At 34.3% G+C, this 72,089-nt stretch overlaps 4 protein-coding genes and 1 long non-coding RNA gene across 11 annotated transcripts in view; 3 read left to right on the top strand and 2 right to left on the bottom strand.

The window, feature by feature from the left end:
• The window catches only part of LOC114300001 (uncharacterized), a 1,766-nt gene extending 1,079 nt beyond the window's left edge, over positions 1 to 687 (bottom strand). Inside the window, exon 1 of the long non-coding RNA XR_014365051.1 lies at positions 569 to 687. This is a non-coding gene — a long non-coding RNA (uncharacterized LOC114300001). The remainder of the gene's footprint in view (positions 1 to 568) is intronic.
• LOC114300000 (putative beta-D-xylosidase 6) overlaps positions 1 to 4,585 on the top strand; it is an 8,388-nt gene extending 3,803 nt beyond the window's left edge. Inside the window, exons 4-6 of the mRNA XM_028244837.2 lie at positions 2,673 to 3,023; positions 3,254 to 3,670; positions 3,764 to 4,585. Of these exons, the coding sequence (XP_028100638.2) occupies positions 2,673 to 3,023; positions 3,254 to 3,670; positions 3,764 to 4,338 (1,343 nt within the window). The 3' untranslated portion in view covers positions 4,339 to 4,585. The remainder of the gene's footprint in view (positions 1 to 2,672; positions 3,024 to 3,253; positions 3,671 to 3,763) is intronic.
• A 23,587-nt stretch (positions 4,586 to 28,172) lies between these two features.
• Positions 28,173 to 38,346, top strand: LOC114299995 (oxidoreductase, zinc-binding dehydrogenase family protein). The gene is made up of 11 exons (XM_028244832.2): positions 28,173 to 28,479; positions 28,562 to 28,774; positions 29,999 to 30,094; positions 30,401 to 30,489; positions 30,591 to 30,719; positions 33,450 to 33,570; positions 34,696 to 34,783; positions 34,889 to 34,998; positions 35,412 to 35,563; positions 37,090 to 37,186; positions 37,817 to 38,346. Exons 1-11 carry the CDS (start codon positions 28,399 to 28,401, stop codon positions 38,123 to 38,125), a joined length of 1,485 nt encoding a protein of 494 aa, XP_028100633.2. The 5' UTR covers positions 28,173 to 28,398; the 3' UTR covers positions 38,126 to 38,346.
• A 497-nt stretch (positions 38,347 to 38,843) lies between these two features.
• On the bottom strand, positions 38,844 to 56,518 carry LOC114300004 (phosphoglycerate mutase-like protein 1). Of its 4 annotated transcripts, none has more exons than XM_082921791.1 (11): positions 56,213 to 56,435; positions 54,258 to 54,505; positions 53,982 to 54,043; positions 53,717 to 53,824; positions 53,332 to 53,411; positions 43,216 to 43,378; positions 41,705 to 41,779; positions 41,420 to 41,508; positions 40,677 to 40,796; positions 39,356 to 39,400; positions 38,844 to 39,256 (listed from the first exon to the last, which is right to left on the bottom strand). In XM_082921791.1, exons 3-11 carry the CDS (start codon positions 54,039 to 54,041, stop codon positions 39,172 to 39,174), a joined length of 825 nt encoding a protein of 274 aa, XP_082777917.1. In that variant the 5' UTR covers positions 54,042 to 54,043; positions 54,258 to 54,505; positions 56,213 to 56,435; the 3' UTR covers positions 38,844 to 39,171. The 4 variants fall into 4 exon arrangements, with proteins under 4 accessions (XP_082777917.1, XP_082777918.1, XP_082777916.1 ...); XM_082921792.1 differs by having other exon boundaries at positions 56,209 to 56,340; XM_082921790.1 differs by lacking the exon at positions 54,258 to 54,505 and having other exon boundaries at positions 56,209 to 56,518.
• Positions 48,637 to 52,701, top strand: LOC114280151 (putative AC transposase). Of its 4 annotated transcripts, XR_014365053.1 has the most exons (4): positions 48,637 to 48,767; positions 49,972 to 52,052; positions 52,143 to 52,223; positions 52,326 to 52,571. XR_014365053.1 is itself a non-coding variant. In XM_082921788.1 (3 exons), exons 1-2 carry the CDS (start codon positions 51,437 to 51,439, stop codon positions 52,205 to 52,207), a joined length of 681 nt encoding a protein of 226 aa, XP_082777914.1. In that variant the 5' UTR covers positions 51,302 to 51,436; the 3' UTR covers positions 52,208 to 52,223; positions 52,326 to 52,571. The 4 variants fall into 4 exon arrangements, 2 of the variants coding, with proteins under 2 accessions (XP_082777914.1, XP_082777915.1); XR_014365052.1 differs by lacking the exon at positions 52,143 to 52,223 and having other exon boundaries at positions 52,326 to 52,701; XM_082921788.1 differs by lacking the exon at positions 48,637 to 48,767 and having other exon boundaries at positions 51,302 to 52,052.
• Positions 56,519 to 72,089: the final 15,571 nt, after the last annotated feature.

Genomic DNA, 72,089 nt, shown 5'->3' on the forward strand with positions numbered 1-72,089 from the left:
CAATTTTCAAAAGTTGCACAGCCCCTCCACAAATTCATCTACAAACTATGTTCGAAAATCTGTCCAGATTTGTCACCCTTTGGGAAAACTAACTTTTCTCTCAATCTACCCGATGGTTTTCACTCAAATAAAATCTGTTGGAAAGAGGACTCAGAGTTCTAAATTTTGACAGAAGAACCAACACAAGATGATTTTTCTAGAATTTTATAAAATTGCTAAAAGTGGACTGTTTCAGAGATTCAGGACCAGATTTTTCAACAAATTATCCAAGCCCTAAAAACACACAATTAGGAGCTAATAAAATTTTCACAAGCTCTAAACACATAAAATATCCGACAATAAATTCAGATTTGAGAATTAGATAGATTTGATATTTCTTTTAAATTAGAGAAGTTGAAGCAGTGCCTAATTTCACAAGTTTGCAAGACTATGATACTATTTCATACCTACACCTTCACACACACCAAAAAACACCCTATTTACCATCAATTTGTAACATGAGGCATACTAGACCATAGAATGAGATGATGAAAGGATTGGAGAAAATAAGGAAGAGGTATGTTCTTACCTTCAAGAATTCCTTCTCTTTCCCCTTTTTTTTTCTTCTTCTTCTTACTTCTCTACCTCCCTTCCCTTGAGCCAACTCTCCCTCTCTCACCCTCTCCTTGGGCTTTAGAAAAACGTGGGAGTGGATTTGGACAAGCCCTCAATTTATATAATATAAGGTAGCTTAATGGCTAAGATAACTAAATATCTAGATAGTTTTTATTTTATTTTATTTTATTTTATTTTTGTTTGTTGTTATCCAATCACTTTTCCACCAACATATTATATATATATATATATATATATATGTATATATTTAAACTATGTATATATCCAAATAAACAATAGTATTCCATTCAAATAAATAATAAATGAAAGAACAACAAAAACAAAAAAAAAATAGAAATAAAATAAAATGTGTGAATTAATTTAGAAATTATGAGGCAAAATAAATAAAACCAAGTTTTAGGATAGTTCCAATCATAAAGTGGCGTTCTATGATTTAATTATGGTAACACACTGAGAAGTTATTATTTACTTGAGACCTTGCGTAGACTTTTACGAAACTAGGGCTAAAATGCTATTAGCCTAAGGCTCAGGGTTTCAAGTGTAATGACAAAAAAAAATTAGGGTCTCTACAATATGGGTGTATTTTTATTTTTTTTGTACTTTCTCCTCTCTTTATTTTTTTTTATTTTCCTTTGATTCGAAATAAGCTTTTTAAAATATTAAAAAAACCACGCACAAACAAAGGTGTTTGAGGCATGTCCAAACACAGGACAACATGTTCGCGAAGTGTCCCAATGTATCCTACAAAAAATAATAGTTGAAGAAACTAACACTCCAACACATGGACTCCCATGTCTGTTGTGTGTCAGTATCTGCTACATTCACTCATTTTGACATGTCAATGCTTCCTAGTTGAGGGGATTTGCGATCTTATAACTCTCCCACCTCTCTACTCCTACTTCCCAATCAAAGGAGAAAGCCTATTAGTCTTCCCATTCTCAAGACCTATGAAGCACGGATACTTCAAAAAGGGTGACGTATCCGTATCGGATACTTATCGGATACCGATACTCTTCGGATACTCGCGGATACGTATCGGATACTTCTTAAAAGTATCGGATACTTCTTAATTAATTTTTTATTAATTTTGAAGTATCGGATACTTAATTTTGAAGTATCGAATACTCGAAGTTACATATTACTTATAATATTTTGTTTAGTTCTTTGATAAGAGGAATATAGTGAGAGTTAAAGTAATAGAATTTGTCAAATTGATATATCCTTGTTGTCTCTCTCACTTCTCTCTCGCTTTCTCACTCTCTCACGTTTCTTCTCTCTGCTCTCATTCTTTTTTTGATGTTGGCATGTAAGGATGATGTTTAACTTGCATTTACATTTGCATTTGCTTTTGCTTTTAGTTTTGGATGTTTTATGAATGTTTGAGCACTTTTAGGTTAAATAGGAATCCCTCTCTTTATTTATTAATTTACTTTAAGTTTTATTTTCACGCATATTACATTATTAAAATTATAAAAAAAAAAATTTTTTACGAATGTATCCCCGCTGTACCCGTATCATACTTTTTCAAGTTTTGACATATCGCCATATCCACATCCCCATATCACCATATCCGTATCCGTGCTTCCTAGGCTATCATTGATGACTTAAAAAAGTATATTTGCTGAAATTTTTATTTAAGAATGGTTTTTTGGCTTTAGCTAAGGTCTTGTGATATTCACTGATGAAGGGGAACAAGTTGAAACTATTGACCTTGAAGACTCTTAGTTTTATAGGAATCTTTCTTCTTTATCAAGTTGTCTTTTGCTTTAGGTTTTATTTTTATGCATACTGCATTATTAAAAATTGTTAAAATAATATTTTTTACGAACGTATCCCCGCCGTACCCGTATCCTAGTTTTTCAAATTTTGTCGTATCGCCATATCCGTATCATGTTGTATCCGTATCTCGTATCTGTATCCGTGCTTCCTAGCTCAAGACCTTCTGCGATTGTTCATATTATGTCCTTAGACCACTCATGTACAGCCTTAGGGACCCCTTAAAGCTAAGTCGTGCCCTAAATTTTCTGATAAATGTTTTACTCAATCTTGATGGCCAGGAGTTGATATGAACTGTGGTACATATTTTCTTCAGTATACTCAATTAGCAATTAAGCAATCAAAAATTCAAGAGGATGACATCGACAGAGCTCTTTTGAACTTGCTCTCAGTTCAATTTCGCCTGGGGTTTTTCAACGGAGAGCCTGGAAAGGGGTCATTTGCAAATCTGGGTCCTCCGGACGTTTGTTCTGCAGAACACAGGAAATTGGCATTGGAAGCAGCAAGGCAAGGAATTGTACTTTTGAAAAATGACAATAAGTTCTTACCATTAAATCAGAAGCTTATAGCCTCATTAGCCATCATTGGACCCTTAGCAAATGATTCCAGCCAACTTGGTGGAGACTACACAGGTATGCTTCATATGAATAAGTCTGCTTCATATGCCTCATTAGCCATCATATATGGACAGCGATTTTTTGAAGTGAACACCGCCAACAAATCCTATAAAATCTTGTCCATTCACATTGCATTCTCTGTTTATTTTTGTGTTCGTAGCATAATTGACTTCATATTAAGTTGAATGCTTTGAAAATTGCATATTTGTGGACTTCTTTTATTTTTTCTTTTCAATGCTATGTAGGTGTGCCTTGTAATTCAAGGAGCCTCTTTGAGGGATTCTGGCCTTATGTATCAAAAACTTTATATGCTAGTGGTTGTAGTAACATACAATGCAATTCGAGTGACGGCTTTGCGGAAGCTGTTCATGTTAGCAGAGAATCTGATGTGGTCATTGTGATTGCGGGCCTTGATTTGTCTCAAGAAAACGAAGGGCGTGACAGGGTGAGCCTCCTATTGCCCGGTCGACAAATGGATCTAATCTCTGCTGTTTCCTCTGCAAATAAAGCGGCTATTATTCTTATCTTAATGGGAGGTGGACCTATTGATGTATCTTTTGCAAAAGAGAACCCAGAAATTGCAAGCATTCTTTGGATAGGATACCCGGGCGAGGCTGGCGGACAAGCGATTGCAGAAGTCATCTTTGGAAAGTTCAATCCAGGTTAGTAGTGAGCGACTATAATTTTATTGTGAAGCCTAGGATTCAATTATTTGTATCAAATGGAGAATGATGTTCACCTTCTAAGAAAAACAGGTGGGCGGCTCCCAATGACATGGTATCCAGAATCTTTTACCAATGTGCCTATGAATGATATGAGTTTACGATCCAACCCTTCGCGAGGCTACCCAGGACGAACTTACCGGTTCTACACGGGGGATGTGGTGTATGAATTTGGACATGGTTTGAGTTATTCCAATTACACTTGCAAATTTGCATCCTTACCAGACAAAGTGAGTTTGCCAACTATGACCACGGTCAACAAGACAGCGGATGGGATTGATTATGTAGATGTTGATAAGATTACGTCGTGTAATTTGTTGAGATTTCAAGCAGTCATCACTGTGTTTAACAATGAAGGTATGGATGGGAATCATGTTGTAATGCTGTTCACTCGATTGGCAAGAAGGATTAGAGGAGCCCCTCGAAAAACTCTAATTGGATTTACTGGGGTTCTTTCAAAATTACTGACAACTGCTGAAACAAGCATACAGGTAGACCCATGCAAGCATTTTAGCATCGTGGATGATAACGGAACAAGGATATTGCCCTTGGGGAAGCATATTGTAATGTTGGAAGGTTTGGAGCATTTTGTATCTGTTGAAATGTGATTAACGAGAGAACATCTGGCCAGACTGGAAATTCACACGACAATTCAAGACATGGATTGGATTGTTTGTTTGTTTGCAGTTGAAATTAAAGCAGATGAATCAAAAGTAGTATTGGGTGGTTATATTTTTTTTGGAATAGCATGCGAGTTAATAGAATGGCACTAATAAGTGGTTGTAAAGACCATTGTAATCTTTACTTTGAAGTTGGTTAAATACATAAGCTATGAAATTTAGAATTTTCAACTTATATATACTTAGGCCTCGTTTGGGAACAGGTTTTTTTAGTAACTTTTTGACTAAAATGTAATGTAAAAAAAATTAGTATATTTGAAATGACGTTTTGACTTTTTACGAAAAGATGTGCAAAAAATAGAGAAAATGAAATCTTTGACTTTTTAGTATGTGTTGTTGGCTTTTTGGTTTTTTTAGTAATTTTTTTACCTTTTTGGTTAAAAAAGTTACTTGCCAAACGAGGCCTATAATAAAAAAAATAAAAATTATATATAGTTTTTCACTTGGCATATGTGAGGACATTTTTCAAGGGTGGGATTAGGAATCGAGCTGATCAAAACTTAATCCCACATTTTTTAAATCAATAATTCTAGTTAAAATATAACTATATTAATGTTTTGTGTAACATGCATGTGCTTTAGTTTTTTGTTATTCAAAATATATATTTTAAGATTCAATCATAAGAACTTTTATCAAAACTCAACTCTTAACAAAATGGATCTCCTTGTACCAAGAAAAAAACCTAGCTAAGAAACAATGATAAATGGTTAATCAAGTTAAGTAACAAAAAATATAGATGAAAATCCATGGTGCATTACTTTCTAAAATAAAAAAATCAAGGGCCATTTACATACAAGTCCCATTTTGTGAATTTATAATCCATTAAGTTTTAGATAAAATTATTTGTTCCTTTTAAGTCCCACTAATTTTTAATAGACCAATTTACCATTTCAACAAGCTCCAGGCGTGCTGTAGTAGCTTGGTGGGTGCTCTAATGGGGGAGAGGCAGGGCCTCACCTTTGCTCTGAGAATAGAGTGAGTTCCAGTGGTTCTTGATCGCGTTGTCGGTACGACTCGAGAGGAGTTGAGCGATTGTAGCCCATTTGTTGCCGAAATTTTAGGTTTTTTGAGGGGTTGAATCTGTGGCGTCATTGTGTAGGAAGGATGTGGTTCGGATCAAGGGTCCGTGGAGTCCGGAAGAGGATGAATTGTTGCAAACCCTGGTGCAGAGGCACGGGCCAAGGAACTAGTTGCTGATCAGCAAATAGATTCCGGGTTGATCCGGCAAATCGTGCCGGTTACGGTAGTGCAACCAGTTGTCACCTCAGGTGGAGCACCGTGTGTTCACGGCGGAGGAGGACGAGACGACCATGAAAGCCCACGCAAAGTTCGCAAGATGGGTATGAAGAGGCTTCAGTGACTGTGTTTCTTAGGCCTCGTTTGAAAACAGACTAATTTAGTAACTTTTTGGCTATTTGGCTAAAATATGAGCTAAAAAAAATTAGTATGTTTAGCATGACTTTTTGACTTTTTACGAAAAGATATGCAAAAAGTAAAGAGAAAAGAGAATCTTTGACTTTTTGGTATGAGTTGTTGGCTTTTTGGCTAATTTAGTAACTTTTTGACTTTTTGGCTAAAAGGGAAGGTTCCCAAACGAGGCCTTAATATAGAGTGAGAGAGAGTCACAAAATAGCTAAGAGAGAGAGAAAGAGAGAGATCTAGGATTTTTTGAAATTGAGAACTTTATCAGTTTATAATATTCTCAATTTTAATTATGAAAAAATTGAAAAATTTGTCAAAATTGATAATTATAAATTTCTTAGTTTCGATAGTTTTGATAATATTCTCAGCTCATATTAGGGGGAAAAAAATTAAGAAATTTCTTAGTTTTGATAATTATAAATTGAGAACATTTTCAGTTTTGAAATTGAGAACATTCTCAATTTGGGGATTAAAGGGCAAACGTCTTTTTACCTATAAATGGGACTTATTAGTTCAAAAACTTTTTGATAGGACCTAAACTACCACCAAATATGTAAGTAGGACTTTTAAGTAATTAATCCAAAAATCAATGGTGCATTGCAAAACGGCAAAGCAAACACAGGTGACTATTCTCCAACTAACTAACGGGTGCCTATTTACACACCAGTAATTTACTCATCCCACTCCATTTTTTTAATTATTATTCTGTCCATAAAGAGAATTACCAAAATATCCTCTTCTTCTCTATCTCTCTTTTCTCTCTCCTCTGAAGCCCTAACCAGCAGCTTCTTCTTTCGCTGCCGCCAGTGACTTCCCCATCTCCTGCCGCTGTCAACCTCTCTCCCGCATCCTCCCGCAGCCACCAACGTCTCTCTCGCCTTCTCCATTCGTCGCAAGCACTCCCCCACAACTTAGATTTCGCGATCTTATCTTCTGATAAATCGCACATCTCTCGCTCACTCTCTCTCTCTCTCATGCTTTTGTGGAAGGGGGTTTTGGTGGCGATGGGGAGGGGATGGAAGATCTATGATGCCACTGCAAACCCTAGCCGATGCCAGTGATGACGCCGCCACTCCACTAGCTTCGTGCCATCCTCTCCACCCCTCTGCGCCACCCTTGCAGCACCTCTCCCGTCAGCTTCCCTCTCCAATCCCCTCCCTCCGATACCCTTCTCCCACCATTCTTTCCCTTCTTCTTCTTCATTTTCCCTTCGCCTCTGAAACCTTAGATCCGAAGTGGGGGAGGTTGAAGGGCAGATTGCAATGGTGGCTTGAAGAAGAGAGGGCAAGGGGAGGGGCTAACATCGGCACCGGCGACAGAGCTAGGTTGCAAGTGGTGGCGGTGGCGGTGGCGGTGGCGGTGGCGGTGGCGGGGTGTGTAATTAAGGGTAAAAATGGAACATTGTGTGTGTACTGAACAAATTTATTATTTATTAAATTATTAAAGGTGTGAATTAAGTATTAGTGTGTCTTGAGATGATACGTGGTATGTAAACAGAGGCACCCCTAACTGACAATACATATGTTATTATATATATGAGAGCACGGCATGCGAATAACCTCTTCTTCTACCCCTTCCCCTACTGAAAGCAATTCCAAGCAAATCACACACTGTTTAACCAAATAATTGTCAAGGGGGGGATGCAATTTCTCTAATGCTTCAATGGATAATTTAGTGGCAGCCACAAAACTGACAACTTCCATGGATTCCCTAATAGCCCCAGTAATCGCCTCGTCCTCACTCATCCGGACTTTGCAATATTCGAACGACAACATCAACAACAATCCCATATGCCTTCGTCTTCGACCCCGACCCTGACCCACATGATTAAGTCCTCGACGTTGACTGGTAAATGCGCACAGTATAGAAAGCAAGACAACCAATGTTCCAATTCTATTTCCTCGACTTGTAGTAAATCAATGCGTCTCAGCCAACGAACATTCTGATGTGCCTCCACCACTACAACATCATCCCCGTTGCCAGGTACGTTGCTGTCTCTAGGTTTCTCGAGTTTCTTACAAATATGTATATTGAAAATGAAATCATCATATCATTCGGTATAATACCATCATGCCGCCAACAACTATAACCATATGTACCATTATCCATGGTTAGTGTATGATCGATCTAATATGATTTAATTGATTACCAAAATACAATGGGAAAATTGAAATTTGCTAAAATTCGATCAATGCTAGTAACAATTAATTATTATATTAATGAATTTTCAAACATTCATCAAACCACTTTGATTTGGAAGATTGCACTAACCTTAAACAAGGAGAACAGAATCGGACAATTGCTCCCACCCAGGCTATGATCGCATGAATGGCCTTACGTCCAAAGAAACTTTCATATTTATTGGCAAATAAATGGGTATGATTAATGGTCTCCTTTTAGGACAAAGGTTTTTCTTCAATTAATTATGTAAGAATTCTTATGTGTCAAGAATTCTATGATTGACCACTTATTATACAAATCCAAATTTATTCAATTTTTTAACAATTTTTTTGTGATCAACGTTAATAGCAAAATTAAGAAACATGTATTAAGGAATCATAAATATTTAAGTAACTTAATTTTTATTTTTTAAATTTTAAATCTTTGTCTAAAAGTATATTCTTATAAGTAAATAAATAAATTATATCTGAAAAAATAAATAAACAAACAAACAAAAAGAATAATTTACTACTATTATAAAAGTGTGAAGAGCCTGAAATGTTTTTTGTTTTTTTTTAAATCTCAAATTTACTATATTTTCTAAAAGTCATAAAGAGTCCTATATAAATCAACTATCTCTTTATTTTTAGAGTTGAACACTAAAAAATGATATATCTGTTTTCAAGAGTCCTATATAAATATAAACAAATTGTCTCCCTTCTTATAAAATAAAATTTAAAAAAAAAAAATTGCCTCTCTATTTTTTACATTGATGATGATTGAAGAACAAAAAATAACTATTTTTTTTAATTTTCTGTGTCTGCTTCTATTTTGATATACATAATATTTACAATTGTCCATCATGGACCATATCATTGTAAATAATTGTGGTTGAATCTTAAAATTAAATGCATTCGTTCGAATTTAGATAGAGGAAAGTGCATGCGTTTCTAAAACAGATATTTGTACTACATCTCAAAAATTCATAACTTATCTTCATACACCTTCTTTTTGTTTAAAATATATTTTATGAAGTGTAATTTTTACATGATACTTTAATAACCAAGGTATGATGTCAAAAATTCTAAACATTAACCACTTTCGTTAATTTTATTTTTAAATCTATTTTTCAAATTTTTATTTTTTTTTTCTCAATTTTGATGATTAAAGACACTGGAGTTTTTTCATATTTTATATTTAAATTATACTTTTATATGAAAATCTAATATCTAGTCTAAATAGAATTAAAAAGGAAAATATTGGTAAAAAAAATTATAAATTCAAACATACACTAATTTATTATTATTATTATTATTGTTATGTATGGTGGCGGAGCTAAGAAATTGAGTGAGAGGGGGCACTATTAATTATAATTTTTTATTTAAATCATGATGAACATTAAGATAATAATAATTTTATGAGCTAAATTTAAGCATAAAAAATTACATATTCATTATTAATAGGAACAAATTAAAATTCTATAATAGTGTAGAATAGCTCGGTGCAGAATGGTGATGTAAGTTTGTAATTTTAGCACAAAAAATTATGGATCAAAATTCCTAATTTTAGAAAATAAAAACATATCGTTTATAGCACAAATTATTATAAAATCTATTTAATTTTTATTTGATAGAAAAATATTAAAGAGATGACATTACTTATAAATGATGTGTTTTGAATGAAAATTATTAAACAGTCTTAGAATACCATATAGTATTGCCTATGTGATGCTCAAAGCATGAGAAATCATAAATCACACTTAGCACTCTGTCAACTGCTTGAAAATAATGAGTTCATTATATACAATCTATAAGATTTTTTGCTATACTATTGGTTTAAACTATTATATAAATAATACCACAGTGCTCTTAAAGTATCAAATAATTACTTGTTATGAACAATACAAAAAATCGTTAACCAAAAAACATGTTGAGAAAAAAAAAACATTTATATATGACAAAAAATATATATATATATATATATATTCTCAAAACTAAGGAAGGGGCACGTGACCCCCTCATCCTTCTTGGCATCCGCCAATGGTTATGTAATGTTAAATAATTTTTGTTCGAAAAACAACACATAACAAATTATCTTCCGAGTGTATTTAGATAAAGTGAACCTAAATCTAAAATAAAATTAAAAAAGTATTAAATTAAGTAAATCTAAAAATAAAATAAAAGAGTTATTAAAAAAATATCAAAGACAAAAAATATGAAAACCATAAAATTCAAAACAAAAGTTTGAAAAAATAAACCAAACCAAACACTAAATTTCTTTTTGCTTTTTTTTTATTTATTTTTAAATCTTTCTTCACTAATCTCTAATTTTACACAAATTATTCACAAATTCATTTCAATTTTTATGTGAATGTAATAATCTAATTAAAAAATGATACATAAACCCAAAATGTAATACTAAACATCTACATTATGACAAACTATTTAATTATGAATAATTAATTTCTCATTATTACCTGTATTATATTGTTATAAAAGATTTCATATATTTTTGTGATATCTCATATACGTCAATGTTTATAAATATAAATATATAAAAATATATATAGATGCAAAGTTATATATTACTGTATTCATACATTGTCAATCTATAATGCTATGTTACCATTAAATAATTTAATTTTATAACATGTATCGTTTTAATAATATAGTTATATTTGTTAGGAAAAAAATTTGTGAAATTGTATATTGTTCTCTTATCAACTTATGTTCAATACATATGTACATACATGTCATACAAAAAAGTGTCCACAACAAACACTTTCAATAATAAAATAAGACTTTGCAAAACACCTCCATCACGACAATAATTGTATTTTTTTTCCCTCCCAGAAAGAAAAAATCACATTATTAAGGGAAAATAATTTTGAAATTCATAATAATTTGATATCGCTTCAAACTCTTATCATCAAAATATTTTTATTACAATGAGTTATAATGGTGAGTAAAAAGAAAAACAAGAAAATGGTGAAACAAAAACTACAAGAGATTTATTGCAATATATTCTCCAAGCAAAATTAAACAAGCTGAAACAAGAATTGTCCTATCTGTTGTGAAGTTCAAGAAAAACAGCATACCTCATGTACACATTTTAGTCAAATTACAAGAAAAAAAATCAAATGATGCTCAAATATTATCGCAGCAATTCAATAATGCAGAAAGTAGGTACATCAAAGAAAAAGTTTCAATCAATTTTTGTTATATATTGATTACTTACGGATGTCGTAATAAATTATGTAACTCGACAATTTTATGAAAGTGACCTTACAAACACTTACAAGTATGGATATATAAATATCTTGAAACAAACATGAAATTCTTATATCGATCAAAATATTAAGTTACAATATCATTTAATTTTCTTGGAAAAACTATTCCATATTTTCTACATAAATGAAAATATACTAATGACTAATATTATATTTTTCATCATGCAAGATATTCGTGGCATAGGAAACGAGATTCAACAATTCTTGATGTATAGAAATATATTGCATATTGATATTACTACATTCTTACACTAATAGTATGCAGATAAGGCAATAGTGGGTTTAATGAATTTGTATTATGAGATGAACTATTAAACAAAATTGTGTCATTGTGCAATTAATTTCATACCTTCAATTGTATTACAGGTACGAATTATGAAAAATTGAAAGAAGTTAATAGAAAAATATTTTTATAATACTATATATTTAAAAGGACATGCTTATTATTTATTATTTAAGATAAGATTATAATCTCAATAATCTAACTATAAATTAATGTTTATATTTATAAAATTTGTTATTTATTATTTAAATTCTTTATCCGAGTATGTATTCATTTCTTACTTAGTTATTTTGGATATAAATCAATTTATTCATACAAGTCTTCATACTTTGTATACATATCACATACCAATTTGAGAGACCCATAATTACAATACTAACAATTGATAAAAAAAAATCACGTGACACGTGCAACGCACGTGCCCAACTACTAGTGTATTAAAAAAGAAGAAGATATGATTTCATTTAAAAATACCTGGCTTAACTTTTTGGCCTTGTTTGGTTTGTGTTTTGAAATATTATTTCAAAAATAATTTTTTGAAAAGAGTTTAGAATATTAGAAAATTTGTTACTTGTATGTTTTAAAACAAAAATGTTTTGGAGCTCAAATTTGTGAGCTCCAATAGCTCTAATGTGTATGTGGAGCCCATCTCATACTGTTAGTAATGGTCGCCCATGTGGCATGACCATTTGAATTTGAACATTATCTAAATAGGTTTTGAAATTGAATTCAAACCTATTTAGGATAACCACTCAGGATATAGATATTATCAGTTTTAATTGATATGGATAGATTATAATAATATATTATATATCTGATATATAGTTATGGGTGATTAAATCAGAAACAACGTATGATCTGTTTCTACCAATATGCTGTCTCTCTCCCAAAAACAATAATCAAGTCCTTTGCACTGTGAGTTGTATGGGTGATATTCAATCTGTGATATCACTCCACTGCTGGGTTGTTTTATCAGTTTCTGAAGCACGTGATTTATCCACGAGGTTCTATCATCAAGAAGGTATGATCCAATTATTTTTATCCGCTGCATGTTTTGTGTTTTGATTTACATTGGTATCAGAGCCATTGATGGATATTTTCGTGTTTCCTTTAATCATGTGTATATTTTTACATGTGTATGTTTATATTATATATATGAATGTTTGTAAAGGAGAAAAAAAATCTACTTTGATTAGATTAAGAGCATAAATATTTTTTTTATGTTCATTAATGTCTTCTTTCATACCATAAACGATTTTATTTTGAAAAAAAGGAGTCCGGCAGTACAAAAATCGGACCAGAAAACACCCTGAAAAGGCGGCGCGTGGTCTGCACGCGCCACCTGACGCCGTGCGCCGTTTCCACGCGCTCCCACGCGCAGCCACGCGCTCCCAATCGCGCGTCAGCTGCGCTGGCCACGCACGCGCGCCGCGCTCTGAGCCGCACGCCGAGCCGCGCGCCGAGACATGATCTGGGCTGCTCGCCGAGCCGCGTGCTGAGCCGCGCCGTTTTCCTCCGCCGGCTCGGCTGGCTTGGCTGCTGGCGTGTTAGGCACTGTTTGTTTTGTTTTTAATTCTGTATTGCGTTAAATGGTCATAATTAATTCATTACATATTTGTTTTATGCGTGGCTTGTACTGTTAAACTCAGAATTAATTTTTCTACATTCTGTAAAATTTTGAAAATTTTCAGAAAATATAAAATATTTTTTCTGTGTTAATAATTCATTTTTTATGCTTTAAAATGATTCTGGTATTGCATAAATAATTTTCTGGGGTTGAAATATTTATTGTAGACTTCTGAAAGGTTTTATTATTTACTGGTAATACTGTCTCATTTTATCAGTTTCTGGATTTTTTTATTTCTAATTTTATGTGTATTTATTAGTCATTTAAAATTTCAGAATATTTCAGAAAAATTTCAGAATATTTCAGAATGATGTACATTTTAATTATGGCATAATCTGAATATTGTTTCTGTTTATCAGTTTCTGGATTTTTTATTTCTAATTTTATGTGTGTTTATTAGTTATTTAAAATTCCAGAAAAATTTCAGAAAAATTCCAGAAAATTTCAAAAATGATGTACACTTTAATTATGGCATAATTTGAATATTGAAGAAAACATATTTTTTGGGTTTTTAATATGTTGCAATTAAAGAAGCATGATTATTTATTTATTTATTTATTTGAATTCCATCATTAAATAAATATAGCATGAATTGTTTATAAATTTATATTGAGACGTTATTGTATGGAATTTATCATGCTTTGTATATGCCATAAGTAGTGGGAGATTGTTTGATTGTTTTTTGCGCATGGAATGAAATTAAATTTTGATAATTATCACTAGAGGCGCAAGAGATGATTACGAGCATAGCAAATTTTCGATCTTGAGACATGTGTAAAATTATCATTATTTAATTTAGATTCCTTTTGCTGCAAAATATTTTGTTTTGTTTTGTGTTGCTATCATTAATATCCCCTGCGCATTTATTTACTCTGTATGTAGAAATGGCTGCTAAGACAGTGGTGACAGACTTAACTAAGGGAGAGAAATTGGATGGCGACAATTATGATATATGGCGCCGTAAGATCCAATACCTCCTCAATGAGCAAGAAGTGTTGACCACACTTGAACAAGTGATGGTTGAGCCAGAGCAGGGCAATACAGCTCAACATCGTCGTGATCTTGAAGCCTTTCAAACTTGGCGTAACAAAGATCGGTGTGCGCGCTTTACTATGTTGAGCAGCATGCACAACGACTTGATTAGTGAGTTTGAGCATTGCCCGACTGCATTTGAGATGTGGGAAGCTCTCAAGCAAAAGTTTGGTATTACCTCTTTGGCAAAGCTACGTGGGCTGACTATGAAGTTTGACTCATATCAGAAAAGGGCGCATCACTTGATGAAGCAGCATTTGAGAGTCATGTCAGCCATGATACGTGAGCTTGCGGCTGCTGGGCATAATTTGACTCAAGAGCAGCAAGTACAGGCTATGATACGCTCTCTGCCAAATTCTTGGGAGTAGATGAAGCAGAACATGATGCATAATGAGAGTGTGAAAACATTCGAAGACATATCGCGTCATTTGGAGCTAGAGGCTGAGCGCCTTGAGGCGGCTAAGTCTGATGGTTCTGCTATGGTGGTTGAGTCAAGCTCACGTAGGACTTCTCAGTTCAAACGTGGAAAAGCAAAAGGTGCCCCTAAGAAGCAAGCAGCAGTTGCGTTTAAGCCCAATGGCGCTAGAAATTTCAAGCGTAGGGGCAAGAGAGGTGGTAAGAAAGCAAAGGCTAAATTGACATGCTTTAACTGTAACAAAGAAGGACACTTCGCTCGGGATTGCCCTGAGCAGAAGAAGGTACTCCCTTACTTAATTTCTCGCATTCAATGCTTTGTGTCTAGTCAAGCATTAATTGCTCATTCTCCTCATTTTCGGGTTGTAGACTCCGGAGCAACAGACCACATCGCGAGGGACAGAGTAGGGTTCGTTGAGTATCGCCGAGTACCTGCTGGAAGCAGAAAAGTTTACATGGGGAACGAGTCCAGTGTGGAGGTGTTTGGCATTGGCACATTCAAGCTGGAAATGCGACAAGGGCGCACCTTGTATCTTCATGATGTTCTTTATGCTCCGAATATTCGGCGAAACTTAGTTTCAGTTATTAGTATGATGAGTCTTGGTTTTAGTTTTTGTTTTGAGAATAATGGTGTTAGCATTTATTTGGGAACAATTTTTTATGGTTTTGGTTATCTTTCAAATGGTTTTTTAGTTTTGGATGTGGATGATTCTAGTATTAATAAAAATGCCAATGGCTCTATTTCTAATATTGCATCTTTTTGTGATAATGATTCTATGAGATGGCATGCTAGATTAGGCCACATAGGGCAAGACAAGATGACTAGATTGGCTAGAGAAGGTCTTTTAGGCCCACTCGCTAGAGTCACTTTGCCTACTTGTGAGCACTGTCTTGCTGGAAAGGCAACAAGGAAACCATTTGGGAAAGCCATAAGGGCATCTATCCCATTGCAACTTATTCATTCTGATATATGTGGACCAATGAATGTGAGGGCAAGGCATGGAGCCCCTTATTTCATCACATTTATAGATGATTGCACGCGTTTTGGTCATGTCTATCTAATTTCTCACAAGTCAGAAGCATTGGATTGCTTTAGACGGTATGTTAATGAGGTTGAGAATCAATTAGACAAGAGCATTAAAGCTCTAAGGACTGACCGAGGACGTGAGTATCTATCTGAGCAATTTAAAGTGCTCTGTGAGGAAAAAGGAGTTATCAGGCAATTGACAATTCCTAGGACTCCGTAACAAAACGATGTAGCGGAGAAAAGGAATCGCACATTGCTTGACATGGTTAGATCAATGATGGTGCAAGCTAATCTTCTAATTTCTTATTGGGGAGATGCTTTGTTGACTGCTGCCTACGTCCTTAACCGTGTGCCCTCCAAATCAGTTCCTTCCACCCCATATGAGATATAGACTGGCAAAAAGCCTGATTTGGGCAATTTGCGGCCTTGGGGTTCGGCAGCTTACATACACAACGCTTCTCATAAGTTTGGGAAGTTGGGCCCTACAGGAAAGAAGTGTATCTTCATTCGCTATAGTGAGCATTCTAAGGGCTATGTGTTTATTGGGGAGCATCCGGATGGAAGTGTGACTGAAATTGAGTCGCGAGATGTGGATTTCCTAGAGGAGGATTTCCCTAGCAGAGGTGAGGTAACTAAAGAAGTAGAATTCTACGAGATGGAGGATCCACTTGAAGGCGCACCTAGTAGCTTAGTAGAGAATGAGGAAATAATTCCTCAAGCTCCTAGGGACAGTGGGAGCGATCTACCTACCCATGGATTAGATCCAATGGATGAGGATTCTCAGGATTCTCAACTACGTAGAAGCAAACGTGGAGCTATACCCCGTCGTCGTTTTGAGATTGAAGGGGAAGCATTCATGATTTCTCCGAGTGATGAGATGGAGCCTAAGAATCTCAAAGAGGCTCTCTCATCCCCTGCTAGTAAAGAATGGAGTACTGCAATGGATGAAGAAATAGAGTCTATGAAGAAAAATCATGTCTGGGACTTGGTTGATTTGCCGCTAGGGCGCAAGACTATTGGGAACAAATGGGTTCTCAAAATCAAGTGCAAGGCGGATGGTTCCATAGAAAGGTATAAGGCTCGCCTAGTGGCGAAAGGTTACACCCAACGAGAGGGTGTGGACTATGAGAAAACTTTTTCACCAGTTGTAAGGTTTGCCTCTATTCGCCTAATCCTGGCCATAGTAGCTCAGTTGGACTTAGAGCTATATCAGATGGACGTTAAAACTGCATTTCTCAATGGAGAATTGGATGAAGAGATCTATATGGATCAACCAGAAGGCTTTGTGGCAGTAGGTCAGGAGCGCAAAGTTTGCAAGCTTCAACGATCTATTTATGGCTTAAAGCAATCATCCAGACAGTGGAATCTGAGATTTCATCGAGCCGTTGTTTCGAATGGGTTTACGATGATTGATGAAGATCACTGTGTGTACGTTAAGCGGTCCAAGGACATTTTTCTGATATTGTCATTATATGTAGATAACATATTATTGGCTGGAAATGACAAGGAGATGATTGTCGCCACTAAAATGTGGTTGTTCTCTACATTTGAAATGAAGGACATGGGTGAGGCGAGCTATGTGCTCGGTGTTAAGATCCTTAGGGATCGCTCTAGAAGACTTCTTGGTTTGTCTCAAGAGACTTACATTAAGACTATTCTAGAGCGGTTCCAGATACAGAGCTGCAAACCCATTGACACTCCTGTTGCAAAAGGCGAGAGCCTAAGCCTTGATATGGGTCCTAAGACTCAAGAAGAAAATGAAAAGATGGCCCGTGTTCCCTATGCAAATGCTGTTGGAAGCTTGATGTATGCTATGATGTGTACACGTCCTGACATTTGTTATGCAGTCGGATTGGTGAGTCGTTACCAATCCAACCCAGGACCAGCTCATTGGAAAGCAGTTAAGAGGATATTACGATATCTTAAAGGAACTGCAGATTACACACTTTGCTACCAGAGTTCAGATCTACATCTAGTTGGCTATTGTGATGCTGACTGGGGAGGAGACCTAGATGAGCGTAAGTCTACTTCAGGATATGCTTTCATGCTTAGCGATGGTGCTATTTCTTGGAGCAGTAAGAAGCAATCCTATATCACCTTATCGACTATGGAGGCTGAGTTTGTGGCTTGTTCATCTGCCGTTCAGGAAGCCATATGGTTGAGGAGGTTCCTTCAGCATTTGGATGTTGTCACACACACTTCAGACCTCGTAACTATCCATTGTGACAGCATGGCTGCACTCACTTATGCTAAGGATCCTAAATACCATGGCAGAACCAAACACATTGATGTGAGGTTCAACTTTATCAGAGACATTTTGGCGCAGAAAGAAGTGATCCTGGAGCACATCCCTACGAGTCGCATGGTTGTGGACCCTTTGACTAAGCCCATTGCTAGAGATGTTTATCTTACTCATGTTAGGGCTTTAGGACTACGTAGGTGGTGATATTTTTTTATGTGTATTCAGTTGAACTCTTTTTTTTTGGGGATATTTATGCCATTAGTATTCATACTTGTTTCTATTACACATTTATGTTTACTACTTTTAGTAATGGTCTGTGAATTAGCATACACAAAATAATTAAATTGATGTTAGCAGGAAAGATTGGCTCACTCACACGAGCAATCGCCCTTAGCGCTAGGTAGCGAGTAAGGATGAGACTAGAAGCTAAAATTATCCACTAGCTATGTCGCCTTGGTTGGAGCCAAGATGAGGTCTTGTTAGAGACCGACCATGGATATGAGAGTACCCACTTTTCCATGATATGTCTGTTATGGATAGCCAGATGCGAGATCTCATTTGATGCCTGAGAGGCGAGCAAATATAGAATTCGAGTTAGACGCTAGGAAGCGACTCGTGCACTTAAGAGCGACTAGACTAAGATCTATATGGTGTGTGAGTTTAATATCACTCTTTGAAAGAGTAACTCCACTATAACATGCATTCATACTGCATGTGCTTATCGACCCGTTAGCGAGGTGAAAGAATGGATCCCTGCTTCTTCACCATGTGAGTCCTAAAAGTCATTTTTTTTCCTAAATGACTTCACTTTGTGCCTTTTGTGACCTTTGACTATGTCATAAGATGAGGAGTTGATGTTCAGCTACTTTGGTATGTTGCCTGCGGTCATGTATGATTCGGCTTTAAGGGACATTACTGGGAAAGCGGTCAATTTAAAATTGAATGATATGAGGGTGAAGGGAAGATCATCTAGTTCTACATCTCTACTCTATATTCACTGTCGACAACTCACATCACTCTTTATAAGATGCAGATTGGGTGTGAATATAATGTGGGACCTAGGAGAGTCAAACATGCTCTTTGAGGGATTAGAGATGTTTTTGGACTGATGTAGCTAGATGGGTCTGGGTACATGAGACACTATTTCTGTTCTTTTTGGGTTGATGTCTCTATGCTGACTCATATTGAGTTTCTAGTATAGAGCTCCCACATGCAGGTGTTCTCAGCGGTTGCACGGTGCATTGGCTAGTATGAGATTGTTCATTTTTGGGGAGATTGAGATAGAGATGTGGCAGTGTCATGCCAACTCATGTGCGAGTGGGAGATGTTAGTAATGGTCGCCCATGTGGCATGACCATTTGAATTTGAACCTTATCCAAATAGGTTTTGAAATTGAATTCAAACCTATTTAGGATAACCACTCAGGATATAGATATTATCAGTTTTAACTGATATGGATAGATTATAATAATATATTATATATCTGATATATAGTTATGGGTGATTAAATCAGAAACAACGTATGATCTGTTTCTACCAATATACTGTCTCTCTCCCAAAAACAATAATCAAGTCCTTTGCACTGTGAGTTGTGTGGGTGATATTCAATCTGTGATATCACTCCACTGCTGGGTTGTTTTATCAGTTTCTGAAGCACGTGATTTATCCACGAGGTTCTATCATCAAGAAGGTATGATCCAATTATTTTATCCGCTGCATGTTTTGTGTTTTGATTTACACATACGATGTTTTGGCCTTTTTTTTTTTTTTTATTTAACTTTCCGTCTCACTAGAGCTCAATTAGAGCTCTAGTTTTAAACGGATGAATCATTGTTGATTTTGAAAATAATTTCAGAATTTGGGATAATTTGATATTTTTTTTGTAGTTGAATAGATTAGTGTGAGAAAAAAAGTTATTGAGAATGAAAGATAAAAGAAGAGAGATGAGAGAGAAAAAAGTAATTGATTAATATGTAGTAATGAGAAAAGTGATTTTGAAATTCTTTATTCACATGTAGTGATTAGAGATTTTAATCAAGTTCTTAGAAGGTAACACATTTGCGTATGATAATGATTGGAGTTTTCAACCAAGTTCTACAAATTAGTAAAAGAGTAACTTGAGAGGGAAATTCTAAAGAGTTGCCAGTGAACTTTCTGGGAAAGTATAATCTTGTCGATATTCTATACTTAAGGGTAGTGTTTACATGGACAAACTATAAGATAGATAACTCTGTGGCATATGAAAGATTAGATAAGGCTATATATGGTGTTGTGTTGCATCAAAGAAAAAGGAATATACAATAAAGCTCAAGACACATGTCCAAAGGATACACAAGGAAACGACCCAAGAGGCTTACTACCTCTCAAAAATAAGACAACTTAAAACTGAGATTAAGTTTCATCTTATTTAGTTTCTTCCTTAAGTCAAGAGTAACTTAATAAAAGTTTCCATTTGTGATTCTTTTTGTGCATGGTTATAAGTGCACCAGCTTATGAACTTGTCAATTTCGTGTAGATGTGTGTTTATTTATACAGATATTAATAATATGAGCTCTCTTGTCTAGTTTTGTTGTATATTATTTGTGGGTTTAATTTTTTGTCGTAAGTGTTAAAATTTGTTGTTCTTTGATTTTGGTCAACAAAAATGAATTGAGCTAGTTGATTTAACTAGAGTTATTCAAAGTTTTAATTTTGCCTTTTTAATTATTTTAATCTTTCTCACTATCCTACTTTTGTTCCTACTATTTTGTCCTTATTATTTGCATAGAATTTCACTATGATTAAAGACATCAATTTAGATAAATTACATGTGCGTGAAACTTATCCTCAAGATCATAATATAAAATTAAAAAAAAAAAATTCCCAATAATCTGTTACACTTTCAACACAAAACCACATAAGTACAGGTGGTGATGGTGGTTCTATATGTCTTTCATTTGAGCATATAGTCTAGCACATGGTGGTCAAAAGAAGTTAGAAATTAATAGCGTGCTTAAGTACATAACTTTAAATTCAAGTAAGAAAAAACTCATCAGCCATATTCCATAACCTCTTTGCAATTTAACAGTTAAATCCCATCCATGAATCAATTGCCACATGAAACCCCAAAAATCAATTAGCAATAGTCATAATTTAAAATCAATCTTGTTTATAAAAAAAATGATTTAAATTAAATCAAGGGTGTGTGTGTGTGTGTGTGTGAGAGAGAGAGAGAGGGGGGGGAAACAAGGTACGCCTATAATTGTAAATCAAATACTGTGAATCCGTGATGGTGATGGTGATGGCAATGGCTGTGGACGAGCAGGTCTCTATATTTGTTCTTTGACTGATGAGGATGAGTCATTTATGTGTTGGAAAAAAATGATTTTATGGTGACTTTAATGTGAAATTAAAGTAGGAATTGAATAAGAAATTGTCTCATAAAGTTGATATCATGAATGAGGTATTGAGAATTATGTATAACTACTAATCCCATATTGATTGTAGATAAAAACTTTGATGGGTATTTAAACCTCAAAATTTTGATAAGGGCATGAGCCTTTTGAGACATCCAAATTTTTCGAAGGAAGGAAGTTATGGATGCTTCAAGGATAGGCTTGGGTTAAGACTATGGTCCAAGTTGGTTATGCCAAAATTGCCACGTACGTGCACCACTCGGGTAAGGTTGTGCATCTTGGGCTTGAGGCTTGAGGTTAGGTTTGGGTTGGGTCGGATTGGTGGTCCACCAACTTAATTTTTTTGGACCAAGTCCACTGCAGATATACATACATGTTGTTACCTAAAAGACAACCTAAGAGGGGAGGTGAATTAGGTTTTTACAAATAAAAATAATAATACCCTAATAAAAATTATGACTAGCACAATAGATAAATATAGTTAATGACATAAAAAAAATTAAAACAAATGTTCTAGCAACTATGTCAGTTAATGATTTTAGCACAGTGAAAATGTGAAATATAGCTATGGCAATTTAAATAAAATAAAGAGATAAGGGAGAGAGAAGCAAACAAATTTATAGTGGTTCGGCTTTAACTCGACCTACGTCCACTCCTCAAGCTTCGCTTAAGATTTTCCACTATACTCTAGCTTTACAGGGTGCTAGCAACCTTTTCACAGATGGAGCAATCCTCCACAGATTTTACACATACTTTCTAAGTCAAGAACATTGAGTGTACTACACTCTTACAAGGTTGAAAAGAAGGTATTTTTGCTTTCAAAGAAAGCTACAAGAATTATCTCTTAAAGATAGATATAAAAATGAAGTTTTGATTTTTCTGTAAACCTCACACAGGAAAGATAGGCTTAAAGCTATACGCCTCAGTGTATAATTTCTGAAAGATGATGTAAACAAAAATTGAATAACACTTCTCAGAGAATTTTTAGAGAATAAATGTGAGTAATTATAGATCAAAGAATATTTTCTAGTTTTTTTTGTAACTTGTTTATATTAGAGACTTTGGTATATATAATGAAACTTATAGCCGTTGTATTCATTTGAATTTATAGTCGTTTACAGCCATTGTATTCATTTGAATATCTTCCACTTGAACCTTTTGGCCTACTGTTGTGCTGAACTGTTTGAACTTTTGTTTTAGGTTGTTTGAACCTCTGGTTTGGGCATTATTTTTGGGTTGAAATGAACTCTTGATTTAAACAAATATTAAATACATTCAAACAATATTTAGGATAAAAGCTTAGGTGAGAAATAATGGGACAAAATAAATTTTGATTTTATTTTTCTCTTTCAAATAAATTAAAACATAATTAAATAAATCATCAAAATAAATTTTGGATTCTATTAAAGCACAATTAAATAAATCATTAAAATAAATTTTGAATTTCATTTTTCTCTTTCAAATAAATTAAAATATAATTAAATAAATCATCAAAATAAATTAGTCTAACACATGTATACAGAGTATATTACTCATATACTAATTAGCCTATAAGTTTTTGGTGCATTATTTAAGTAGTTTTGTCAGAGTAATGCCTGCATTTGGTGCCAGCCTTGATGATTGGAGGCTCCTCCTCTCTTCCCCATTGTGTATAAAAGAAGGCTCATCTCCCTTGGTTTGTTACAGAAAATTTTGCTCTCATATTATAATCAAGTCAGTCTCCTATAATATATTCTTCCTGTATGAGAGAGTATTGCCATTGTCGATTTGCCAAAACTATTAGAAGGTGCTTCTACTTTAGCCGGTCTAAACTGCCATATCTTGGGAGACAGAAGCTGACATATCTTCAGCACTTACAATGAGATGGTTAATCTGTTTTAAGGAGATTGTAGTATCACACAGGCTTCGACTTGTGCTTTCTTTACCATTTTATTGTATTGTGTATGTCTGTGCAATATCATTATAAATTCTAGCATATTTTCTTATTTTGTAATTTAATTTGATCCATTATGAATTTATTTATTTTAGTTAATTACACAAATTATACAAGAATCTTAAAACATATTAGCACACCATTGACACTGTCAGTTGTCTTTCGTGAGACCACGTGGCCGATAGATTGCAAGCCCATATGGGTTTAGATTTGCATAAATAGCGGTGGGTGAACCAAGTAATTTGAAAAAGTTTTGAGGATACTGAAATCATATGAAACATTAGATTTACCATATGATTTTCACGCTCTAGGAAGTGAGTGCCTTATAACATAGTTGTAGGCTTTTATATATGGCTATAAATATATTCAAATGAAAGAAGAGAGGAAAATGTAATAATAAGATTTGATTTGTCATCCTTGGTTTTTAAAAAAACATTGAAATTTGAATTTGTGGACAAATATCAAACCTCTATAATAATCTAACTTACTAATACTTTTTTCGAATATATATATTAAAAATTTTATTGATAGATGAAGAATAGGGAAAGGGGATAACTGTCAAGTAACAGCGCGAGACTTGGAACTCGAAAATCTCCAGTCCCATTTGGTTTGATTTCTAAAACTATTTAGTGTGTTTGGTTTTAATTTTTTAAATTTAATTTTTTTAAAAATTAAGTTTTTTATTTTTGGTAAATATTTTAAAAATTTTAATCATTTTTTTTACTGTTTTGGATGCACCTTAGATGTATCTAAAAAGTAAAATATTTGTGAAAAAATATTTCAAAAAATTAATAAATACACAAAAAAATGAAAAATATACTAAATTTTCTTTTCTTTTGTTTGTAATTTTGGTATTTAGTGAATTTTTTTTTAAAAAAAAATTCATATAAATTATACTTTTTAAATGTATTTCTGTTAGGTGTGTATAAAAATTAAAAAAAATTACTTAAAATATTAAAAAAAAATTAGTAAAAACAAAAAAATAAATAAAAATAGGAAAAACAAAAAAGTAGAATTTTTTGAAAAGTGTTTTTAGAAAATCCAAATCAAGCAAATTATTTTTTTTTTGAAAAAATTAAAATTAGTTTGACAAAAATAAATATTAAAAATATATTTTTAAATTTAAAAAAATTATTTACACCCTCTAAAAAAATAAAATTATATAAAAATGATGAGAATTTTTTACTTATTTATCAAATTAATTTTTAACTTAAAAAAAAATTTCTCAAAAAAAATTATGAAAACTAAACAAAACAAAATCCTTATCTCGCAGAATTTATCTTGGGCTTAGTTTTCTAAATTTTTTTTTCAAAGTTAAAATAATTATTTTGTGGGCCTTTTTATTTGAATCTAAAAATTATTTCAGCCCAACTCAAATTTTAAAATTTTAATTCTTATTATACTTGAATATGAATTTATTATAAGGACAACACATATTAAATATTAAAATTTTTTTTTCTCTCGGTACACTCCAATCAATTATACTTATTCTTTCTATTCAAATCCATTAATCTTCTTCTCCAAGTTTTAATTATTTTCTTTTTTTTTCTTTTTTTTTTTCCACTCCAAAACTCCAATCCACCCTATCAAAACTCGCCAGCATCATCAATATTATTATTTTTTTATTATATTATTACTTGCAAATAAATTTTTTTTTTAACAAAATCAAACAATTGATGAGAACAATAATCAAAATAATTTTTTGAAACAATTCATTAAAGATGAGGTAAGTATTTACATAAATATCAAAGTACAATTATTGATTTCTATATTTTTTATTATATAAAAACAAACATTCAACTTGTTTTTCGTCATTATTGTTTGGACTTCCATAACTGAACAATTTTACTTTGTTTGGCAGTGTATAGCTGAACAAAGTGAATTTATTTGGTTTTCAAAGTCCAAACAATAAGCACAAAAAACAGCCTAAATAATCTCTGTCCTCCTTCACTGTTCTCCTTCAACAATGTCGGGTTCGCTAATTGTGTTCCATGTATATACGTGAACAAAAAAATATTTTTCAAAAGTAATTTAAAATTTTTAATTTGTTTTATTTGGGTGTAATTTGGAAAAAAAGAAAGAATATATTGAGAATAAATTATAATTCTAAATAATTTAATAGGGTGTACTAAAAAATTAGATTTACTATATATATTTTTAGTGTAAATAAAAGAGGGGGTTACGGGCCGGTCCTATGGGCCAGTCTTATCACCCAGCGAGTCCTACCCAAAAAATTCAAATTGTGTTTTTCATTTTTACCCCTAGGCTCAACACTGCAAATTTATCACTGGTTTAAACAAATTTATCATTGATTTAAACAAATTTATCACTGGTTTAAACAAGTTTATCATTGATTTAAACAAATTTATCACTGGTTTAAACAGATTTATCACATTCTTGTCCATAGCTTTGTAACTTTTGCTATTTTTCTCGAACCCTCGTCGAAATCTCAACAATGGCAATTGCAGGTTTACAAAGACTCACATCCCAATTATATCGAAACCCTTCACTCTTTCTCTCCTCCAAAGCCATAATCACCTGATCATTTGCTTCATCATCCTCTTTATCATCATCATCATCCAAGAAAGTCTCTCATCGAATCATGAAGCTCTTCGCGATCGATCTTGACGGCAAGAAAATGGTGGCGGATTCTCTCTCTCTCTTCCCTGCCGACCATTCATGGCGAATTTTCTCTCTCTCTCTCTGGATTTGGATTCATAAATCTGGAGAGAGAGTTTTTTTTTTCATCTCTAGATCTGAGTATAACAATATAAGGGTAAAAATGGAATAAATAAAAATGTTCAGGACTTATAAATAAAAAAATTTCTATTAAGGACCTGTTGAATAATAACTCTTGAAAATAGGACTGACTCGTAAAAATCTTTAAATAGAAACCCCCTACTATGTATACATATATAAATTGGGCTTGGCTTGTGTTTGGGCTTAATAATTTCAATCAAATTAGGTTTGGACAATCACCGCATCTCGTCTTGAGGCTTTGGGCTTCTTAGGGGTTTACATGGTTTGCATTGGTTCGATTTTGAGAAAATCTAAGAACTGAATCGATCTTAACGGTTCTGTGATTTTGAAAATCAGATCAGACCATTACACTTGTAAAATCGGACTAGAATTAAACTAAAAAAAACGGTTCGTTTTCGATTTGGTTTACGGTTCCAAATATTTATATTTACAAAAATAAATTATTATTATTAACAAAATAATTACTCAAACTAATTACATTGAACTCAAGATAAAAACTAATAATATTAAGGCATTACTTAATATTACATATCTATACCATCTTAATATCATTAAAATTATAAAAAATCAATTAATAAAAATAAAACTTGATATTATATATATATATATATATCTCTTTTAAAATTCGTTTCGATTCAGTTCGGTTCGATTTAACCAGCATTTTTTTTCATAAAATCTATTAACTAACCGTTTTTATGATTTTAATATTTTTTAATTTGAAGTCAAACTAATTTTTAAGGGTGTGTTTGGTAACGTTTACGTTTTCAGTTTATATTTACAAAAATTTTATAAACTGGTTTTTGTTTATTTTTAGAAAAACATAAACTACAAACGCGTTTGGTAATTGACAAAATGTTTAAAAAATTTAAAAAATATAAAAAAGAGTGAAAAATGGCAAGTGGTGGCAAGTGGCGGCGAAAGACGGTGGTAGAAAGTGGTGACGGTGGGTGATGGGTAGCTGGTGGTGGGTGACGGTGGCAGGTGGTGGGTGGTAGCGAGTAGGTGGTGGCAGTGGCGGGTGGTGGGTGGTGGTGGCAGGTGGGTGGCGGATGGCGGGTGGTGGTGGGTGGTGGCGGGTAGGTGGTGGGTGGTGGTAGTGGGTGGGTGGGTGACGGTGGCGGATGGTGGTGGCAGGTGGGCGGCGGATGGCAGGTGGTGGTGGGTGGTGGGTGGTGACGATGGTTGGGTGGGTGACGGTGGCGGGTGGTAACGAGTAGGGTAGTGGTAGTGGTGGCGGCGGCGGCAGCGGGTGGCGGTTGGTGGTGGCAAGTGGGTGGCGGATGGCCAGTGATGGCGGGTAGGTGGCGGGTGGTGTTGGTGGTGGGTGGGTGACAGTGGCAGGTGGTAGGTGGTAGCGAGTGGGTGGTGGTGAGTAGTTATGGTAGGTAGGTGGCGGGTGGGTGATGGTGGTGGTGGGTGGCGGGTGGTGGTGATGGCGGGTGGGTGGGTGGGTGACAGGTGGCTGGTGGTGGTGGGTGGCTGGTGGTAGCAGGTGGTCGATGGTGGTGGTGGGTGGCTGGTGGTAGCAGGTGGTCGATGGTGGTGGTAGGTGGGTGGTGAGTGGTGATGGCAAATAGGTGGCGGGTGGTGGCGGCGGGCGGTGGATGGTGGTGGCGGGTGGTGGATGACAGGTGGGTGGTTGGTGGTGATTGCAAGTAGGTGGCGAGTGGTGGCGGCGGGCGGTGGATGGTAGTGGCGGGTGATGGGTGGTGGATGACAAGTAGGTGGTGGGTGGTGGTGGTGGTGGTGGTGGTGGTGGTAGTGGTAGTAGTGGCAAGGGGGTGGTGGTGGCGAGTGGGTGGTGGTGGTGGTGGTGGTGGTAGTGGTAGTAGTGGCAAGGGGGTGGTGGTGGCGAGTGGGTGGTGGTGGCGGGTGGCGGGTGGTGGGTGGTGGTGGGAGGTGGGTGGTGAGTGGTGGTGGAGGTGGTGGTGGGAGGTGGGTGGTGGTGGAAAATTGTAGCGGGTGGTGGCTAGTGTTGGGTGGTAAAAAAAAAAAAAATTGAAAACTCAAAATGGAAACACATTTTTTGATCAAATTTATAAACTGAGACCACTTATTTATAAATCAAAAATTTTACCAAACAAGTTTTTATTTAAATTTTTTAAATTTTTATAAATATAAACAGAAAACTGAAAACCAAACACCACTTAATAGAACCGATTCAAATCGTACCAAATCGTATGATTCAGTCCAGTTCGACTCGGATTAGCGGTTTGTCCGGATTTTTAAACACTGTACTGTAGGACTTCTCCTCCAAGCCTAAACAGGACCCAAACAGGCCACTGCCCAAATCGCAGAATCGAAGCTCGTCGTCGTCTCGCAACGGAGAAGAAGTGATCAGCGCTTTCAAAGTTTGAATTTCAACTCCAAATTGTTGTTTCAGAGCTTGATCGGCGAGAGAGTTATGGTGAAAGCTGTTGTCGGAGAAGAAAGCCGACTCCAATTGGCCGAGGATCGTCTCAGCCACTCCGCCATACCCTCTGAGGTCTTTCTCTCTCTCTTCATGTTTGTAAGTAGTTTACACTCGGTTTAGGGTTTCTGAACATAGGTATTGATGGCCAATTCAGGTAGGGCTTGTGATAGGGAAGATTAGTTCAAGCTCTGATCGAGGTTTGGTCTTCGATTTGGTTCCCACTCCAACAAACGATGCTGGAGAACCGGCTTGTTCGCTCGTTGAGAGCGTCAGAGACGATAAGAAGAAAGGATCGAAAAGCAAATCTCAGTCCGACTCTTCATCTCTCTTCATCGATAAGGATTGGGTCGCCGAACACGCTCGTCAGGTATAGTGTTATACACACTCAGAAGAGAGAACTAATTGTTTTGATTTACATTGTGATTTTGATTCAATCCATTGAAGTTCTAGGTCGCTATGTGCAAGTGGTTTGTAGGATAAACATGATCCTATTTTTCATTGTTCATAATGCAGAATGTGATTCGTTTGAAATTTCTAAAATGGAGCGTAAATTTGTAATATGATTCAGCTCTGCATTTTTTTATTTTATTTTATTTTTTTGTTGTGGATTGTTATCACATTCCTTTGTATGCTTGGGTTTTCTGTGCTAGAACTTGATACCATTTGGGGAGTTGTTGGATAGGAAGGGGATTTATTGGTTTCTGGTTCTATAATGGTGTGTTTGGGTGGGGGATTTGGGAAGAGATTTGGAAATGGAAACAAAAACGGAAAAGTTTGGTAAAATGTAAAATATACGTACATTTCACCGAGTTGTACACAATTTTTTCCCTTTCTGTTTTCAGATCTCTTCCCAAATCCTTAAACCAAACACAGCGTAAGGGTTCTATTTTCTGAGGATTTGTGTAAGTTCTACTGGTTGTTGGGTTCTATGTGCTATTATACTGTAAACAAGACATATCTAATAACTAGAAGTGTTAGCACACACTACGTGTGCTCGAGTGAAACAATTAGACTGACAGTTACGAATTGAAACAGTTAAATAGGGTCAGAAACTGCTCCATGTAGTTACACCACTGTGGCATACTGATATGTTTTCTTACTGATTACATCTACATGTTGAAATGGCTGGTGCATATGACCCACCCAACTCATGAGAGAGAATAGATATTGAATATGTTTGCCATGCTCAAGGATTGCAACCTGGCAAAGGGCTGTAGCCTGCCATAGTACCATCTTCCATATGTTGTGAAGCTTCGACCTGTTTGTTTGAATTGGACTGGCTGTTGATTCCAATTACCTTAATGCAATGTTCAGATCTTGGATTTATTAAAGGGAAAGGAAATGAAATTTGGATTTTTTTAGAAAATATATATTCATTTTCCTAACCTAAACAAAAAAAAAAAGATAAGAATCTAGTTAATTTTGCTGAATTACACCTCCCGCCCCTTCTTTGTCTTTTTTTCAACGCCATGTTCTGTCAAAAGAAAGGAAAATTAAAAAAAAATCTCTAGTCATTTTTATACAGGTTCATTTTTATGGGTTGAAATCTGAGTTGAACTTCATTCTTGGCATTATCATTATGTGCTTTTAGGTCTCCAGAATGCTGCTGGGTGGCATAAAGGTGCTTGGCATCTATATATGGATCAGTGAAGGCTCATTCAAGAATTCAACCATTATACTTTGCCAGGTTTTATCATCTACTTTCATTCAAAATTTGCAAGTTGTTACCAGCTTAAACTCAAGGAGGGAAAAAAAAAAAAAAATGAAATTCAATTTTAAGTGAATACAGTTCTTACCTGGCTCAAGCTCTTGTAGCCTGGTGCCCATGTCCTCACACTCTAGTTACAGCAGTAGTAAGATGAAACCCATATGTAGCATACAGTGGGTGTGATTTTACCTCATTAGCCCTACTTTCTGTGATGAATGGCAATATTCCTATGTTCATTTTGTTAGTAGTGAGCAGACATCTTATCAACAGAATGGCTCTTTGCAGACTGTAAAGGGAGTTGCTGAAGCAGCACCATTATTGGAAACTGATTGGGATGAGAGATTGCTTATACACATCAGTTACAGTCCAAGGAGGTCTTTTTGTTCAAGTTCATTTGGTCTTTTCTTTTGAGTTGCACCATCCAAATAATTTTAATCCTTTTACTGACCTGGTGGCCTAAAATTTATTGTTTTAGATGGACGTGTCGAAATTGCGCAGTGGCTTCAAATATTTCATCCAGCAGTCTACGGCCTTGTGATTTCAAAATGGGCAGAGTGTTAGCTTCCCTTCAGACGTTTAGGTGCACTTATGCCTTTGATCTAAGGTAATATTTTCATTGGTTGTTACTCTTTTGTACGTTATACTATGGTTTATTTTTATTTTGAAACTCGTTTACTTGATTTTTGAATTATGAAATTGTTCCTAACCTACAAGGTGAAACTAACTTTATGAGGTGGTTTACTAAGTGTTACCAAACGGCACCTTTGCTTGTCCGTGATTTATGTTTTTGTTTTCTGTTTTGCCTTATGAATTCAGACCAGTAGCGGAGCCAAGAAATTAAGGTAGAGGGGACACTTTATAATTTTAATTTTTTTTGGTGATCAATAATAAAATAATAATAATTTTATGAGCTAAATTTAAGTTAAAAATTTTAATTATTTATTATTAATAGCAACTAATTAAAATTCTATAATAATGTGGAATAACTCGAACACAATAACAATATAAGTATGCAATTTTAGCACAAAAAATTACAAATTAAAATTCTTAATTTTAGAGAATAGAAGCAAATCATTTATAGCACAAATCATTATAAAATTTCTATAATTTTTATTTGATAGAAAAATATTAAAGAGATAGTATTGATTATAAAAATGTGTTTTGAATAGAAATTATTAGCTAATCCTAGAATATTATGGCCTCGTTTGGGAAGTGGCTATTTTAGTAGGCTATTTGGCTTTTTGGCTATTTTAGTAGGCTATTTTAGTTTTGTGTTTGGGAAGATAAGATGAATTTTTAGTTGAGTTGTTGTATTGGAAAGTGTGTTGAAATGATGTTTAAATTTAAAATGACAAATTTGTCCCTAAAAATATATATATTTTTTAATTGATATCAAGGGGTAAAATCGTAATTTACTTATTGATGGAACAAGTGCTGTAGCTGACAGTGTAGGCTGTGCCTACACTGCCGGTTGTGCAGCCTATATATATATATTTTTTTTTTTGAAAAAGCTTCCAACAGTGTTGTTTTTGGACTTTTTTCTCAAAATAGTCTATAATAGGCTCATTTCTGGCTTCCCAAACAGCGCCTATGTGGTGTTGATGACGTGGTACTTTGGATATAAGAAATCGTAACTCACACTAAGTGATTCATCTATTATCTTCCAATTGCCTAACAATAATGAGTTCCTATATTCTATTCATAAAATTTGACACTTTATTATTGATTTAGACCACCACATAAATAACACCATATGGCGCTCCAAGAGTACTAAATAAACTACATATCAAGGTTGTTAAAATCGGGATCCTAAATAGGATCGGTGAGAGGGTCTGGTGGATCGGATCGTAGGATCGGATCGAGGATCATAAGATCCTACTTTCTATTAAAAAAAAAGATAAAAATTAAAATTAAAATGCTATATATTAAAAATAAGGTGAAAAATCATAAAATCTACGACCCTACTTGCAATCCTATACGATCCTACACGATCCTACACGATCCCATGCGATCCTACACGATCCCATGCGGTCCTACACGATCCTACTTGCGATCCTATTGTAACATCGATCCTACAACGATCTAGATCGTTTTGGCAAAGTAGGATCGTAGGATCGTACGATCCTATGATCCGGATCGCGATTTTAAAAACCATGCTACATATTGTGTGTGAACAATGCAAGAAAAAAAAAAAAAAAAAATCAAAACTGAGGGGGGGCCCGTTATTCCCTTAGGCCTGCTGTGGCTCCGCAACTGTTTCAGAGTGACCAGTTTTTCATTTGCTGGGGTTGAGAATGAACCGCCATTGATTTGTTTTGTATTCTCCTTTATTCCTATCATATCTGCCAAGTGGGAAGTTACAACAATTATCAAGTCAATTTATATTTGAATCACTTAGTGAATGAGGAGGTGAACTTACCGAGCAAATGTTGCTTTGACACCTAACCATCCACTTCCAACAAGTGAAGGTTTGTATCCTCTACATAAGCAACACTGTGCTTGCCCAAAGTCCAAACAGTCTATTTTTTTGAACAGCCAGCTTATTATAGGGTAGAAAATGGCAAACTTCTGGTCCCAAATGGGGTAAGGATAAAGATCAGAAGCTCTGATGCAATGCAACTTAATGTTAGCAGCTTGTTTCATCAATTGTCTGTGAACTTTCAATTGCATGAACATATTAGAATGTATTTTTTGCAGTAGTCAGCTTTAGTACAGTTCTCCAAAGGCCATTGCTTCCTCTAGTCATCAGACACCACTTTCAACGCAACTTGGTTGAACTAATTTTGTCATGAAGTGTGAGGATTTACCACCTCTCTTATATCATAAGCCAACATTTTCATCTTTTTACCATTTCAATCTTGTCCAATTACTGCAATGACTAAATTTATGATGTTTAATGCCTCAAGATCATTCTGACAAGATGTCCAGGCTAAGGGGGGAAAATAGGATTTTTTTTTTTAAATAAAAAAAATGTAGATTTTCTTGGCACTATACTTTTTAGAATTTTGGAGTGCATTTCATATTTTCTATACCAACAATATACCTGATATAAAGAACATTACATAATGCTTAAAGCTACAAGTGAATGAATGATTTGATTCACAATATCATTAATATATATATATATTTATTTTATGATTTTTTTTTTTTTTTTCAATGTGTTGGAGCAATGACTAGTAATTACTAATTTGAGCAACTTTCAAAATTTTCAATTGTGACTTTATTCGCAAGCACTTTAGGTACTGGTGTATTTTTTTTTAAAAATGGTTCGACTGCTAGCTCTGGAAGGCTATTTTGGGTTGTTCTGTTCATGAGTCATACCGTCTCTTTGCAGATTGCCCATATGTCATGAGAGTGGATCAAATGTCAGAAAGTTGGCTGACATTCTTCGTCATGGAATTTCAAGTCATGCTAAGGAGCTTAAAGGTGCAAAGGCCATTATTGACGGCAATTTGGTAAGAATGTGAATATTATTTGTGATCATCAATTATGTTTCATTTTTGAACACCATGTATGCTCTTATGAGATCATTTTGAAGAAATGGGTAGTATTGTCCATAATCTCTTAGATTTCTGGAATAGTCTATATTTGGAGCCACATTATACAATGAACCCCCAGTTTCTGATAGTCTAGTATGTTGAAAAATATTTGAAGGATTTGTAATGGAGTTTATCATTGTCTGTGGTTTGAACAAGGACATGTTTCATGCATGTATAAGTTTGAACATTTTAATCTGTAGTTGTTTCATGGGCCATTACTTTGGAGCATCTAAATTATGTGATCATTTGAGGGATTTCTGAAGTTGGTATAGTTGATAATGTGATGGAAGATAAAAGTAGAGTCATGCCTGCACAACCTTTCCATCACAAGTTTTTATGTGTGTGTGTGTGTGTGTATGTATGTATGTAATTTATACATTCCAAAATAGGAGTATAACGCTTTATGCCTATTGTTGATTTGGTTTTACTTGTATGCATTAACTGATTGTATTATTAGAGTGTGCCTTGTTAAAAAGGGAGAAATTTAAGATGGGCAAGCATACTGCAAAGGTGCCCTTATGGTCCATGGGCTTTGCAGAATTACTGACATGGACACCAACCTTCAGCAAGGGCTCACATGTGTGCCCAATCTGTAAAACCTAGAGCTTTTACCATTGTCATGTAGACGTCAAGTCGACCTAGATGCAGAATTAATGGCATGCATATGCAGCCAAACTGAAATGGAGCTCTCTCTCGCTCTCTCCCTCTCTTTTCAATTGCCTACGGGGGGGAAAAAAAGATGAGAAAGAAAAGAAAAGACAAGAGGGAAGAGGGAACTCTTATGGCAGTTTTTTCTTTATGAAATGCCTTATGCTATTTCAGTTGATTGGATTCTATATGAAATGCATTATGCTATTTTAACTGATAGCAATAGGAATTATTGCTGATGCCAAATGCAACTATATCTATCTGCTGGTAAAGCAGAAATATTTTTTTTTTGTGTTTTTTGCTCAAATATTATAACTGAACATGATTGTTAGCAGCTATCTACAAGTCTGGTTTTGCATAAGGACTTTTTCCTTTTCTGTCCATACATTTTAGGTGGTTGATGAGGAGGAGTCATGTGTGTCAGATGGCTTACATGAAGTGCAATTTCTTCTACCATTTATGAAAGATTTATTTGTTGAAGGTCTGTTGGCTCTTTTTCATTTTGGGTTAGATTGTCATTAAACATTCTTTACTTTTTGTTTCTAACATTTATACTTTGATGTACTTAATTTTTCTTTTGGTAAAGCATGCAGCCAAAAAGAGGTGGTTGGTATTGTTGTCTTTAGTGGCTCAGTATGTTCTTTTGCATACTTAAATTCAAAAGAACCACTTTCACAAGCTTTGGCTGATTTAAAGGTATGAAGTTATAAATAATGTTGGTGTTGCTTTTGATCTTTTGTTGATCATTTATTTTTGCTTTGCAGTTGGTGAAATAATTTGAGTCTGGAAATCACTGGTGCTGATTACTAGTAACTGCATGTGCAATCTGGTTTTAAATATTGAACGCATGTAATCATTAACCAGATAAACTGGATTCTAAACTGCAATAGTAGTTTACATACTTGCCTAGTTGTCAATTAAAACATTGATTTCTAAATGTGATAGGAATAAAATTGATTACTTACTATCAAATGTTTTTCCACCACTGTGCTTACAGATTCTATTCTTTGTATCACCCAGAAATTTATAAAATTTGCAGCTCAACTTGTAAATTACACTTGGTTATACCTCTTGTTCAGTGCAATGATTGATTGCTTTTTTGTGTTTAGGGAGACATCATCGAGAGCCTGCTAAGTAGGTTGGATATCTGCTGTGATGAGGCAGATGGAGAATCAAGCCTGACTGTTAATGGCGGAAAGGAAGTGGGTGATGAGTTAACAACAGGAGAACCCTTTCTCCAACTCAATCTGCATTCATTGAGGTGCGGTATCTTCAATATATGCATATTACCATTCCAAAAAGGAAATATCACTTTTCCAGTTTGTTCCAATCTGTTGGTGGAAAAGTTTCTGCATATGTAGGTTATGAAATCATGTAATTGTCAATCATATTGCACCAGAACTCGGCTAGTTGGTATTTATTGTTTATGTGAAAAGCAGGGGCTAGTGCCTTCTAAGGTGGTCTTCATTTTGTGGACAGCTGCTTTAGGTCGTAATCTTACCATTGATAATCTGGTTTGTCGAGGGCATGTGTTAGTCAACCGTTGTTGCATGTCTTGTGTTGATGCGGAGCTAGTTGAACATTTATTCCTCCATTGTTCGATTACTTCTCGCCTTTGGGGGTTGGCTTGTTCTCTTTTTGGGATTTCATGGGTGCAGCCAAAGGGGGTGGTGGATATGTTGTGGAGTTGGAGGGGGGCTCGGGTTGGGATGGGTCGGAGGCGGGTGTGGACCTTGGTGCCTTTCTGTTTGATGTGGTTGGTTTGGCTGGAACGAAATAAGAGAATTTTCCAAGAAATTGAGCATTCGGTGGCTTGGTTGGATGATCGGTTCTTAGTTACCTTGTATAGTTGGTTGGAGTGTAAAGTTGAGCCGGATCTTTTTTCTTTCTTAGATTTTTTGGATGATGTAATTGGTTAGGCGAGCTTTCTTTCTATCTCTTGGTCGTTTTGTATTTCTTGCATCTTCTTGATGCTTTTTCAATAAAACACATTATTTATCAAAAAAAAAAAAAGAAGCAGTGGCTAGTGCTATTTGATAATTCGTCTGTTTGTCTTAATTCTATGGATTGATTTAATGCTTCCATACTGTCTTGATGTCACAGAATGTTTCTAAGTGCATAAATTGCAGAGACTAAGATTAAGATATACCACATGACACACTGCCCAGATTATTCTTGGATGTCAGAAGTTCCCTGTTGAACCTAGGCTTTACCTGCCTGAGATATTTAAATTACAATCAGTCTATGGAGTCATCAGTGCAAGAAATTGAATATTATACTGTATGTGCTCTTTTTTTTAAAAAAAATTATTTGTACTCCATTGGTGGTTACCAAATTGTGTTTTCTTGAGAATTCGCAATTGGCATTGTGGAGTGGTTGTGCTTGAACTGGATGCTTTTTCCTTGGGACAGATGACCCTTCTCCCGCATATATACCTGTGATACCATTGTATGCATGTTCACTGTCTCTGCCTTAGCAAAGTAACCGTTGAAGGGGATTATTGTTATGACACCAAATTAAGTCTGTGTTGCCACTTCTATTGTTTATCGAATTTCATTATTTTTTTAATAGAATTATACTTCTGTCTGCATTCTAGTTCGCTTTTTCCCTTCAAAACTGCAGGGTGTCATCTCTCTTCTTATATTGCACAAGGTTGAAAGTCGGAAAAGTTAGCTTACATATTGGAGCACTTATTATTTGGATATAATTTACTTAGTGTCTGCTGCTGAAACATAATTTTCGAGTTATTAACTGATTAGATCTGTTATTTTATGCATTTGCAAACAGAAAACAATGCAGTCTTTCATTTCCACGAAGAGTCTTTGTTCCTTGGTTGGCGGGTACATATATCTGTGACTATCTACAACCCTCTGAGACGATTGAGGTTGGCACTCCTTACTTTGACAAACCAATCATCTAGCTATTTGGTATCATTGGAAAACAGTACATGAGAAGCAGAGCTGTCTTCTAGACTCGTGCATGCATAGCTTTACTCTTGCGTTAGTGAATTAATCTGCTATTGTTATTAGAATACATTTTTTGGCATGGTGTTTTCTTTAATTTCTATACATTTTAGAGACTATTCCTTATTGAAAATGGAATTCTTTATCTCATTAGCTCCTTGGTGTGCATCTAATCTTGCGTCTGTACACACTTTTCCCAATTATATGCTTGCACCTTGGTTATCCTTATGAAAGTAATGCTGATTGTTTAAATCCATTTAAGTTTTCATCAAATCATTTGCGATAGTTGTTACTACTACTGATAACATTCAAACATTTCAATGTTCTAGTTAAAAGTAATCCCGATTACCACTACTAACAATCAAAAAGGCAATGTTTTGTACATCTGGCATGACAACCCCTTTGATGAAATTTTGATAAACGGTATCTCGGATGCACTGAAGATCCAATGAATGAAATCTTATTTTATAAACACTGAACAATAGTCAAAATCAAAATTGTTTTGAGCATATTATTCCTTCTTGTTGATTGTGCTCTTCATGCTCACTCAGGTTCTTAAAGATCACTGTGTTGAATTGATGTCCATGGAAGCTCCAACAGATTCCTCAACAATCTTGGAACCCGAGGTAGAACCCCTTGCTTTGAGCACTAAATCTTTCTGGAATGCGGCTGCCCCATTCAGTTCAACTTCTACTTCTAGTCAAGATGTTTCCACTTCAAAGGAGAGTGGAACTGTTACGAGCAATGGAAATGATGGTAAATCTACAAAGTCAGCGGATTTTAACATCAAGGCTGCTGTTTTGGTTCTTATCTTCGCCATTTTAGTTGGGCTCGTTCTATATATGGTCAGGGCATTGTAACAGATTACTTGGGCTTAACTTGTTAGTTCTACTGTGGTGGCATTTCGGAGTTTGCTGGAGTCTTTTGTGATTTCTTTGAGTTATTTTATATATTTGTCGTATTCCAATTCAAAGAAACACACGGCCAGGTAGGTCCATAAAAAATTAATTTCGAGTTGTAATGAATCATTCATATCAATGTTTAAATGGTGAAAAGATAGAAAATAAAAAACTTTTTTTTACTTTTTTTTTTCTCCCTCCATTAATTTAAATCTCTAATCTACCAAGGGGCTAATCTTGTGTACATATTTGCACCGCTGCTGTGACTGCCAGATTGATTGATTGATGGAGAATTTGAAACTAAACTACTGTGAAAAATGAACTAAAATTTTATTTTTTATTGGTCACAAAAGCAATATTGGCCTGCTAAAAGGAGTTACGCAATGTTGATATATTTTTTTTCCATGCAAAATTTCAGTTAAATTACAATAATTTTTTATTTTTATTTTTATTTTTGAGCATATCATAAATAACAACAGTGCTCCATACTCCCAGTGAGGTCACTGGGTGACCCCAGCATCCTTACATACACGTGGGGGGCAGTGAGAGGAAGACACCCCCTCCAAAAAAAAAAAAAAAAAAAAATTTCAGCCAATAAAAAATCAGTAGGGGTGGTGGGGGTCACCCCATTGGGGGTCTAAGTCATTTTTCCATAAATAAATAGACACATTTGTTGAGGTTTAGTTGAATCCCAAAGGGGCAGGGAAAACTAGTATTATTCTCACAATGAATAGAGCATTAAATCAAAATGTAATCCTTCAACCCAAAAAAAAAAAAATAATAATTTATTAGACAACAAAAGAATTTAGTAGTTCTTGAATTAATGTCTTGCAAGTCTTCAATAAAAGAACAGTCAACAGCATTTCTTTTGCAAGCTTGCCTTGGATATAGCCCCCTTTCAAAAACTTCTGAAGAATTGCGTCGTCCTAAATATCAAACTGAGTAATAGAGTTTTCCCACAAAACAGCGAAATGATTATTTAGGCAACTTCAATGCCTGGATTGCTTCTAATTTGCAGCATCACTGGGAAGATCAGGCCCAGCAGGGATTTTTCCAGGATAGTTGGTATTTGACGAATCTGACCCTATCATACTGCAGATTGCATTGCAGAACCAATAAATTAGTTGATTTAAAAAATAAAAAATAAGGAGAATGTGTAAATTCTCCTGGTTACAGTAATGACAGGCTTACCTTCTGTCAACAATGACCACTGAACGAAGCTCACAGTTGTTAAACCTGAATACACAGATCACAGACAACAATTGATCAATTATACATAAGGATGATCGCAGATAACATTCGATCAGTTGTGAAGAACAATGAAGCAAGGAAGTCATCAATGAGCTTGTGTGCAAAATGTACGATATCTGTTAAGCCAATCCATAATTTTTATGTATGCAAACTTAAATTTACATCTGTCCAGCATCGAAAGTTCATAATTCATTACACTCAATGGACAAGCATTGTCATATTCAGAGGAAAATTAGAACAATTTAAGCATATCTAAATCTATAAATAGTGTGTGTGGGTGAATTTCACACAATAGAATCAGAGATCTGCAATCAACCAGAGTGCTGCCTTGTTGGGGTTTGGCTGGAGATGCCCCACTGCAAGCAAGAGTGATCACTATGTTCAATCACGGAGCACTGATTCTATCAATGTGAAATTCACACACAGGCAAAATCCACTCAAGACTATTCTTACCAGAAACAACAAGTGCTTGTTTGGCATGCACTAAAAAAGTGCACTTTTTTGCATACATACACTTGTTTGGGTCACATCAATCAATATCTATTAACATTTCCTCTTTACTTTTCTACCTACTTTCTCTACTTTTCTACACATTTTTTTATAAAAAGTCAAAAAGTGCACTTATTTAGAGCATCCCAAATATCTCCTCCAAACCAAACCAAACCAAGCCTCCCATCAAATGGGGTCGGCTACATGGAGATAAGGAGATAAGGAGTGGGAGTTAGGCAGACAAAAAACAAAAAAGTACACACCAGGAAGGAGCTTATAAACTAATTCTGGCAGTGCACAACCTGTGTGCGTTTGTGTTGCATGTTTTGTATGTTTTAGCTCTTAGATGGCTAAATGCCTAGGGAAAAACCAATTCGGCGTATAGAAGTCAGCCTTCTTCCTCTTCATCTAGGAGGGCATACTAGTCTACTGGTGTTGAAGTCCATCCTCTTTAAATCATGAGTTTGAAATGGATTGACAACAGGATAGGACAGTAAGGTTTCTCTCCACACCAACTAGTGTTCGTGAAAGCTTGTGGCAGGCCCTTCTCTGGTCACCAATTGGGTGGCAAAGAATTTGGTATTAATTGATAAGGTGTTAACTACACGTTCAAGAACCAGTCAAAGAATAGTCCGAAAACTTTATGAACGAACTATTAATAATTAATGGGAGTAAAGAATTTCCTTTAATTGGTTGCTTGATGTAGATGTTCAATCAGATAGCGAATATGTTGCCCTCTAGAAGTAAAACTTAGTAAGTCAATGACACTTACGGTGTGCATAGTTCACTCTTTATGTCCGGATGACAATCATTGCCAAATGCACTTAGGGTATGAATCAAGAATCCACTGTGGGTAACAACTGCAATCTCCTTCTCTTTACGTGTCCACAACCTAGACAGAATGAAAACAAATATATTATAAATGAAAAGAAGAAATTGCCAACTGTCATATCAAACTTTGTAATACCCAGTGGCCAATAGGTAAAATATATAAATTAGATATATGAGAGTGCTATTTATGTGCTAAAATATTCGATTCGTATTTAGAGAAAAAAAAACATATTAAACTTTTAATCAAGGCATACCTGCTAGCAATACCCAGTGGCCAAATGTGTAATGAAGTTTCAAACACCTCTTACTCAACAGTAATAACAAAATGGAAAACACGCAAGGAATGCAAAAGGAAGCACAATTAGTAAAAAATAAAAAACTAGGAGGCCAATTTATGTCCTATAAATTAAAAAATAAAAAATAAAAAAACCAACTGGCTTTTCCTTGATGTTCAACGACACCAATGTGCTTAATGGGATCACTTTTAAAAAAGGGAAAGGAAAGCAAAAGGAAGAAGAAAAAAAAAAAAAATGGAATCTTCAATAATGATGAAAGACTGTCCATGAACAAATTAAACCACTTCTAGCTGAGAAAACAAAATTTCAGTTTTTAACACCAGAATTCTTTCAGTAGGAACATCAAATTTTAGGCCTAGATATACTAACAGCAGAGATAAGGAATCACCAGTTCAGAAGCTTCATTCCCCTTGCAGCAAGTTCTTCATTCTTCTCTCTGATGTCAGGCTTCCACAAAATGTCAGCATCATTTTCAATCTGAAGAGAAGTACAAACAAAGTATTATTCTTTTTTGTCGACAAAAGACGAGGCAAGTGGGACCCAGAGGTAACCCTGCAGAGGAGCAGACAGTTGCTCCCCCCCTCAAAAGGTATACATAGATGCACGTATTCATATACATAACCCATGGCCAATTTTCCACTACCGTAAATGACAATTATAAAAAAGCACTTGCCAGTGAAAAATCAATAGCTGGAAAAAGAGGTTTATATTCGCTAATGCTTCTCCTCTTATCACATGGATGAACACCCTGCATTATAACATAGATGTGAAATCAGTTACCCAAGGATTTAAGTGTCATTTAGAAAAGGGGAGGGGAGAAAGCAAAAAGCAAAAAAAGAAGAAGTGGGAAGCCTCAATTAACTATGAGTCTGTAGTTACAAGTGTGGCAAAACAATGGCCCTGCAGGATATATACTTAAAAGCAACTAAAACATGATATGCAACAGTTAAAAAGGCCAACATAAAAATGAAAAATAATTTCCTTAAAGATCACATTACCTAATGGAATGCTACTTCACAATGGAATTAAAGGTAAATCCCAGAAACTCCTATTAATTCTTATTCAGATGGAGTTCAATTATAGTTACTAATATGAAACCAGTAGTTGAAAGGACAAACCAGTTGATATAGAGAACCCAATATTTACCAAAGTGCAAAAGCTGAAGGCATTTTACTACTTGCAAGATGAGTTATAAAATGCAACACAAGCCTTTCGAGTTTCATTTATATTTAACAAGTATAAAAGAGAGTTGAACACCACTTATGTTACATTGGTTTGAATTTTTCTGACACATTCTGAAGTGTACTGCATTGTGAAACGAAGCAACACCAATAGGATTTCATTGCAAACAAATGACATGAAGAATGTACTTTTACTCCCCAGTCCTCATCACTTAAGCCGTAGGGAATTTTATTCCCTTCTCTTATTGGGCAAGCCCCAAAGTCAACATTGCAAAAACCCAAAATCCTGGGAGTAGGCAGCCCAGATGATTTTCACTATACAACTCAAAATAGTGATCTAATCATCCATTAAACCATAAACCTGTATTCTCTATACTCACATTTTGTCCTTGTAAGGCCTTCAAATTGTACGTACTCGTCCTAACTCCACATTGGATAGTCTGTGACCCTAAAATGTTAAATACAAAACATGTCTACCAAAGTCCCTTCAAGTTTAAGAACTGTGCTACAGGCAGACAATAAACTAGCACCTAAGGAACAACACACATCTCTGTCAACAGGCAAGAACATCAACAAGCCAAACAACATTTTTGTGCTGTAAAATTCTAGACAACAATCAAATGAGGTAAGTCAAACTCAAAACAGTAGCATACTTTCCTCTTCCCCCTGTCAATTAACTAGTAAAAAAAAAAAAAAAAAAAAGCACTAGCGTATCTGGACTCAGAAATGCTGAAAATCAACCAAGGTAGTAGACCAAAAGTCTTTGAGAAGCTACAAAGTCATAAGAATAGAGTACCTGATGATCATAACAATTTAATGTAGATGTGGATGCAACAGATAATATCAGAAATGATTCATGTGGATCTTCAAAGTATTAACCTTATATAGAAACTAAGAGAACCAAAGTAATTAGACAAAGATAATTGAGAGTAAGAAATAGACCCATTATATTATATATTCATTGCAGGAAAAAAAAAAAGTTCAGACATTAAATGTCACATACCAAATGTTCACGACAAAGCTCAACTGCGATGAATGGTGGGCAACTTAGACTTGAGAATGCAGGACGGCTACTTTTCCCAGTATTTGCCATCATTAAAGGAGGTGCATCAATCCCATCCATGTAACCTTCACCCCCAAAAACTCCAACTGCTGTTTGCATGGTCCTACAATGCAGCCATTAGTAATCACACTCGTACATATATGCTAAAATACTTCAGCCATTAGCATGAAGATCCCATCCTACAATGAACATGATGAAAATCATGGAAAGATGAAAAAGAGCAAATTTGGAATTTCATATGAAGCACATTTAGAGTATCAAGAATTAAAGATTTGGAATAATTTCGAGTCTTCATGTCATTTTAGTAGGTTTTAGAAATTAAGGGTATAATGGTAATTCCAATAATTGTTGGAGATGAGTTATACGAGTAGCCCATGGATTTTATTATTTTGGATCAAGTTATTAAATGGGTCATTATATATGGGTTTTATTATGTCTAAAATAATCTTAGTGGTCAAAAGTCCAAATTTCCTATTTTAATATTGAAGTAGAATTAGAAGTTATTAAAGTTTCTTATTATGATTGAAGTAGAATTGGAAGACATAGTTGGTCTCGAATATTAGTAGTTACTAAATATTTTTAGTTTCTAAATTTGAGTTATAGTCCTTAGAATTAGGAGAGTCTTTAGCCTATAAATATATGTGTAATCTCAATGATTGAGGAGAAGAGTTGATATTATGAAAATTTGAGATATTGTGTTTGTGTGATTGTGATTGGCCTATCCCTTGTGAGGGTGAAGCACCTCTCTCTCTCTCTCTCTCTCTCTCTCTATAGGAAGGTAGTTCATGTCACGGTTCACAGTGCTTAGAACAGCTACCCAATAGCCCTTAAACACTTGTGGTTCTATTCCCAAAACCCTACCCTTTTACAAATCCTTAAACTCCTATTTTTTAAATACTTTTGCAGCCACAAAATCCCACCAAATCCAACCCTATAAGTGTGTTGTTGCTGCTGTCAGTATACTTAACCCAGGTTCATTACTTGTAGGAAAGTAATCCCTTCTTGTCCTACATCAATTTGGTATCAGGGATTCAAGATCCTACTTTGTTCCTTACCAATCTGTTGATGAAATTGCTTTCTTCATTACAATGTTGACAAGCATTGAATTAAATTGGAAGTTTGAAGTTATAGAGCTACTAAGAAAAATGTTGTGATGTTAAAGGAGGATTTTATGATAATTAAGGAGGATGTTGAAATAATAAAGAGTGATGTGCATACTATCAAAATAACTTTGAATGGATTGAAAGCTTTCATGGAAAGATTGTTGGCTGCTGTTTTAGAGAAGACTACTATCCAGGAGCAACAGGATGATAGTGTTGAAGATTTTGAAGAAAATATGAAAGAGCAAGATGAACATGTTGCTAGTATTGAGGATGTTGAAGAAACGAAGGCGAAAATTAATTTACTTACTAAAGAAAGCATGAAAGATCATCATGATCAGGGTTCTAAAGCCAAGGAAGCCAAAGAAAATGATGAGAATGCAACTAAACTTTCTGCTTTTCACGCGAAAAATAAAGTTCACATTGAATTTATTATTCCTAATAAATTCGATGTGGTCAATGGAGTGATGACAACATTGAACTTTTTGATTTTCTCATTGTTCGTTCAAAACAATCAATTTGAATGGTGGCAAGTGTAAGGTCCATAATCCTTACACTCCAACATTATAAAACACAGGTTGAATTTTTTCAAATGTAGGGGAGAATGATGAAGATCATAGAAAGAAGAAAAAACAATTTGGAATTTCACATAAAGCATATTCAAGGCATCAAGAATTAAAGATTTGGAATAATTTCAAGTCTTCATGTCATTATCATAGTTGTCAAATCGGGATTCGAATTGTGAATCGCAAAGATTTGGTCACTTTTTCTAAATTACTTAGAAAAATATATTTATACCCTTGGATGTTAAATATATTTTATGAATATGACATATATGACTTAAATCAATAAAAATGTTGTTTTGAATGACAGTTACATAGTTTAATAGGTAAGAAGTTAACAAAGGTTCCTATGTAAGATCACCATCTTAGCTTTGCTTTTTTTAGATATTTCTTATTAACCATTCTTAAAAAAGATAGTACGTAAAGACAAACTCTCAATTTTCAAAGTAATAATAATTTAGCAACAATATTGATATTTAGACAATAAGCATACATATTTTTCCAAGTAACAATGGCCAAATAATAGAATTATTTAGGATAAAGGTATAATTGGCCTCACTTATGTAATATTCAACTATATTTAATTTAATAAAATAGTAATAGATAATTCATGGTATAAGTTACTTTAATCTTAAAGAAGATATATTATAAACTTTTAAGAAAAAAAATGAGAAGCTTAAAAACATGTTGGTGTGACTGAATCTAATTAGATCTTATTAAAAACTCCATGATTACTAAAATAATAACAAATCATGTATATGTATTTGTTATTTTGGTACGAAACGCTATTAGAAGTTGTATTATGTCATTTTTACTAAAAAGATGGAGAAAAAAATAATCAAAAATATGTTGGACACGATAGGTTCAAGAATTACATGAACCGTAAAAAGTGAATCGAATCGTGGATTGATTGTGAATCGTGTGATTCACTATAGATTCACTTCCAAAAAAGATTTCCCTGTAGATTCGTATCGATTTTGAAAAAATTGTAAATCAAATCGTGAATCGAATCACAAATCATAAGATTCTGATAACAAAGGTCATTATAGTAGGTTTTAGTAATTAAGGTATAATGTTAATTCCAATAATTGTTGGACATAGGTTGTAGAGGTCACGCATGAGTTTTATTATTTTGGGTCAAGTTATTAAATGGATCATTATATATGTGTTTTATTATGTCTAAAATAATCTTTGTAGTCAAAAGTCCAAATTTCTTATTTTAATATTGAAGTAGAATTAGAAGTCATTAAAGTTTCATATTATGATTGAGGTAGAATTGGAAGTCATAGTTGGTCTCGAATATTAGTTGTTGCTAAATATTTTTAGTTTCTAAATTTGAGTTATAGTCCTTATAGAATTAAGAGAGTCTTTAACCTATAAATATGTGTAATCTCAATGATTGAGAATAGTCAATATTATGAAAATTTGAGATTGTGTTTGTGTGATTGGCCTATCCCTTGTGAGAGTGAAGCACCTCTCTCTCTCTCTCTTTAGAGCAAGGTAGTTCACGTCATTGTTCATAGTGCTTACAACAGCTACCCAACAGCCCCTGAACACTTGAATTTTTTCATTTTTACTAAAAAGATGGAGAAAAAAATAGTCAAAAATATGTTGGACACGATAGGTTCAAGAATTGCATGAATTGTAAAAAGTGAATCGAATTGTGGATCGATTGTGAATCATGTGATTCACTATAGATTCACTTCCAAAAGAGATTCTCCCGTAGATTTGTATCAATTTTGCAAAAATTGCGAATTAAATCGTGAATCGAATCGCAAATCGTAAATCGTAAGATTCTGATAACAAAAGTCATTAGAGTAGGTTTTAGTAATTAAGAGTATAATATTAATTCCAATAATTGTTGGACATGGATTGTAAGGGTCGCCCATGAGTTTTATTATTTTGGGCCAAGTTATTAAATGGGTCATTATATATGTGTTTTATTATTTCTAAAATAATCTTAGTGGTTAAAAGTCCAAGTTTTCTATTTTAATATTGAAGTAGAATTAGAATTCATTAAAGTTTCCTATTATGATTGAAGTAGAATTGGAAGTCATAGTTGGTCTTGAATATTAGTAGTTGCTAAATATTTTTAGTTTCCAAATGTGAGTTATACTCCTTATAGAATTAGGAGAGTCTTTAGCCTATAAATTTGTGTAATCTTAATGATTGAGAAGAGTTAATATTATAAAAATTTAAGATTGTGTTTGTGTGATTGGCTTATCCCTTGTGAGGGTGAAGCACATCTCTCTCTCTCTCTAGCAAGGTAGTTCATGTCATTGTTCACAGTGCTTAGCATAGGCACCCAACAGCTCTTGAACACTTGTATTTTTACTCCCAAAACCCTACGTCTTTGCAAACTCTTAAACTTATATTTTTAAAAATACTTTTGCAACCACAAAATCTCACCAAATCCAACCCTATAAGTCTATTGTTGCTGTTGCCAGTATACTTAATCCAGACTCACTACTTGAAGGAAAATAATCCCTACTTGTCCTATATCAAAACGTTTCAACCAATTCCAATTCACAAATCATATGGAAATTCATATATGGACTTCTTTCTTATTATGTCTTTTGATATTTGGCCTTTTTTTAAAATATTATGCTCCATCAAGACCTTGCCAAACCAAACCAAACCAAACCAAACCAAGTCTTAAGCCCCATCAAATGGGGTCGGCTATATGAATCCTTCTTCTCCATGCAATTCTATCAAAGGTCATTTCGTTAGTTAAATTAAGTAGATTCATATCTCTATTTACAACGCCAACCAACGTTAATTTAGGACTACCCGGTCCTTAACACTTCCATTTACCGTTACTGCGTCGTATCTCTTCACTACTGTCTCTGTTGGTCTCCGTTGAATATGACCAAACCATCTCAATCGATTATCTCTCAACTTATCTTCTATTGGTGCTACTCCTAACCATCAAGATTTTGCCACTCTAGATAAATTAGTTATGTTGCCCATTAAATGAACAAAGGAAAAAACGGAAAAGAAATATTGTAGACAGCCTAACTAAGTGAAAAAAAGCATGCCATAGATGAACAAAAATGCCTTGCGTAGTATTCATTTATGTGGTGTGGTACATGGATGAAACCAATGTAGTTTCAAATTACAAAACCTTTAAACATGCAACACAATAAGGTATCATAAATAAATAAAAATCAGCTTCAAATGAATTCAAATATGTTAATAAGATTAATATAATTAAACCACAACCAAGGCAGTTCAAAAGTCACGATTATATATGCAAGCAAGTCAACCTTGAAAAATAGTATATTTTGCAATCTTGTCTTTCTTCTCCTTCTCCTTTTCTATTTTAATTTATTTCTTTGGCTGAACATGTGCATACATCCACACACAACTAGGGCTGGGCACAGAACCCACCCACCCGCACAAACCGCCCGACCCTACCCTACCCGCAGCCTTTTGGGCGGTTTCGATATAGGTAGGTGGGCGGGTGCGGGTCAAGAATTCTGCCAAAAATCGGGTTCGGGTCGGGTTGCGGTTCTGACCCGACCCGACCCTCGACCCGCGTATTATTATAATTTTTTTTAATATTTATATATATATATATAATATATTACAAAATAAACCTTTATTTTATTTATTATACTAGGGCAGCCTGAACCCACCCAGCCCATCTATTTCTCTCCTCTCTCCCCCTTTTGTATTTTCCCTTCTTAGCTAGCAGCAGCCGCTAACCCTAGCAGCACAGCAGCAACAGCAGCGGCGAGGCGAGACGCCGGCGATCGGCAGCAGCAAAGCAACCGGCGATCGGCAGCAGCAAATCAACCGGCGATCGGCAGCAACACAGCCCTATACGGTTCGCTCTCTCTCTCTCTCTCTCTCTCTCTCACTTTTTCATTTGATTTTTGAAATTAGATGTGGATCTGCAGAAACTTGGGTGTGCCAGATTTTTGAAATTTGTGGATCTGCAGAAACTTAGATGTGGATCTGCAGAAACTTAGATTTTTGAAACTTAGATGTGGATCTGAAACTTGTATTTTATGTTTTTGCAAACAAAAATAAAATAATATGAAAAAGAGATGTGGATGACAATTTTAAAGATGCATCGTATCTTCTGAGGCTGTTCCTGGAATCCTTCATGTCCTGAAACAAAAATAAAACCTCACTTCCCTGATCTTTTTTTTTTCCATTACCATTTTTGTTTTCTAATTTGGGATTCTATTTTTTTTTTCCCTCTCTTTTCAAAAGATGAATAGATTAATAAGGTTTATAAGGATATACGAATTCACAAAGCTGCGGTTGAAGCTTAGGTACCCATCTCTTTTTTTTCAAAAAAATTATTAGGAAGAGAAAAATCAGACACCTAATGCATGTAATTGAATAATTTTTTTTAAAATTTAATTCATTAATAAATTCTTTAAATCTTGTTTGTATTTTGTATCCATTCCTTTGTTCATATAATTTTTTTCTTTACTTTATTTTATTTTGTTATTTTTTCGCAAATCCCTGCACAACTTTAATCTTTGCACATCAACACAACTAATCAATATCATAAAATAAAATAAAAATTGATAATAGCCAAAAATGAGAATTGGTTATATTTTCTTTACACTTTAGCAAAATTATTTTTACATTTACCATTGGAATTATTCTAAATCATTTTTATAAATAGGAGAAAGAACCATAATGATTAATCCATGAAAGTAGGAAAATTATTGAATACTCATTCTCGACAAATAAAAAACTATAACATACATAATTCATCTGTATATTGTGAATTTAAAATTGGTAGCATGTAGGTCACATTCATAATATTAATAAGGTTTATAAGACTGTATTTATTTGATTTATAAACTTGAGTAGAAATTTGAAAACAAAAATGGTGAATGAGATGTGGATGGTTTATTTTATAAGACTCAAGTTTATAAGATTGTATTTATTTTATTTTCATGTTGAAAATAGCTGATGCTTTTGCTAGAATTGTTATGGTTTAGATTCAATTATTAATACCATCCATGACTTAATTGTTATCTCATACTTTTTTAATTTTTTATTACCAGTTTGAATGGATAAAGATAACAATGCTAGTTTTGAATCTACCGGAAGCCCTATTGTTCCACCAGAATCATCTAATTCTCAAACTAATGTTTCCCCATCTGAATCTAAGCCTCCTAAACCCCCGAACAAAAGAAAGAGTGAGAGTAGTGGTGGGAGAGCACCATCCTCGGTTTGGGACCATTTTGATAAGGTTATAGGAGAAGATGGGAAACGTAGAGCAGTGTGTAAGTATTGTTTTAAAGAGTATATGGCCGATTCTAGGACTCATGGGACTAGTAATTTGAGAAGTCATACCCCTAATTGCAAACAATTTCCAAACAATGATAAAGATGGGCAACAAACATTGAGTTTTAAAACAAAACAAAATGCCGAAGAGGGTGTTGAGGTTGTGGCAACAAGTTTTAGTTTTGAGGCTTGTAAAAGGGCTCTTGCCGAGATGGTGATTATTGATGAGTTACCTTTTCAATTTGTGGAGGGAGTTGGGTTTAAAAGATTTTGTAATGTTGCCGTTCCTAAATTCACACCAATCCCATCTCGTCATACCATAGCAAGAGAGGTGACAAACATATTCAACAACGAGAGGGATAAATTGAGGAGGTTGATGAAAGGTCGTAGAATTTGCTTCACTACGGACACTTGGACTTCTATTCAAAATTTGTGTTACATGTGTCTAACGGCTCATTTCATTGATTATAATTGGAAACTACAAAAAAGAATCATAAACTTCCAACAAGTTGAAGATCACAAGGGGGAAACTTTGGGTAGAAAAATTGAGTTGTGCTTGCTTGAGTGGAACATCGATAGTATCTTCACTGTAACTATTGATAATGCTAGTTCCAACAATGTTACCATTCAATACTTGAGAAGGAATACCAAAGATTGGAAGGGGACCATTTTGGAGCATGAGATTTTGCATATGCGGTGTTGTACACATATTCTAAACCTTGTTGTGAGTGATGGATTGAAGGAAATGGATGATTCTATTGCAAATATTAGACTTGCGGTTAGGTATGTGAGGTCTTCTCCTAATTGGCAAGATGCTTTTAAGAAGTGTGCGGCCTATCTAAAACTTGTGACTACTGCTCTTGTATGCCTAGATGTACCAACAAGGTGGAATTCCACATATTTAATGTTGGAGGCCGCTGAAAAGTTTGAGAAGGCTTTTAACCGTTTGAAGTATGAAGACTCCAATTTTGAAACTTACTTCAAGGATGTTGATGGTGGGATTAGGAGGATTCCAAATGAGGAGGATTGGAAAAAATGTAGGTTGTTTGTGAGATTTTTGAAACTATTCTACCTTGCAACAAAGAAATTTTCCGGGTCCCTTTTTGTTACTTCCAATGCATTTTATAAAGAGATGTTTAAAACTGAAAGCATAATTAATCAATTAATTTTGGACAATGATGATGTTTTGTGTACAATGGCTATGAGTATGAAGCAAAAGTTCAACAAATATTGGGGGGATGGATGTTGTATGTTGCTGTTGCTCTTGATCCTACAAAAAAGATAGCATACTTGGAGTTTTGTTTTACAAATATATTTCATGGAGAAAAGAGGAAGGTGGATGAGATGGTGAACAAAATTGTTTCTTGTTTGACTCGTTTGTACAACCATTATGCCACAATTTATTCATCAAATGAGAGTGTCTCGAGGGTGACTGAAGTGGAGACAATGGTGATTGATGAGGATGATTTGGATTCTCAAATGGATTCCCAATTTAATTCATATTTGGAAGGGCGCTTCACTAGTGGAAGCAAGTCGGAATTAGACAAGTACTTGGGCGAGGTTGAACATTTTGCAAAAAATCAGACATTTGAGATATTGGAATATTGGAAGAATAATGCAACAAAGTATAGAGTGTTATCTCAAATAGCAAAGGATGTGTTGGCCATGCCCATTTCTACCGTTGCTTCGGAGTCGGCTTTCAGTATCGGGGGACGTATCCTTGATCCATTCCGTAGTTCACTTGCCCCTTCCATGGTTGAAGCTCTTGTATGCACACAAAATTGGCTTAAAAGCAACCTTCCAATTTCTCTTCGAAAAGCAATGGATGATGTGGAGGAATTTGAGCAATACGACTCGGGTAATATGTGAATATCTCTTCATTTTTAATTCTATTATTATTTTTACTATGCAAGTTTATTTATTTTCTCTTGTTGACTCATGCTTTTAGGTACTTTGGAGCCATGTTCCTCTTCAACCCCAAAGTCTAATGTAGATGCTATAATTGAACTTTAATGTTCATTTGGCTCATGTGTGAGATTTTTCTAATTAGTTGAGATCAGCTTAATGTTTATTTATTCATATGTATTTATTTATATTTACTAATTTGGCTCATTGGAATTTTTTTTGGCAGATTGTTGGATGAGATTGGACATTGGAAGATGGACCTAAAGAGTTTAGTGAAGCCTTGGATGGATACCACCTTTTGAAATTATTTTGGATGAAGTTTGTAGACAATGTTATTTTAGTTTGTAACTAATGTTTATTATTATTATTTTTATTTTGGATGAATGTAAAATTAATTGGAGCACTAAATTTTAGGTAAGCTTGCTTTAGATTTTGGATGGATGGATGGATGGATGAAAACTAATTTATTTTAGTTTCTAACTAGTTACTATTATTATTTTTGCATTTTGGATTAATAGGTAAGCTTTGGATTATGGATGGATGGAGATAACTAGTTATTATTATTATTTTTACATTTTGGATGAATGTAAAATTTAGGTAAACTTTGGATTATGGATGGATGGAGATAACTAGCTATTATTATTATTTTTGCATTTTGGATGAATGTAAAATTTAGGTAAGCTTTGGATTATGAATGGATGGAGATTGATTTTAGTGTGAATTTTAATGTTTTAGTTTGTAATTAGTTTTATCAATTATTTTTGTATTTTGGAAGAACGTAAAATTTATTATATCATTATATGGGCATTTATGTTATCATGAAATTTAATTTATAACTTTTCCATAAATAATAAAAAAAATGCTTAAAAAGTAGCCCAACATGTCAAATTTGTTCAAATTAATATCATAACTAAGCCCAATTTAAAAAAAACCCACACCGCAAACCGAACCGCACCCGCCCGCACAACCAACTGACCCACCCGCACAACCAACTGACCCAGCCGTACAACCCGCGAACCGCACTGTGGGTGGTTGCGGGTCTGTTTTCTCTAACCCGCATGTGTGCGGGTCGGGTCAGTTTTGACCCGCACCCAGCCAAAACCGACCCGCGGTCAGCCCTACACACAACAATCACAAGCTTGCTGGATGACATAGAGAACTAAGGTAGAAAACTTTGTATAGTTCATAACATAAAGGCTTCAGTGTGGACAGAAACTATGACAAACTCATACCTTAACAAAGGGGAAGTTACGACTAATTCGACCTTCTTGGAAATCCCACATGTATGAACATGCTTCCGTAGGTTATCTACCTGTTACAACCACAAAGTTCTTCTGAAGCATTCTTTAATACTAATATATGAAATGGAAAGAAAGGTATAATAAATTTCTAATCAAAACTGTACTGCTTTGTTGACCAAACATTTTGTACGACGACCATATAAGAAAACTAAAATCAAACAGTTTCTGGAAAACCATATCGAAAAATTCTCTCTTCACTTGAAGAGACAATTAATCAGAACTGCCAAAAGAAAAAATCCACTCTTAATAAAACTGATGCATAAGATGGTAGGATTGCCTACTGAGTCAACTGATAACAAAACCATATCTTTATTACCTGCTGCCAGCCAAGAGGTGTGAGGTGTGCATCAAAGAGCTCATCTGATAAGTATGCGCTATGGTCCTTTTCTCCTTCTACGTTGTGGATGCCTTGTGCATGCCTCACCTACATAAATGGGTATTAAGACCAAAATGCATTGGACCGTGCAAATGGAAAGCCAAGTCTGTGGCAGTTTCAGATCCACAGATCATCAGACCTCTTTTTTACCACTGGACAAAGGAGAAAAGGAAAAGCCAAAAAGAAGGACAAAAATGGCACAAACCAGGTGAATTGTTTTACAACGGTGCAATGGAAACAAGCTCAGGCCCCCAGTGGAATCCATATCTGCAAGTTAACATCGAAGAAATGGGAGATTATTTACAAAGGTAATCAACATATCAACTTTAGAAAATGCCTATCAAATAAAGGGATTGAGTAAAAGTAACAACCACATGTCTGAATTCAGGACTCAAAGACAGAACATGCAATTTATGTCAGAGAGAATTTATTAAATATGTGCATTTACTACCAAAATCAAAGAGTCAAGGAAAAATCTCACCCCAAGCAACACAAACAACATAGCTTTAGTTGTCAACTTCCAAAAATCATATGAATGATTATACAGATCTGATAATAAGTAACATTTAATCTAACAGGTAAGCGACATCACTTCCAGAGTTTTTTGGTTACTTCAACAGCTTAAGAACAGAACTGGCATCACCCAATTAACATCTAAAACAGAAAATAGCAAATGCCATGACTCTGCAGCCACATCACAATGAATCAGAGGATGATCCACTATCTCCTCTGCACATACAGCATCTATTAGACAATCTGAAGCCTCTCTTCATCAAATAACAGGGAAAAAAAAAATGAAGAAAAAAATGTGTTTTGCCTACGAAGAAATAACTGAGGCTTTATGTTTTCTTAATTATCGCATAAGAGAAGCATAATCAATGAAAAAACACCAATCTAACCCAACTAAGTATTGGTCTTTTATTGGTCTTTTGTTTCAAATGAAATATAAAACACACTAAAACTAGCTGAAGTAGATGGTCCAAAATTTACTACATATAAATAGTTCCAATATTTAACTGGCCATTCCCACAGTCTTGTGCTTTTTGAGAAACTAATTCCATTAAAATATTGTGTAAAGGTGATGCAAAACATTTACTGCTATTTAGGTTTGCATGCTGGCTACTTGCACATCATGGCAACTTGTTTATTAAATCTATTAAATATATACACAGGCGAGGTTACATCATAGCCTACTTGGACAAGTGGGGTCGGCTACATACATGAATTCATATCCTTTTATACTACCATATTCCAAGTCATGTAGTCGACCCCACTCGTTTAGGACACAAGGCTTTTGGTTTGATTTGGTTCATTCTGCAGAAGGCTAGTCTTTCGCCCTCAAGCATGGGTGTAGGGGAAAGTTCTGCATGGAAATTTTGATTGGAATGAGGTGCTGAAGTGGGCACCTTGAACTAGGTGTAATTTGGATTCTAACTACTCTATCCCAAATCTTCAGCTGCCGTCCCATCACTAAAATTTTACAGTTACATTTCAAGAGTAGCAAGTTCAGAATGAGGTCATGCAATGTTAGCCTAACAAAATTTAGAAAATGGAGAAAGGTTTTGAAATCGTCTCCACACAATTCAAAAAAAAAAAAAAAAAACAAAACAAAACAAAAAACTAGCTTCCTATTGATGTTCGGTAAAATCCATTATGCAAACAGAGAGATTATGGTATTGCAACAGTAGCTTTCAACCTCTGTTAAGTGAGTTATGTTATGTGTTTTTAATTTCATAATCAATATATTTAATCCATTCTAATGTACACAATTTGTAAACGTGATATTGTCGTAAATGCAAAGAATTTTCACCCAAATTAGTTGTACATGCTTTGCTCATCATCTGTTTGTGCATCTGCTAGTCAATTGGCCCCCAATGTGTCCTTAATAAGTATCCAGTAAGTCTGCCTACCCTAAGCAGCCCTATAAAATTTATAAAAAAAAAACTTATTGTCTGTTACAATGCCCACTTTGGCCTTCATTTCTAATAAGTAAAATTCGTATATTCAATAACTTTTCCTCTACATGTTTGAAGAAATGTCCGAGCCAAAAGAAGTCCAGAAAGCGAATTCAGATATACACAGGCAAAGCCAGTAACACAGGGGAATCGTATCGTAGGGTCTATTATAACGCCAACGAACTCAGATCAAGCCAAAATGCACAAAAAACGAATCTAATCTACGGCAAAAACCACCAATAATCAGAAAACAACATCTAATACATTAATACAACCAACACATTTCAAATCTACAACACAAGGTAATCGTTCGTAAACATCCAGGTCAGAGACTCATATGAACGGAAGATCTAGAACCATCAAAAATAACAGAGTTCAATACATACAAAAACAAATACACATATGCACAGAAAACAAAACACTCGCATATACAGAGAGAGAGAGAGAGAGAGAGAGAGAGCATTGAGAAATGTTTACCAACCGGAGAGAGGGGATGAGGAACAGAGAACACAGAGACGAACCGGAGGCGGTGTGGCTCCGAGAAGGGAGGGACGATGATGGAGGTGGTGTTTGGGAGAAATGGAAAAGGAAGAGGAGGTGGAGGTGGTTAATAAAGGTGGAAATGGGGAGGGGTTATTGAAGTGGTTAGAAGAAGAAAATTTGGTTAAGAGAGTCATGGTGAGAGAGGCTGGCGTGCGCCGTGTGTTACTTACTTCGCCCCTCTGATTCGGGGTTCTCAAATTATTATTATTATTAGTTTATTCCAGGTATCTGTTTCGATTCCAACGACTCTCTCTCTCCTATTTGTTCCATGAACCAACGTAACTATTTTATTTTTTTTTTAAATCTATTTTTTAAATTTAATGGTATATAAGTGGCACGATTAATTGATAATTAAAGGCTATATGAGATAAAATGTTACTTTTTAATATCCTAATTGATTTGTCACACTATTAAACTTAAAAATTTAATCTAATTTTTTGTCTTAAATAATAATACTATTTTTTCAAACTAATATAATAAAATCTTTGATTGAAAGTCTAGTGTGTGCACCTTGAAATATTTATTAGTCACAAATATACTTTTATGTTATATTTCTTTAGAAGTTAACACACCATTACTTAATTATCCTTCCGTTGTTTGGATTCGTAGGATTTATTATGAGGATTTTGTTTTTTTGAAACCGTTCATTTTATTGATTATTTTATGTATATTATAATTTATTTAATTTATTATAGTTTTTATAATAAAAAAAGACAATAATTGTATTTTTAAAATTATATCATTTATTTTTTTATAATAAATGTAATAAATTAAATAAATTATAATTATTAAACTGGTTTAATTTTTTTAAAAAATAATATATATATATATATATATAAAGAATTTGATAAAATAAATAATTTAAATTGTCATAAAAATATCCCTAATAAATTTTATGGCCCACAGGCCCTCCAGATGGTGGACCAGGGTAAGCCACCTCCTATTTGTATTTTGTGCGAACTTGACTGCATATTTTGACGCAATAGAAGACACCTAGTAATCACGGTCCACATAAAATTCGGACGATTGTCAAGTTCGCTTATACGAGTAGGACCAGAACACACATTAAAAGCAGAAGTTCACTGATACGACGAGGGCGGACCAGACCAGACCACACATGCAAAAGGAAAAAGTTATTTGGTGGTCGTGGAGAATAGTATCTTAGGGCAGTTTTGATTGTTGATATTAAATATAAAAGTTCAAGAAAAATATGTAATGTTTAAAGATAAAAATGTGATATAATATGTTGTGGAATATGAGATGAATTATACTGTGAGATTATTTATATTATGTTTAGTTAAGATAGGATATAAGAAGAGTAATTATTTTTAATCGTTAGATGAAAGATTCTCTATATCCAACGGTAGATATATACAATACCCATGTTGGTATTGCATATTCCCATTTTGCACCATATATTATCGGGACTCTTTATATCTAGAGCAACCAAACATGGGATATAGAGAGACAATAAAACATGTGGGATCTACCTCATGTTATATCCAGTTCCTCTCATATCCGCCCATTATATATGATAAACAAATAAGGTACTTTATTGTGTTTAGTAGAGATGGTAAATTTTACGATTTTGTGTTGAATAATTAGAAAGTAACATAATATATTTATGTTGACTAATTAGAGAATAGCAGGAGTCATGGCTCATTAATTGATGCTCGTGAACCGCAAATAATTTTTCAAGAGAGAAATAGTGTCCAATATTAGCTTTCATTTTACTTTAGTCGGATCGTTTTTAGAGTCCTACTGCAATGAATCATATTTATTTTTAAAATAAATGGTTATCAGTGGTGCGACAGTGTATCAACATATGTTATGATATTATCACTTTAACATTGTGGCCAAAGCCATGGATTGGCAATTCATCTCAAATTACCCCCATCCATCCAGGAACAAATCCCTTTCCTTTGTCAGTTGGAAACCTCCTGAACCTCCCAGACATGTATACCTAACACTGATGGTGCTGCAAAGGGTTATCCGGGAGAAGCTTTGGCGAGTGGTCTTATTAGAAACTCCTTGGGTAACTGGGTGTGTGGTTTCAGAAGAAACATTATTGGCTTCTCAAATAGTGTGGCTGCAGAATTGTGGGGCCTTGCGGGATGGTTTACAACTGGCCTTTGATCTGAATCTATGCCACATAGATGTGGAAATTGATGCTCTAAACAAACCTGTTCCTCAACACCATCAATTAAGCAACCCTATAATTGATTGCAGGTTCCTCATAGATCAGTTAGGAGTGACAGAAGTGAGGCACATCTTCTGTGAAGCAAATGGCTGCGCAAATATCTTGGTCAAGGAAGGAAGACAGCTCATTGGATGAAGGCTTTGTTATCTATCCTACTTTACCTAGTTTTATATTAGATAAATTACGTAATGATGCAATAGGGACTTTGTATCACAGACAAAGATTGCCATTTTAACATTATCACCCCTACGCATTATATAAATTATAAAAATTTAAAATCTTTAAAATTATTCATGACAACTGTGACAGTCATATTAACTACAATAAAAAAATAAAAATAAAATAAAATAAAAAAAAAGAAGAAGAAGAAGGTTTTGTTTGTTTTATTTTCTAAAGTAAAAGGCCCAAGTTACTTTTACCAATATACCACGCTCGTTTACCTATTGCATAAATAATTGGCCAAATTATCCAAAAAATAAAAAATTAGAGTTTGAGTTATGTAACAAAATAAATTATGAGTTTTTAATTTTATTAATTTAAACCTTATATTTTGGATTTATTTTTAATCAAAATTATTTGTCTATTTTAGTTAAGTAAAATCAATGAAAAAATAGATATTTTAGTCATTAAACTCATAAAAAATATTTTAGACATTTTATGTATACATCTATTGAGTTTAATGACTAAAATATTATTTTTTAGTCAGTTTTACTTAATGAAAATATACAAATGATTTAGATTAAAAATAAATTAAAAAATTAAGATTTAAATTAATAAAATTATAAAATTAAAATTTATTTTATTATGAAATTCAAAGTCTGATTTTTTTTTTTTTTTTTGTAATTACCCCCTAAATAATTTTATTCTATAGTGTGTATAGATTAAGAATTACGTTACAAGATCCAAGGTAAGTGTTGTTGGGATTTTTCTGTCAATAGAAAAATATATTTAATGGAATTGGTGTTTTTTTGGAGGCATGTGGACTTGGTTTGGTGTATGCGTGGTGGGCTTTGGGAATGCCAACTATTGCTGCAATTATGCAATGGCTGTGTTAACATCGTGGTTTCTTGTCCTTAGAATGGTCCTGCCGACATTGTTTGAAAAATGAACTGTTTTAGGGGAGTAATGTTAGAGTTATTAAATTTTTTATTAAATAAAAATTAAATGTTTCATATAGATGAGCGTTCATAATTTTTATAATTTTGTGGGCTCTATATTCATGTAAGGTCTGATTTGAGATCTTTAAAATAATTTAAAAAGTAAAAAAATTATTAAAAAAATTTAAAAGTTATCACTATTCACCAAAAAAAATATAAAAAAAATTATTTTATACAAAATTATTACAAACTGAACTGATGTCCCACAAGCACGAGCTGACTTTTGGGGAAAAATTGTACAGGCAGAGTGCACAAACAACACAGTGCTGTTCGGCCCGTGGGGGCCATCATAGATTCCGTTTTGATAATCTAAACCGTTCAATATGTACAACTCGTTGAGTACTATACGTCTATAAAATATCACGTAAATCGGATATCGCTAACTACATGATCAAATCAGTTTTGTATAAAAAAGGATGGTGTTATAGTTAACAGTTGAAAAAAATTAATCGATCAGATAGCTATCGATATCCGATCAATGTGATTTTTTATAAGCATACAGTACTCGACGAGTTCTATATATTGAACGGTTCCGATTAGCAAAACGGGACTTGTGGTGGGCCCCCACGGGTCGAACGACATCGTCTATTCAATGCTCGAAAAGGAGAGAATCGTCTCTTAGCCTATACACTGCACGCTGTCCCTTACCTCATCCCACCGTACAACCTATTTTATTTCAATCTTCCCCTATACACTAATTTATACAATTTTTTAATACATATTTTTTCGTAAAAAGTTAAAAAATTATCCAAAACAATCATATTTTTTTTCTCATCTTTTTAGTCTAAAAAGTCAAAAAGTGCATTTATTTAGGACACCCCAAACAACCCCTAAGACATTTGGTTATTTCTTTAGTAGAAAATTTGAGATATATAGCATTTGTCGTTTTAGTATGTTATTTTAGTTTTTAATTATTTTAATAAATAAAATTTTTATATTTAAAAAGATGGTTATATTTTTTTATAGTTAGATGTAATATTTATGAGAGAAAAATAAAACAATTATAAATTTAATGTGATATTTTATTTTATTAATTATTTTAATTTGTTTTCTCTTTTTATAAATTTTAACCAAAAAAAATCAAACACCCACTTGCCAGAAACTAATTTTGTGTAACAAAAATGATTTAGAGGAAGAATTTTGGTATTCTAATAGAGCATAATGACATGATACATTACAACGGGTGAGGCCTATTGCGAGCTCATTGGATCCGACTTTAGAGTTCAAAAATTAGAAATCCAAAATATTTTTCCTCTGTAATGTAAGGGCATTGATTGGCTCTCGGCAACCAAGATTTTGGAAATATCAAAAAGTATATTTTATTTTGTATATTTTCTCAACTATTTTGTATAATGTATAAATACAGATACATGGGATGAGTTGAGAGGGCATAAGAGGAGAGGAATGATGAGATGTTTAAGATGAGAAAAAATATCATAGGGCATTGGGCAGGTAAGGACTCAATTATTTTCACAGTGATGTGTTCTTTGAATATTTTATGAATATTTTATATATATATATATATATTTTTTTTTTTGGGTGTTGATTTTTTACCTCACAATCAAATAAGGAATTTAGGTGGAGAGCATGCGACAAAATAGATTAAACCAACGCTTATGCACAAGAAGACAAGAATATCTTGGTGGCTCGTTTACGTGAGGTACTCCGACGATCAAAGCAGTCAACTTGTCTCTCAAAAATATCAAACAAATATTCAGTCCATAACTCAAAACAACCATAAACCTACGGGGTGCCTCATATTTATAGCCAATAGTGCCCTCATCCCCTACAAAGTCTCATTTCATAAAACTCCAGCACAATACTTATCTTGGACTCTTAGTTAGATATGATGAACTCCTCAAAAGTCTCACCTTTATTCGAACTAAGAGCATCACTTATCTAGGACTTTTATTTCCTATCCAAATATTTCGGATTCCAATATTATAACACCAAATCTCAGCAATACCATAATTATATCGAAAATTTGGCTCGTTCACGAGGCACTTCGGCCAACACCTTGGTCACAACTCCGCCACATGGTACGACCTCGAAAATACGTCCCCACACACTCTATTTTCTACATATAATGGATCTAGGCATTTGAGTTAAATTATGTTAAATATTATGTGTTTCTTTTGTGTATTCATATTTTTATTATGTACTGTTTCCATTGATACATAAATCTATATTTTATGGGCGGAAATTTATTTTTTAGAACATGCTCCATAATATGTGCTGAATATTCGATGATTCACATTGGAGGCCCAAGTTGGTCTACCAATCAAACAAGCTTTTTGCAGCATTTTCATTTAACCTTCAGCTTGTATCAAAGGCCTAGACCATAAGTTCCAAAACACCAGCCCAATAGTGGTCCATTGGGCCTTTAACTACACATATATTGGCTTCGGTTGTTCACTCGGTGTTTATGTCATTTTTTAATATATAACCCAAAACAAATAATAATAATAATAATAAATCAAACAGTACTATGTTATGCTTCAACACTCTAATGATGTGCATCTGAAGAATGGTGAAATTGGGTTGGAAGGAACAGCCAAATATTGACCTATCTATACTAGTGCCATTATTCGGGTACAATTTGGTAATTATCTTTTAGGGCAGTTATGAGTCTATCTTGTAAATTGGATTTATTTATCAAAAAATCCTATTTTGACTTACAGTAACAAATTTATCATTGTATAATATATAACTACATGTAACGGGATTTTTCGCTAATTATTCATAAATATAATCACCATGTTAATACTGCATTATATATATATATATATATATCAAATCTGTATTATTTCACATTATTAAGTGTCATTTGGATATCAGAGTATTAACACAACAGGAGAAGGGTAAACTAACATGCCCACTCACACACAATCATCCCTTCAAACCATGTGCCCATTTTTACGTATGATGCCATCGAACTTTGTCAACAAAGCTTCTAGTGCCTTTCTTTCTATTTATTATTATTTTTTTATATAGGGCAAATTATATTGACCTCTCCTGAGATTTATCTTAATTATAGGGACCTCTCATGCAATTTCAAAAATAATACAGACCTCCATTATTTTTGAAAATAATATACAAAGACCCCCTTCCCGTCAAAAAAGTCTTAATGATGTTAACTTAATAGTGGAATTGACCATAATACCCTTCTGCCATTGTCTTCCTCACACTCTCTTCCCAAACCTCTCTTATCAAAAACCCAAACCAACAATAACCCCTCTTTCGTGTCAATTTTGCAGAGTGAAAGTGAGAAAAAGTGAGAAATTCAGCAAATTTAATTGTTAACAACATTCAAAACCCACTAGCAGAAATTCACACACACGCACGCGCACACACACACGCACACTAGAAATCAGTTGCATTAACTTCTGTTGATGGTTTGCATGCTATTTATGATGATAATTGAATCAATCGATTCTTGTTCTTGCTGAACAAACAAGACCAAGAAACAAACAGAAAAAGAAATCGAACATGAAGACTTTGACGATGATTTGGTTTTGTATAGTCGAAGAGGTTGGGATCGAATCTATTGATCCATTCCTCAGCATAACTAAAATTTTTGATAATTCCACTGCAACAAGAAGAACATAAATTCACTTACAAGAGAGAATTAGAAAAGAGAAATCATGGAGTTAGTACAGTGATCAACTAACTGACCTCAATGATCAGAAATTTTTTCCAGAAAGTGCTGCAAAGTGATTGACCTCGATGAGGCGATATGAAGGTCTTTGGGGGTGACAGACAACGGAGAATGAGGTGCTATGGCAGAGGAAGTGATGTTGAGGTTGTGGTTCTCCGGTCATCATCGTTCGCAAGAGAAATCATTTTGCAGCAACGATCGCAGGAGAGAGAGAGAGAGAGAGAGAGGCGACGGTCTGCAGGGAGGGAGAGAGACAGAGCACACACAGAGAGTGAGAGGGAAGAGAGATAGAATGGCTAGGGTTTTAACCGTACAGTGATATATATGTATATATATATATCTCTATTTCTCTCAACCATCGCAATCGCCATGATCATCATCGCGATCTGCCATCACTGCAACCGCCATCACTGAGAGAAAGAGAGGAGTTCGGTATGGTAGTGGTGGCATTAAGCAGGAAGAGAAAGCAGAAGACGACAAGGGAAGAGGGGCAGAGTACAGAGGAAAGAAAGAAATAAAGAGATAGGGAAGAACCATACAGTGATATATATATGTGTGTGTGTGTATGTGTGTATGTGGAGGTAAGGGTGGTATTGGAATTTGAAGAAGGATTTTGGATGACATCAGCCAAATCTGTTTGAATTTGAATGGGTAAGTAACAGAGGGGGTTATTTGTATATTAATTTCAAAAAAAAGGGAAGTTTGTGTTATTTTTGAAACTATAAAGGAGGTCCCTGTAATTAAGGTAAACCTTAGGGGAGGTCAGTGTAATTTACCCTTTTATATATAATATTATATATACTACCAAAAAAATAAAACAACAATCTCCAGTCCGTTGTTGACCGTACAGTCAATCATTCATTTTGTAATTTTTTGTATAAATTATACATGAAAAATCAAATTAATTATAAATACATCGTTTGATCACATTTGTTCGCAGATATTTTAATATCATAATGTATTATAGATATTATTGTGTGCTCAAGGTTTTCTTTCCCACCAAGTTTCCAAGTTTGCTTGCCTCCCAAAAAAACTTGCTCACCAAGTTTCCTCTCCTTCAAGAAACCCTTTTCTTGCCCACCAAGTCTCCTTACCTATAAATTGAGCCTTTCACCTTTCTTATTTGTAACTCACAAAAAACTAACTCAAGAGAGAGAGAGAAATCTAGAGTTTAAAAAAAAAAACAAAAAGAAAAAGGTTTTTTTATTGTGTGAGATTATCATGCAAAGAAATAAAGGATGTATGTGATGAAGCTTTAGGTTCAGCCAATTGTGCAGTATTGGTGAACTATATGACTTAGATGGGTTGTTGTATCCTGGGGGGAAAGTCAAGGTTTTTTCTGCTGTACCGGTGTGAGGCTTTGCCTAACCACAGAGGGCTTGAATCCCCTTAAAGAGAGTGAATTCCCGCGACTCAGCCCTTTCAATAGTTTGTAATTTTTATTATTTGTATTTTTCTAGTGTTTTATTTGTAATTATGACTAACAATTTTAAGGAGATTCAAACAGTAAAATTCATAGAGCCAGTAATGGAGAAGCCTAACGAGAATACTGGCGATCTAAACAAGCTCTTCCGGTTCAAAGTAGCCCATTTCAAGAGATGGAAAGGTAAGGTGCTTTTCTACCTCAGTCTCCTCAAGGTGCCCTATATCCTGACCGAGAAAAATTCGAACAAAGTCCCCACTGAAGAGATAACCGACGAGAAGTATGCCACTCATATTGAAAAAATAGAGAAATACAACACAGATGAGTATAAATGTCGGTATTATCTTTTGAATTGTTTTTCAGATCAATTTTATAATTATTATGATACTACTTATACCACTGCCAAGAAAATTTGGAAACCTTTGCAGAATAAATATGACACTGAAGAGGCAGATGCTAAAAAATATGCTACAAGCCATTTTTCTACTATCAGATGACAATCTTGTTGTGGCAGTTATTATTGGTAAACTACCATCATCTTGGAAGGAGTTTCAGAAGTCAATGCATCACAAGCAAAAAGAGATGTCCTTGGAGACTCTAATCACACGGATTTGAATAAAGGAGGAAACATGAAGACAAGATGCGCTTATGATACAAGAGCATTTCACTGCAAAAGTAAATTTAACTTCTGGAAATACTTTACCTAAAGGTCAATTTCATAAAAACAGTCACTTGAAGCCAATTAAGAAAATCTGGAAAAATATTGGAAGGCCACAAAATAAAAATTGCCTGAGGCAAAAGAAATGGAACTAAGAATCTCCTTTACAAGATCTAACAAATGTGACATGTTTTGTGCGTGGCAAAAGTAGGCATATTGCTCGAACTTGCAAACTTCGGAAACAATAGTCTCAACCACAGGCTAATGTTACCGAGGAACCATTTGTGGCTATGATTACAGATATTTTTATGGTTCAATCTGTGGAAGGGTGATGGGCAAACTCTGGTGCCAATAAGCATGTCTGTTATGATAAAGATTGGTTTAAAGATTTTAATCCTTTTAATGAGGAGAGAACTGTTATGCTTGGTGACTCTAGTTTAACCAAAGTGCTCGGGTGTGGAGATGTTGAGCTGAAATTTATCTCTGGACATGTGCTTGTTTTAAAAAATGTGTTATACACACCGTCCATGAGGAAAAATTTGATATTGAGTTATTTGCTCAACAAAGCTGGTTTCAAGCAGATTATTGAATCTGACCAATATGTAATCACTAAAAAAGGCATATTTGTGGAAAAATGATATGCATGTGATGGAATGTTTAAATTAAATGTTGAGAATAAGAAAACACATGTTTCTGTTTACATGCTGTCTTCTATGAATTTTTGATATGCTCGTCTGTGTCATATTAATAGCCGATATGTGAGAGTCATGAGTAGTTTATGATTAATTTCCAAACTAACAAATAATTTGAGAAATGTGAAGCTTGTAGTCAAGCAAAAATAACTAAAAGGTCTCATAAAAGTGTGGTGAGAAATACTGAATTGCTAGAATTAATTCACACTGATTTATGTGAATTTGAAGGAATTTTAACACGTGGTGGAAATAGATATTTTATCACTTTTATTAATGGTTTTTCAAAATACACTTATGCATACTTGTTGAAAAATAAAAGTGATGCTTTTGAAAAAGTTAAAGAATTCCTTCTTGAAGTTGAAAATCAATTCGATAAAAAGATTAAAAGATATAAAAGTGATAAAGGCCGGGAGAATGAATCTTTTGGATTCAACTTGTTTGCTCAGTCTTTGGGAATAATCCATGAAACTACTATGCTATGCTAATTGAAGTAGGTGCTCCTTTAAATTTGTGGGGAGAAGCAATTTTAACTGCATGTTATGTTTTGAACAGAGTGCCACATAAAAAAACAAACGTTACACCTTTTGAATTGTGGAAAGGGCATAAGCTAAATTTGGGATATTTGAAGGTTTAGGGTTGTTTAGCTTTTGCTAGACTTGTGAGCCCTAAAAGACCTAAATTAGGTGTGAAAGCTACCACTTGTGCTTTTCTTGGATATGCAACAAATAGTACAGCCTATAGATTTTTTGATATTGAAAACAAAATAATTTCTGAATCAGGTGATGCAATTTTTCATAAAGAAAATTTTCCTTTTAAATCTAAAAATGGTAAGGGTCAAAATTATCAAGAAAATGTTTTATTTGAAACCAGTTCTTCTACTCCTCTTTTACAAAACCAAGACACTGTAGTTTTTGAACCTAGAAGGAGTAAAAAAGCCAGATTACAAAAAGATTTTGGCCCTGATTATCATGTTTTTAATATGGAGGAAACTCCATTAACTTTACAAGAAGCTTTGGCATCTCCTGACTCTGTTTTTTGAAATGGGGCTATAAATGATGAGATGTAATCATTATTATCCAATAAAAATTAAGTATTAGTAGATTTACCACCAGGTTGTAAAACTATTTTCTGTAAATGGGTTTTGAGAAAAAAACTTAAACCGGATGGAACTATTGATAAATATAAAGCAAGACTTGTTGCAAAAGGTGTTAACAAGCAGCAAATCTTGACTTTTTTGATACATTTTTTTTGTTTACTAAAGTTACATCCATTAGATTATTAATTGCAATGGCTGCAATTCATGATCTAAAAATTCATCAAATGGATGTTAAAACAGCTTTTTTAAATGGAGACCTGGATGAAGAAAGCTATATGGATCAACTTGAGGGTTTCGTGGAACCCGATTGAGAAAGCAAAGCGTGCAAGCTAGTTAAATCCCTATATGACTTAAAACAGGCCTCTAAACAGTGGCATGAGAAATTTGATTCCTCCATGATTGAGAATGGTTATAAAACTAATAAATGTGATAAATGCATCTACTGTAAATCTGAAGAAAATTCACATGTCATTATTAACCTCTATGTAGATGATTTACTTGTATTTGTCTCCAATTTGCATATCATCGTGGAAACTAAAAATATGCTTAGCAGCCATTTTGATATGAAAGATCTTAGTGAGGCTAATTATATTTTGGGAATGAAAATTACCAAAACCTTTGATGGTATAATTCTTGATCAGTCGCATTATGTTAAGAAAATTTTGAGAAAATATAATTTTTATAAGTGCAAGCATGTTCCTTTTTATCCTCATGTGCGTTTATTTTCTATTGAAAATGATGAGGATGTAATTAATCAAAAGGAATATGCTAGTATGATTGGTAGCTTGCGTTATGCAACTAACTGTACTAGATCTGACATTGCCTATGCAGTCAGAGTACTTAGCAGATTTACTAGCAAGCCTGGCCGTAATCACCGGCTAGTTGTTGAGCAGATTATGAAATATTTATCTGGTGCCATAAAATATTGGTTGTTTATTAATAAGTATCCTGCAATACTTGAAGGTTACAGTGATGCCGATTGGAATACCTTGTCAGGTGATTCATTATCAACCACTAGTTATTTATTTACCTTGGGAGGTGGTGCTATAAGTTGGAAATCGAAACAACAAATCATTATTGCTAATTCAACAATGGAGGCCAAACTTACTGCTTTAGCTACAACTAGTGAAGAAGAAAATTGGTTAAGAGATTTGTTAAATAAAATCTCTTATTGGGAAAAATCGATGCCACCTATATTGATTCATTATGATAGCACTGCAGCAATTGGTCGAGTTAATAACCGTTATTATAATGGTAAATCCAGACCTCTCAGAAGAAAACACAGTACTGTGAGATCGTATATGAATAATGTCATCATAAATGTAGATTATATTAAATCTGGTGATAATCTTGCAAATCCATTAACTAAGGCCTTAGCAAGAGATAGAGTCTGGAATACATCGAGGGGGATAAGGTTGAAACCCATTGAATATAGCAGGAGCCATGCATGAGGATACTCAACCCAGGGACCAAAGATCCTGTAACTGGGTTTAATGAGAAGAACGATCATATGATGGCCGTGAGAAATGCACTAAATTAATTTTTACCCATCCCTATGATGTAAGTGCATTTATCTTGTAACATTGTAGAGGTTGAGTTATTAAAAAAAAAAAAAACTCTTAATGAATTTATGTAACTCTTATTGAGTGGGGTGTCATTGTTACAGTAGCACTCTTGACAGAATTCACCTATGTGAGTGTGGTAGCGGGCCTCTACCTATGAGATTTGGGCTAATTCTCAAATGCACTCATAAACCCTGAGACCGCACAAGGCCGTAATGTGCTAGCTATTAAAGCTTATGTGAACACCTAAAATATTATGTGTGTGCAATAATTATTTATTTCCCTTAAGCAGTTATAGTTTAATGCTAAGCATACTATTGGCTCTGGAGTAGATATTATTATTTCACTGATGGAGGTCCAATGCAGAGCACGCTTACCATGATGCATAATATCATTTTTTGCCTAAATAATCTCAGATTTTGTTACCTATAATATTAAAATAGATGGGGGTAAGTTAGCAGATATTTTAATATTATAATGTGTTATAGATTATAATGTGTGCTCAAGCTTTTCTTTCCCGCCAAGTTTCCAAGTTTGCTTGCCCACCAAGAAAACTTGCTCACTAAGTTTCCTCTCCTCCAAGAAACCTTTTTCTTGCCCACCAGGTCTCCTTGCCTATAAATTGAGCCTTTTACCTCGCTTATTTGTAGCTCACAAAAAACTAACTCAAGGGAGAGAGAAATTTAGAGTTAAAAAAAAAAAAAACAAAAAGAAGAAGGTTTTGTTGTTGTGTGAGATTATCAAACAAAGAAATAAAGGGTGTATGTGATGAAACTTTGGGTTCAACCTGTTAGAAAAAATAGTACCAAACTATAAGGAAAATATAATTTAAAAATATGTAAATGGTTTTTGGGCAAAACCAAAACTGAAATAAATTGACAAAACAACGGAACAAAACTTACAGTACATAAATAAATAAAACTTGATCGAGTTGAGTGTGTGACACTCTTTCCTTAAGACAGATTCGTCCTCCCACCAGTACTTAGGATTCAATGGACGTCTATCTCCCATGATACAATGATTAATGTCTTGCAGTAGTAGCACTACTATTGCAAGCTTAGCAAACTTCGCAATGCATGTACTCTCTTTATAGGAAAATTAGATTCAGAAAGTATGAAGAATAAATGCAAAGTGAAGAAGAAAATTGCAATTCTATATTCCAAAATGAAGTGAGGGGGATGGAATTTATAGATTCCTCCATGACTTTTTAGAAAGGTTGTGACCCTTTAAAAGAACACACCCTTCCATCTCAAGAGACACAACCATTGGAGTAAATTTAAATTCAAATTTTCCAACAATCCCCCACATGAATGAAATTTACAGAAAGGACATGCAACAACATGTAGACAAAGAGAGAGTACATTAAGGAAATACCCTGCATCGGGATATGTAGCTTTTGGCTTTGAACATTCCCTAGTGAAAGCCTATCGGACTTACTAGCTAATCAGTGGACGTGATGCCTTGAACTGTTCAGCCGTTTGTGTAAGTCAAGACAATAGAATTCACACAGAATATCTCCAGACACAATTTTGTTCTCACGGTTATGCCTATTTTGGCCTTGGGCAAGTCCTGGTGTTTCATGAGTGCTTTAAAAAATTTAACCTTAACAATTCTCATAGAAGGAGCCCCTTCACGCTCATATAGGTGATCCTTATTTCGAGTCTCTTAAATACTCCTCTTGAAAGATACCCCTCTAGGGTTTTCAAGATATAAGTGATCATTGAAAGCATAGCTTACCCTAAGTCCCCTACATACAACACATGTTGCAGATATCACTCTCATCATAGGACTGGATAGGGGATAGACTCCTTTAGTGATTTCTAGCGAGCCACACATAACTTAGTTGTCCCTTTGAACTTAGTTCTTGGGATCTCCAGTCATCTAAGTAGGGTTACCATTATGATGACTCTGATGTAATAGGCTTTAATCACATTTCCCTCGATGAACTTTCCCTCATTTGCTTTCTGGCCAAACTTTTTGTTTAGCGGCCGTTATTTTTCCATTTGACTGTCTCAATTATATATTATTGAGTAGTTCGTGGATTCACTATATTATCCTTAGACAATATGTTCAACTGAAAGCAAATGTCTTAGGATATTAAGTCTTTGATTACTTCGAGACTTACCGTTACTCTATGTCACTCATATTTTCAAATTTAAATAATAAACATAGAGTTGTTCCTTAGGAGTTAATGAAACCATTTTTGCTTCTACTCAAACTTTGTCCTATAGAAAGACTTAAGATTCTTTGTAGACTTATTATTGAAACCATTACTTTGGTAAAACCTTCCAAGCACCCTCACATTTTAAGCATTCCAAGGAAACTTAATTTCTCTTACTGGTGTATAATTATACAAAAATATTAATACACCTCCACAATTCTGAGATAAATCATAATATATCATTAATAGGCATGCTTGAACTAAATAACAAGATGTAAATTGCTTTGTGATATAATCACAATACTAATTTGTCTAAAATAAAGTTAGACTTCATAACTTTCTTTTGCAGTACAAAGGGAAAAAAAAAACTAATATTGGTTATGGCCACAACACTTTGTCAACTAACATTTATTTAGCCATGCATTATTTCTTTTTCTTTAATTCCAATCTCAATATGAAATATAAGATCTCACTATTGCATTCACCTTCAAGACAACATTACATGTTAGTCTCAATCATAATAACAGTAAACTTGTCAAAATACCAAGTTTTATGCAGAAGACTCATGTAAAGCATACTCAAAAATTGGATTTATTATTCAAAATTCAAAATTCAAAATTCAAAATCCATCATAATTAAATAAAACGACATAAACCATCATGTTTAGTCTTCTCTCTGGTATTGGTGACTATCTTGATGCTTACCAAAACGTCATTCACGCATGAAATATATTAACCCATGTAATATTTTATAATGGAGTCATTGGTCACCACACCAATGTCACAGTCACTAATCCAAATAAAATTTAGAATTACTCTTATTATGTCAAAGCACATAAGTCTACGTGCCCATCAACACTTTGAAAAATAATTTAATAGACTATTTATAATGCACTATAAAATTGATACATAAAAAATATTAATTAAAGACATCATATCACAAGGAATTATAAAATCAATAATGTCTATAGATGACATCTCTTCATCATATCCATACATGAACATTATGATAACTAATCAAATCAACAGTTCCTCACCCATCTGTAATTTCTGAATAACATAATCTGATTTTTAATAAAACAAAACCAGAAAATCATATATGGATAGGAATTTAATACAGAATAAACATTTTCTATAAAACATAACCAAAAGAATGAAGGAAAGTTCGTTTTTAACAGATTCATATCATAGTCATACCCATGAGCACAA

The sequence above is a fragment of the Camellia sinensis genome, chromosome 3 (genome assembly GCF_055761805.1).
Source record: "Camellia sinensis isolate YWXY chromosome 3, ASM5576180v1, whole genome shotgun sequence".
NCBI classification, from domain to species: Eukaryota; Viridiplantae; Streptophyta; class Magnoliopsida; order Ericales; family Theaceae; genus Camellia; species Camellia sinensis.

Bases quoted from the DNA above. Each gene is read 5' to 3' on its own strand.
- LOC114299995 (XM_028244832.2), top strand. From the start codon at position 28,399: ATGGTGAAAGCTGTTGTCGGAGAAGAAAGCCGACTCCAATTGGCCGAG. The intron at 30,490-30,590 runs GTCTTTTTGTTC...TTATTGTTTTAG, and splicing joins ATCAGTTACAGTCCAAGGAG to ATGGACGTGTCGAAATTGCG. The intron at 37,187-37,816 runs GTTGGCACTCCT...ATGCTCACTCAG, and splicing joins AACCCTCTGAGACGATTGAG to GTTCTTAAAGATCACTGTGT.
- LOC114280151 (XM_082921788.1), top strand. From the start codon at position 51,437: ATGTTGTATGTTGCTGTTGCTCTTGATCCTACAAAAAAGATAGCATAC. The intron at 52,053-52,142 runs GTAATATGTGAA...TCATGCTTTTAG, and splicing joins ATTTGAGCAATACGACTCGG to GTACTTTGGAGCCATGTTCC.
- LOC114300004 (XM_028244841.2), bottom strand. From the start codon at position 56,408: ATGACTCTCTTAACCAAATTTTCTTCTTCTAACCACTTCAATAACCCC. The intron at 43,379-53,331 runs GTATGAGTTTGT...GCTGCATTGTAG, and splicing joins GTAACTTCCCCTTTGTTAAG to GACCATGCAAACAGCAGTTG. The intron at 41,509-41,704 runs GCAAGTGCTTTT...ACTTCTCTTCAG, and splicing joins CAGCTATTGATTTTTCACTG to ATTGAAAATGATGCTGACAT.